The sequence below is a fragment of the Momordica charantia genome, assembly GCF_013281855.1.
Source record: "Momordica charantia cultivar OHB3-1 chromosome 1 unlocalized genomic scaffold, Mcharantia_2.0 BLBB01000001.1, whole genome shotgun sequence".
Lineage (NCBI taxonomy): Eukaryota > Viridiplantae > Streptophyta > Magnoliopsida > Cucurbitales > Cucurbitaceae > Momordica > Momordica charantia.
The window spans coordinates 16,117,119-16,188,857 of record NW_028275157.1 but is presented as its reverse complement, the minus strand read 5'-3'; the positions used below and the strand labels follow the sequence as shown (position 1 = coordinate 16,188,857).

At 32.5% G+C, this 71,739-nt stretch overlaps 7 protein-coding genes across 8 annotated transcripts; 3 read left to right on the top strand and 4 right to left on the bottom strand.

The window, feature by feature from the left end:
* Positions 1-24,655: 24,655 nt before the first annotated feature.
* LOC148213344 (GDSL esterase/lipase At5g03610-like) lies at positions 24,656-26,491 on the bottom strand. The gene is made up of 4 exons (XM_088125052.1): positions 26,408-26,491; positions 26,140-26,337; positions 25,763-26,046; positions 24,656-25,360 (listed from the first exon to the last, which is right to left on the bottom strand). Exons 1-4 carry the CDS (start codon positions 26,460-26,462, stop codon positions 24,863-24,865), a joined length of 1,035 nt encoding a protein of 344 aa, XP_087981178.1. The 5' UTR covers positions 26,463-26,491; the 3' UTR covers positions 24,656-24,862.
* A 6,085-nt stretch (positions 26,492-32,576) lies between these two features.
* On the bottom strand, positions 32,577-34,372 carry LOC111025813 (GDSL esterase/lipase At5g03610). Its single transcript, XM_022303706.2, is given in 4 exon segments — positions 32,577-33,283; positions 33,679-33,962; positions 34,056-34,247; positions 34,318-34,372. Coding segments are annotated over 4 exon segments (918 nt in total). The 3' UTR covers positions 32,577-32,896.
* A 14,191-nt stretch (positions 34,373-48,563) lies between these two features.
* LOC111013614 (subtilisin-like protease SBT4.15) lies at positions 48,564-53,147 on the top strand. Its single transcript, XM_022288089.2, has 10 exons — positions 48,564-48,689; positions 48,887-48,978; positions 50,146-50,243; positions 50,315-50,458; positions 50,780-51,393; positions 51,486-51,589; positions 51,665-51,883; positions 51,973-52,081; positions 52,162-52,375; positions 52,460-53,147. Exons 1-10 carry the CDS (start codon positions 48,597-48,599, stop codon positions 53,002-53,004), a joined length of 2,232 nt encoding a protein of 743 aa, XP_022143781.1. The 5' UTR covers positions 48,564-48,596; the 3' UTR covers positions 53,005-53,147.
* Positions 53,148-53,335: 188 nt separating this feature from the next.
* LOC111013615 (IQ domain-containing protein IQM3) lies at positions 53,336-56,473 on the bottom strand. The gene is made up of 9 exons (XM_022288090.2): positions 55,937-56,473; positions 55,737-55,851; positions 55,579-55,644; positions 55,398-55,486; positions 54,844-54,931; positions 54,572-54,718; positions 54,404-54,496; positions 54,140-54,241; positions 53,336-54,020 (listed from the first exon to the last, which is right to left on the bottom strand). Exons 1-9 carry the CDS (start codon positions 56,269-56,271, stop codon positions 53,550-53,552), a joined length of 1,506 nt encoding a protein of 501 aa, XP_022143782.1. The 5' UTR covers positions 56,272-56,473; the 3' UTR covers positions 53,336-53,549.
* A 5,567-nt stretch (positions 56,474-62,040) lies between these two features.
* On the top strand, positions 62,041-63,750 carry LOC111013606 (large ribosomal subunit protein P2B). Of its 2 annotated transcripts, none has more exons than XM_022288082.2 (4): positions 62,041-62,207; positions 62,313-62,410; positions 63,174-63,412; positions 63,521-63,750. In XM_022288082.2, exons 2-4 carry the CDS (start codon positions 62,323-62,325, stop codon positions 63,545-63,547), a joined length of 354 nt encoding a protein of 117 aa, XP_022143774.1. In that variant the 5' UTR covers positions 62,041-62,207; positions 62,313-62,322; the 3' UTR covers positions 63,548-63,750. The 2 variants fall into 2 exon arrangements, with proteins under 2 accessions (XP_022143774.1, XP_022143771.1); XM_022288079.2 differs by having other exon boundaries at positions 62,045-62,207; positions 62,321-62,410.
* Positions 63,751-65,007: 1,257 nt separating this feature from the next.
* LOC111013605 (large ribosomal subunit protein P2) lies at positions 65,008-67,386 on the top strand. Its single transcript, XM_022288078.2, has 3 exons — positions 65,008-65,430; positions 66,814-67,058; positions 67,154-67,386. Exons 1-3 carry the CDS (start codon positions 65,343-65,345, stop codon positions 67,181-67,183), a joined length of 363 nt encoding a protein of 120 aa, XP_022143770.1. The 5' UTR covers positions 65,008-65,342; the 3' UTR covers positions 67,184-67,386.
* Positions 67,387-68,287: 901 nt separating this feature from the next.
* Positions 68,288-71,497, bottom strand: LOC111013604 (monodehydroascorbate reductase, seedling isozyme). Its single transcript, XM_022288077.2, has 10 exons — positions 71,280-71,497; positions 70,433-70,504; positions 70,170-70,221; positions 69,969-70,049; positions 69,765-69,883; positions 69,455-69,674; positions 69,254-69,372; positions 69,036-69,161; positions 68,806-68,946; positions 68,288-68,727 (listed from the first exon to the last, which is right to left on the bottom strand). The coding sequence occupies exons 1-10, from the start codon at positions 71,328-71,330 to the stop codon at positions 68,404-68,406; spliced, it is 1,305 nt and encodes a 434-aa protein (XP_022143769.1). The 5' UTR covers positions 71,331-71,497; the 3' UTR covers positions 68,288-68,403.
* Positions 71,498-71,739: the final 242 nt, after the last annotated feature.

Sequence of the window (71,739 nt, the reverse complement as noted above, 5' to 3'; positions counted from 1 at the left end):
TTCGATACTACACTAAACCTTTTATATACGTAGCAAAATCTAGAATAATGTGGAATTAACATCCTAATTTTGCTCTAAAGTTTTCTTCTATCATTATCAAGAGCATTTATTTCTCAATTATCTACCCAATTTGGCTTTAAAACTTATTCCACATTTTCTCTCTTTTCAACCTTAATTTTAGACAATGTTCAACTCGTTAATCAAAAGATGGTGTATTCAAGTTGCCACCCTCATATGTTGTAATACTAAAAAATATCAAACAAAGGTCTAGCTACGTTAATTATATCATATCGTTTCAGATTCTATTACATCAACTCTCTGTTCAAAAAATATTTTTAAAATATTTATGAAAGGTCAATAATAATATTGAAACTTTTGAAACTAGATTAGAGATAATTTTAAAATAAATGACAAAGTTATGGGTTTTTTTCTTTTTAATTTAGTCTAATTTATTGTAGAAGAGAATTACAAAGTATGTGGACGAGCTTCTTCTGGGACCATGGTGCCCATAACCTTTATGACAAATAATATTCTCTAGGAAAAAAATTTGCCTCCTTCAGAAACTTCCTCATTAACCCATAAAATATTTCACAACTCATTATTTTTTTAAAACATTTTTTATTTTTACATTTCTACCTTTTAGTGGTTAAATATTTAAAAGTGACTTTGTCAAAGTTTTTTCATTCTCTATCATCAAGATACTGTAGGAAACGCAGCCCATATAAAACACATGTTTCATTCCACATTTCCTTCCTTTATAATTAGGCTCCATATCTTTAATTAGTACACTATTAAGGGTGTTACTTTCTTCTTGGGAACCAAAAACTCTACAAAGTTAGTGGGAAACTGTTACGGGACCTAAAAGACTACAAAGGTAAAGTTAAATCTAATTGATAATTATAGTTAATTAACAATCTTTAGAGGCTCTTACCAAATAGAACAAAGAAAAAAAAAACTGTATATAGTTGGTTTTGATTATTCTTCCATGTTTCATTTTTTCTCAGACTTAATCTATCAAATAAGGTTCAATTAGTTAAAGCATACATTCCCAACCAAAAGATTGTATATTCAAATCGCCACCACACCCACACATATATATTGCCTTAGTAAAAAAAATCAAACAATATTCTAGGGTGTAATTATTAGTTGGATTTTGACACATCAATATTGATAACGTTGAAATTTATTTATATGAGAGAAGAGGACCGTGGTCCTATGTGATACCTTTATGACAAATAATGTTTTCTACCCTCATTACTCCTCTAAAAGATAAAGGCAGGAAATGCAACCCATATATATAACACACGTTATTCCATATTTTCTTTATCGATTTATCTGACTTGGATCTTTATCGATTTATCTGACTTGGACATAAATAGATCGAGTTAGCTAATTCATAAGTAGGCTCCACATCTTTAATGCATTATTAAGGGTGTTACTTTCTTTTTCGGGACCAAACACTCAATGGAGCGGGTGGAAAATGGTTCTGTGACCTAAAGAGATAACGAATTTATGTTCCCACCCGTTTACTTCTTTCTACTCTTTGTTCACATCACGTTTATTCATTTGCTTCTTATTATTATATATATGAATCGTTTATTTTTTTTAATTATATATTTTTGTATGTGAAATTTAGGAGATATTGTTGATTCAAGAAATATTATTTTGTTGTGACTTGTGATGTTAACGGTTTGGTACTTATTTGCATTGATAATTTGGATTGTAAAATTTAAATCTGTTTAAGGAATTATGAGACATTCTTGAAAAGTTTGTGAAATTTTTTCTCTCAAGTGGGAATGTCTTGTGGGGATTTAACCATTTAAATGGACAAACAAGAAATCTTTGCCCGATCCTTGCAAAATTTCTTGGGAAATATCTCGGAGATGCTATTTCTACTGTTGAGTTAACATTCTTATCTTATGCTTGTAATTACTTGATCACCAAATTGTATGATTTAAAATTCAATTTGAGATCGAGAGATGAGAGTTGAATCAAACCTTGAATGTTTAGCCCTAGTCACATTCGTAAGGCATATAGGGATATTTACGAATTCTTATGCAGCATTCATGAATGATTTTGTGCTTAATATTTATCTATAGGATTCAAAATTTCACAGAGGTGTAGAAATTTGCTTGTTGAACTGTTTGCTAATTTTTGAGAAAGCTTAGTAATAAATTATAACTAATGCGCTTTCAACCTAGGAAACAAACAAAGCTAAAGCTAATTAGAGTAAAGGAACTCAAGAGAGATTAGTAAGGTGAAGTTGGTGAGCCCTTCCTTTTTTTCATTCCTTTTAAATTACTTTTTTTAAGTTTATTCATCTTTGATCTCTTGATCAATCAAATAAATTAAAGTGAAATTTAGTTTGTCATTCTCGATTAATTAACAATCCATGTTGAAATTATTCACTTATCACTCTATTACTTGGGACGATCCTTACATTTTCCAAAGTAAACAACAAGATCATCGTTGGCACACGCTTTAAGGTAATTTTTTAATTAAAAGACACAAGTATGGACATTTTTATTAGACAAAATAAAAGGCCTCCTCTTGGTGAGACCGACGAATTTCTCTTTTTCTTTCTTTTTCTCTCCGTTAAACTCGTTTCTAAAACTCAGGAGAAGATATGATAGGTATAAAGAAACCTTAAGATGATGAAGTAATGATTTAGTTTAAGTTACCTAATTATATTGAAAGACCAATTTATAACGAATGTAGTTAGCATTAATATGCTCTTGTTTATAAGAGTTTTTTTTTTTAATGGTGGCATAAATTGCAAAAGAGATTATTAGCACAAATGAGAAGGAGACGCTATAAGAAAAAATTACCATCAATGGCAGAACTAAAATTTTAGGCTAGGGGCACAATTGCATATAGACATAACCAAAAAATATCAATTTTAAACTTGAACTTGCCAATATGTATCAAAATTTGTATCAGATAATTGTTGTCATTTTCACATATATTGCAAATTTTATCATTTGATAGATTTTCATTTGAAAATTTGTTGAAAAAAATATTCTCATGTGTCAAATGAGTTAGAAAAAAAATTATATTTTTGATATGAAGTAATGGATAGGATTTTGACAAAAACGACATTAGTTGATTTTTTTGCTAAAACTTGGTAAGTTTTGGCATAGTTATTTCACGTAGATTTTATAATCAAACCTAATTTGAGAAACTTAATTTTATTAAAAAGGGTGAGTTTTGTGGTTTTTTTTTTTTGAATAAAGTGATAAAAATTATGACATTTTTTTCTAACTTTAGGGTTACGAATTTGAATTAATTAAAAGAAATATGTTTCATGATATAAACTTCATCAGACATATTTTGTAAAAAAAAAAAAACCTTAATTATACATAAAAATTGAAATTATTTATTTTAAATAAAAAAATACATTAAAAAAGTATATTTAGAAAACTAAAATGGGAGATTCGCGGGCAATAAAAATATATTTAAATCAAAATGACGAAATTCAACAATAAAGTAAAAAAAAACAATGAATAAAAATATATTTAGAAAACATAACAGTAAACATATATTTAAACATAAAATATAAAAAATAAAAAAAAATGTTTAGAAAAAAATGAATAAAAATATATTTGGAAACCAATAACAGTTAATTATATTTAAAAAAACAAAAAATAAAAATATATTTAAAAAAAAGCCAGAAAAAACATGTGGTTGGTATGTAGGACACGCAACTATAGGAATCACTGAAACCAATCAGCTATAAATAATTTTCCTTACATAGTTGTAAAATATGTTATATGTAACATAAATTTAGGGGGCACGTGTCTCCGGTTCCCACGTGCATCCACTTTGAAAGCATGAATGATTCGACTTGTTTTCCAACAGTATTGAGCAGGAAAATAAAGTTGGTGATGAAAATGAGGAGGATAAGGAAAAAATTACTTATATGAGTTTTTCTGTCTTTTTTTTTTTTATCTTCATTTTTTTCGCTATTAGCATGAAAACAAAAATCCCTAATGCGAAATTTCAAAAAAAATATATAAATTTGCTGCATGTCCCTTGAAAGAGAGATGACAGGTAGGAGTTTAAAAAATAATAATAATACATGGCCGAGGGACAACGACTATTGAGATGACATATGTCTCTTCAGATGGACGGCATAGGGGCGCGCATGATTTTATATTACATTATTTTTCAAAAGTAGCTCATCAATTAGATTATTTTAAGGAAAATTATAATGGGTAACGAAAATCTTTTGTGTATTTGAAAATATTTTATTTGTTTTTCTAAATTTTCAAATATGACACATTTCACTTATATTAGTACTATATCAGATACTGGGTATATCAAATGTGTATCACGTACATATTGCAAAAATACTCATATCAATAGTATATCAGATGTATATCACATACATATTGCAAGTATATCAGGTACTCATATTTGTAGTATATTAGATGTATATATATCACATACATATATCAGTAGTTAGATATATTACAGATGTATATCATTTGGTTAAAATTGTTATTTGAAATTGGACATCCGTTTTTTAAAAAGAAAAAAATAAGTGCTATATTTGAAAAGAAAATAAATGTGGTTGCTATTTTACTAATTTTACTAAATGTTTTTGTCACATTTGCAACTATCCCAATGGACAAAATGACTCTTCATCAAATTATATGTTATCGACTACATCTAAGGTGCCTGCATTCCAGCTCCATATATGTTTTAAAAATAATCTTCGAACATCTGTTAATATTTTTATTAAGAAGTTGACATAATAGAGTCTGAAATAACGTGGTAATTAACGTCTCAATTTTATTCTAAAGTCATATTCTTCTATTGTCAAGAGCATTTGTTTTTCCACATTTTCTCTCTTTTCAGACTTAATAAAGACAAGGTTTAATTTGTTAGGTATAAATGATCTTCAACAATAGTATGTTCAAATCACTGCCTTCTCACATGTTGAAGTACTCAAAAAAAAAAAAAAAAATTACTGTCATGTGGTTTCAGATTTGTCTCATCAACTTTCCATTTAAAATATTAACGGATATTTGTTATTTTTAATGTTTATAAAAGACAATAATAACATTGAAATCTTTGAAAAAATTAAATAGAGATACTTTTTAAACCAACGATAAAGTTGTGGAGTATCTTTAATAATTTAGTCTAATTTATTTTATGATGCAATCACATCATACGTGGACGGGCTTCTTCTTGGGACCATGGTGTCCATGTGATATCTTTATGACAAATAATGTTTCGTAGCATCATTGCTTCTCTAGAAGATAAATGCAGGAAACAATAACCTATAAAACACACATGTTTTTCACAATCTCATTATTTGTTTATCATTTAAATAGATCAAGCCAACTAATTTATAATTAGCTAGGCTCCACATCTTTATTGCACTATCAGAGGTATTACTTTTTTTCTTTGGGGACCAAGCACTCTATAGAGCGGTGGGGAACTGTTCCGTGCCCTAAAAGATAAGGAATACAAGTATGGACAATTTCTTTGTTAAAAAAGTGTGTTTATTGTCTTTAAGGATAGTTTGAGTGGTTTGGGGTCTCAAGAAACAACCTTGAGGTCTTGGGTTCAAGCCATATGGGATGTAACTTTCACCAAACGACGACTCATTGTGTATGTACATGGTATCAGAGTTGGAGGTTCTGTATTTCGAATCGCTGCATTTCTTTCTCTTAGTTGTCAAATAATCAATGGTGGTAAGGACAATGTTGCTCTTTTTTATGGAGGGTTTCATTTTTCCACTATTAACATGAAAACGAAAACCCCTAATATGAAAGTTTTTTTTTTAAAATAAATATGTTGCAGGTCTCTGGTAATACATGACATATAGGAATTTAAAAAAAAATAATAAGACATGATCAAGAGAGACGACCTCCTATTAAGGTAATATATATGTCTCTTTGGGGAATGCACCATTTTCTTTTTTTTAGTATAACAAATTGGAGGTATGAGAATTTGAACGAAGTAGATACTAATTACTACTCAACTATACTCAGATTGATAGGAGCATATGATTTTTTTAAAGACTTTTTTTTTTAAGTTGATCAATTAGAATATATGAAGAGATTTTTTTTAGAACCCTACCACTATTATTGCATACTACTTACTATTCTAGCAGTGGCTCGTTTTTTTTTTCTTTTGACTGATACGACACAAGGCACAATTACCTCGATACGGACAAAATAACTTATAATTCAAAAATATATATTTATATATGGACAAAATAGCTCTTCATCAATTAAATCCAACGTGCCAAGTATCCTTGCTCCATCTAGACCACATAAGTCGAGTGAGTGAAAATCCAATAAAAGCCGAGAACACCTGGCCCAATTTCAATTGCACCCGGCCCAATTTCGAGCGCACTGTGATGTGATTTGTAGGGCTGAGAGCGCACCTAGACGATCTTTATAATAGCGAGTAAAGAGTATCGTCCTAAATGCGATATGCTCCAGAGAATCGTCCTAAACGCTACCGCACACCCCATACCCACTTTACAAAACACATAAAAAAGGATAATATTGATGATCCCCATGATTCAGTATATCACCCTCTGTGTCCACCTCACTCTCTCTAAAACCACTCTCCCCTCGGAATAGGTAAGTCAACTTTTCCTACTCAACTTCTTATGAGAATTAGGTGCACACTTAACTTTCAAGTAGACTCTTTCCTACGAGAGTGTTGCTCCTCTATTCTACTTTGCTTCATACCTGCGCGTTCTCATTTTGAGTTATAATTTAAGCATGGGAGTACATTCGACATAGAACCACACCGAAGCTCCATCACATTGGTCCTAAATTTCTATGTGCAGGTAACCCAAAGTTAGAAGATGAAGATTTATGTGACACTTCGGTGGCACCTACCTAATGATTAATATTATGTCTACATTAGTGATATTTTGTTCATATTTTTTTATATTTTGTCGATTTTTTTGTAATAGTATTCAATTGTCGATTTACTTTTCACATCGATGTTGAATTCATGGACACATGAAAACATGTATGGAAATTTAATACCTTTCTAGTACCAACATTATCCAAATATATGTGTGTGTTTGTATAGTACCAATGTAGTATTGGTACAGGTACCGAGGTACGGATTATTCCCGAACTGAGTATTTGAGTTTGACTTCTAGGCAGGGGAAACTCCATGCAACTTTGGACAATATGGAATTAATATATAAACTAGGTTTTCAAATGTAACAAAATTGGTTGACGGTCTAGTTTTCATATAGTAGTTTTGTTGTTCAAGCCCGGTGTTCGAGCTCACTCTCATCTTAATTTTTTTTTCTTTTTTTAAAGTAGAAAATGAGTATAACTCAACGGTAACTAACATACATCTCAAACTAAGGGGTTATTAGTTCGATCCCCATGTTGTATTAAAAAAAAATTGTTGGTGTTAAATATAAATAAGAATTAATTTTAAAATATTATTTTTCATTTTAGTAAACTACTTTTAAAATAATTGATTGCATACAAAATTATATAATTCTTCTCAAATGATCAATTTTCATTTATTATTTCATGTTTTATTCTTTTCCATCTTTATTCATGTAAAATGTGGTTCCATGTCATATTGAATAAATTTAATTGTATAAATTATAAGTTTGATTCATACCGGTTGAGAGTAAAGTTTAACAGGCTCCTAAACTTTAAAAAAATTATCTAATAGTATTTCAAACTTTCAATTTTGCATCTAATAAGTCCTCAAATTTTCAATTTTATTTTTGATAGATTGTTACCCTATTCTGAATAATTTGTTAATTCAAACTTTTATATTTTTTAGAAGAGATTTTAACAACCTTATTTGAACGAGATCTGTTTAATTTATACATTTTGTGTTGATGAGTTCAATCATTTATTAGTTCAAGATGATATATAACTTTTTTTAATTCAGAGACTTATTAATTAAACACAATATTGAAACTTTGAGTAAAAAACTTGGAACTAAACCAATTTAGTATCAAAATATATGAACTATTTATAGTTCAAATTATTTTTATACAATCTCCTAACATAAAGTTTTGGATCAACAATTTATAATGGTAATATTTGAGACCAAATTTGTGAGCATACTTACTTAATTTTATATAAAGTCTCTCTAAAAAAAATTTATGGATCCGCTGCTACTTATAAGTAAGTTTGTAATGCAAGAATAGAAGTATGATATATGATCCATGCCTTTAATTTAAAGTATTTTATTAAAGAAAATATTTTTTTAAAAAATGATAGTATTTGGTTAAATTTATATAATGAATGGTAATAAGTATTTTTATTTGTGTACTTCTGAATTTTCAATAACAAAAAATACTTCGAAAAATTCAAGAGGATGAATCATTTAGTTTAGCTTTGCTTTGTTTTGTTTTTTTTTTCCTTTTTTTCTTGATAAAATTTAATTGAACTTTATTTGCTTTAGTACAACATGTGCGGATGGGGATCGGCATTTAATTTAGTTTGGTTAAAAGTGATTACTTCAAAATGACATCAAAAAAAAAATGATTATCTATCCTCCTTAAATTCTTCAAACATCAACTATTTGATTTTTTCCTTCCATATGCTAAAAGCAGATAAGTAAATAACAATAACAAATGAATAAAAGATAGGGATAGAAAAGTTTAACACCACAGGATTATACTGGTTCACCCCTATCTTCGGACTACGTCCAGTATTCAGCGAAAAAGCAGGTTTAACTATAGTTGGAAATATTACAATGGATATTACTATTTTGCTTTTAAGCACCCTTTCAATGGCTACCTAGAATTACATAATTGAAAATACTCTCACTAAACCCACAAGATACAAACTTCTTTTTCCCACACTGCCCACAACCACCCAAATCTCTCTTATTTGGATTCTGTACGAATGAAACCTTAACAAAAGGGTTCTATTTATAAGAGGTCAAATATCGTCATCGAAAACAATATTGTAATCCTTATAAGACAATAATATCTTACTCCTTGTAGGAATTGGTAGTAGTGTTGGAAAAGACACGGGTCATCTGTTTTGGTTTCATTATCATAACAAATAATAATACAGTACCTGCATGTGCATGTGTAGAACAACGAGGATGTGGTTAATTTCGGTATTTCGAGTGCACTAATTTTAAAGGTCGAGAGCACACCTAGGCGATTCTTGATAGGGACAGCTAGAAGATAGAAGTGCTGACACGCTATACCCAAAGATACGTTCATGAGAATCGCCCAAAACGCTGTGGCACCCCGATAGCCCTAGCTTTACAAAACATAGAAGGAAGGAGAATGTCGGTGGTCCCCACGATGCACGATGCTGCCTTCTTTGCCCACCTCACACTCTCTAAAACCACCCACTCCCTTCATATATAATGGGAAAGCCTAATCAAGGTAAGCTAATTTTAGTCACAACTTGTAAGTGCAGTATTGTAATTTTCAGTAAAAAAAAAAAAAAGAAAAAAAGTTGGAATCTTAGTTGGAATGGTATTTTGGTCTTTTGAAAAGAAATGGGACGCGTGTGTGTAGTGTGAGGTTGGTGTGTGTGTGATGTGTTTTAAAAAAAAGGAAAAAAAGAATAGGAAAGGGAAAGGGGAGAAAACGAAGGAGAAGAAGAGAGAACAGAAAAGAGAAGGGAGCAAGGAGAATAGAAGAAAACAGAGGGGAAAGGAGAAGAAATTGACGACGTAGCTTTCTGATTTGGAGCAGAAATTCGGAATTTGGTAAGTTTGTTGAGATCAAATAAAAAGAATCCATGGAAATATGAGGTCTTTTAAGGTTTGTATTTATGGGTTTTGTGAAAAAAAAAATGTCATTGAGAAGTTTGAGTTCTATGGGTTTTCCATGAACGGGAAACTCCTGTTGTTCTTAGCTGAGAAGGAATGATAAACTTGTGGGGTTCGATTTTACAAAGGATGTATGTTTTGGTTGGATTTTATGGTGGAAATGTTAGGAGGAAACGTTGGTATTGTAATGGGTTTTGGTAAGGAAGGGTTCCATGGGAGAAAGAAAGGCAAAAGAAAGGCAGAAGAAGTGAAGACTAATGGTGGGTATGGAATCTTAGAAGAAGGGAGGAGGGAGAGTGGAGTTGTGGGGGTTGGTGTTTACGAGAGAAAAAGAAATCAAGGATAGAAGTAATTGATAAATGAAGATAAAAATAAAAGGAAATGGTATACTTGCATGAGATGGAGTGTGAGAAAGAGAAATTGAATGAGTTTGGTGGAACTCACTTGTAAGAAGGAAAAACAGTGAGTTTTTAATGAAGAGAGAGAGTGAGGAAATTGAGTAATAGAATTATTTTGAAGTTATTATGATTAAAGTTTGAATTAAGTTATGTTGAAATTGGAATTAAGTGAGTTAAATTGGCTTTGAATCGATATTTCAGGTCATATAGGAATTGGAGCAGCGTACCAACCAAATTCACCTCGTTCATAGGATTTGTGAGTGGTTATTTTACTAAATATTTTAAGATACCTATTATAGAACTTCAAGAAAAAAAAATATATTACGTATGTTTGATTATTTCTGTTGAGAAATTGAGTTTGCTGAGAATTTATGAATGCTCCTGAGAACATAGAAATGTTTTATGAATTTCTGAGAAACTGTTGTGTTTACTGAATATGATTAGAAAGAAATATGTCTAAAAGTGATTTGAGAAAGAAATATTCTTAGAAAGAAAGAAAAAAGAATTTTTAGAACCGTTTATGAGATTGAGAAAGAAGTTTTCAAACCACCATATTATTGTATTCAGGTGATTACCCGTATGCTATGTGAATATCTTTCTATAGTATACCCAGAAATAGAAGGTCTTTGGGACCATTTTACTCCACGTGTTGAGAGAAATATTCTGCTGTGTATGTCGCAACATCATCGCGACGCGGAGCGGCCGACGTAATCCCCTGAAGGGTCTCTTTCGAGATAAGGGTTTGGAGTCGCCACCAATCATCTACGAGGTGTGATTGGTCACCTAAAAATAAAGATAAGGTCTGCGAAAACAGATCGTTGGTTCGGGAGTCGACTGAACGTAGGGAAGGTGTTAGCACCCTACAACACCCGTTCAAAAACGGTACCACATTCTATAATAACAAAAAAAAAATTTATTTTAAGGCACATTGAGACTTGAGCTCGAAACTTAAGCATTAGTATTTAAACATCTCATCAAGGTGCCACCACTTTAGGATGTAATCTATGTTCTTTTTGAAAATACAAACTTTGTATTTTTAAATTTTGTTTAAAAAAAAGAAGGAAAAAACTCTAAACGAAATCTTTTATTTAAAATAATTATTTAGTAAAAACAATAAAAAGAGGCATGCAAAGACTCGAATTTGGGTCTGTATATTAAAAACCAAACATCTTACCATTATGCCAACACCCTAAGAAGTAAACATTGTACTCTTTTACAAAAACAAAAGTTCTAATTTAATTTTTAAACTAAAAAAAAACGAATTTTGTTAAATTTAAACAAAAAAATAATTTTTTATGTATTTTGACATTAAAAAGATTTTTTCAAGAAAATCTTTTATTTCTAATTAAAAAAATTAAATTTTACTTAAAACAAATTGTTAAGATCTTTTCTAAAATGATAATCATCATTTAAAAAAGATTTCATTCTCGTAAGAACTTATTGTAAATTACAAATGTTACAAGATTAAAACAAATCCTAGAAAACAATTTTCTGTAAATCCTCTATTTTTTAAATCTCTGCAGCAGAAATTCTCTTTCTAAAAATAAATAAAAATTAAGAAAACAAATTAAGAACTTTTGAATGGAAATTTTAAAGAATCCAATTTATTTTTAAAAGATTTAGTTTATAAACTCTTATTATTATTATTTTTAACTTACAAACTTTAATGCAAAATCTTTTATTTAAATGAAATTAACTTTTTGTTACTTTTATTAAAAATTATTTTTTTTACTTTTAAAAAAAATTATCTACATTATTTTTCAAAACTTATTTTAAAAGTTTATTTTCTTTAAAAGGAAAATTTTTATTTTTTTTTTGTTAAAAATAAACTTTTTTATTATTAAAAGAAATGTAGGGGTATACTGTGCAAAGATTTTTACCATGGATGTCGTTCGTGTTAGAGTGGGTCGCTGGACTCTTGGTCGTCGTCGGTCAATCACCGGAGGATGGTCTCAAGGCAGCAATGGAGGTCGTGAGGTGTGCACCAGAATCATGTTGTGTGTTGGTTCTATTGAACCGCTTTCAGAGACTAAGGGAAAAAATAAAAAATAAAAAATAAAAAATTTTCTTTACCCAAATCATTCTTCTGTGTGCTCTCTGTTTTTTCCCCCCTCCTCTGTGTGTTGTGTGTCCTTTAAATATACCAAAAAAATAACAGTAACATGTGTGAGTCAAGAAAAACCAGAGAAAAATGGGGAAGAGAAAACGTTCGGTTTTGACGGAAGGAAAAAGAGGGAGGAAAAAAATGTTTATTTTTAACCAAAACAGAATCTAAATTTATTTAAAACAAAATTATATAAATCAAATCAAATCTTTTTATTTCTTTTATTTTAATATTAAATCAAATTCTTTAAAACAAAATTTATTTTTTTTAAAATTTAATTTAAACTTTAGCTTATAACCAATAATAAAGTAATCCTATAGTATTTAATAAAATAAAAATTAAATAATTAAAACTAAAACTAAAATAAAGCCGGACCAAATACGGTGTCTACAGCTTGCCCCCTTTGTGTATCCTTGTAGAACTAAAAGGGTAGACAAAGGCAAAAGACAAAGTATTTGGGAAGGCGAAAATTTTATTCAGACAAGAAAAGATAGAGATGGACCCAACTAGACACTAGGCGGGATCCCGACATGCAAAGAACCTTGTACTTGATACAAGCCTTAACCTCGATCTTTGATCGGGTTTGATTTAATTGACATGATAAGTGCGATGGACCTGGCTTGACACAGGCTTCGACCTCAATCTTGGATTGGGTTCGATTTAACCAAATGATAAAATGCAATAGACCTGGCTTTAACAACGACCTCGACTTGGATCGAGTTCGTTTTAACCGAATGATAAAATGCAACGGACCTGGCTTTAACAACAGGCTTCGACCTCGACTTGGATCGGGTTCGATTTAACCAAATGATAAAATGCGACGGACCTGGCTTTAACAACAGGCTTCGACCTCGACTTGGATCGGGTTTGATTTAACCGAATGATAAAATGCAAAGGACCTGGCTTTAACAACAGGCTTCGACCTCGACTTGGATCGGGTCCGATTTAACCGAATGATAAAATGCAACGGACCTGACTTTAACAACAGGCTTCAACGTCGACTTGGATCGGGTTCGATTTAACCGAATGATAAAATGCGACGGACCTGGCTTTAACACATGCTTCGACCTCGACTTGGATCGGGTTCGATTTAACCAAATGATAAAATGCGACGGACCTGGCTTTAACAACAGGCTTCGACCTCGACTTGGATCGAGTTCGATTTAACCAAAAGATAAAATGCAAAGGATCTGGCTTTAATAACAGGCTTCGACCTCGACTTGGATCGGGTTCGATTTAACCGAATGATAAAATGCGACGGACCTGACTTTAACACATGCTTCGACCTCGACTTGGATCGGGTTCGATTTAACCAAATGATAAAATGCGACGGACCTGGCTTTAACAACAGGCTTCGACCTCGACTTGGATCGAGTTCGATTTACCAAAAGATAAAATGCAAAGGATCTGGCTTTAATAACAGCTTCGACCTCGACTTGGATCGGGTTCGATTTAACCGAATGATAAAATACGATGGACCTGGCTTTAACAACAGGCTTCGACCTCGACTTGGATCGGGTTCGATTTAAACCGAATAAATGTTTGATCACAAAATTACCAAGCTTACGAGCTCAGCTCGAACGGAGTTATGACTTTAAGGATGAGCTGAAATGTGTTGAGCAGGAGACCTGCAAAAGAATATACTCCGACGCTCAAGTCAAAAAGAATCCGAGCTGTATTTGAGAGAAAATACAACGTTTGCGTACTTGAGATAGAGGCAAATGGTTTCTATATATCGACAAGGTCTCCGATAGGATTCTCGACAAGGTCTCCGACGGCTCTTTAAGGTAAGCGTGAATCACGACATGCTATCGTGGAGTTTGTCGGAATATGAGGCTAAGCGAGACACATCTAGGTGAGTTCAAACAAATAATGGGAACGAGACCAAAGGAGATCTTGGTTGGCTCTGTCATAACGGGCGTTGGCTCGGTAGGCAGTCGAAATACCAAGGAGATAAAACTTGGCTTCACAAATTTAAAGTCATGCATGTTTTTCTCTTACAATAAGAAAATGCCACGTGTGAGGTAGAAAACTGGCTCCAACAGATTAAAATGCAATTTCTAAAAAAAGCTGAAGGGATTTATTTACTTGAAAGCTCTTTACCTAAGTGCAGGGTTTAGAGATTCTTTTAAACTTGCTAAGTGCATGAGATATGCACTTGACGCATGACGATAAGACTAAAACCACGTGTTCATGCTAATGCGAACTTCCAATGGCAGTATCGAGTACTTATCGTAGCGAAATTCTAACATCCGAGCAGAGGTTAGACCAATCCAATTCATTCTAACAAACCAACACTACACTACGTAGCTACCTGTGCAGGTGAGAAGTTGATCGGTCCTAGAAACGCCTGTAGCGGCATGAGGAGTCAACGACTGGAATGCCTAAAGATCATAAAGTATGGAATAGGAATGGATGCGGTGGAAATCTGTACTCATATTAAATTGCATCCCCTTATAAATCAAAGAGCTCCTGCCAGAAATAGCTAATGAAAATTGGGTACCCTGTCGCTAGCAATTGAGTGTGGCTTATCAACTAGCTCTAACTCTAAAGGCCGAGGAAAAGCTAAAAAGATCCGCAGGAGGCTCCACGAGAAGCTGCTGCGTGATCTCTGGTGCAATTATCTTATGACGGATGGGTGAACCTACAAATGTGTATTACCCCAATGTCATGAATGACAAATAATGTTTTATTTATTACTTCCATTTATTCTTATCACTTGAAAAATGTGTGATATCATATGATTTGCTTTTTATTTAGCTTAACCAATGAATTTGATCTTCAATGTCTGATGCAATAATGTATATGCCTAATGAAAGCTAGAATGCAACATATATGCATGATACTAATGGAATGTGATTATGAATGCCCAATGCATGATACCTAAAATTTCATAATCTAACCATGATATGAAAACAATTTTTTTTTTTTTGAAGAATATGCATGTAAGTGAAGTGAATGCATGATTTGTGAAAATATGGTTGAGAAAACAAGAAGTTTTTCCATATTTTGCAAAGATATTATCTTTTTTGTCTACTCTCATCCTTCTTATTAGCAATTATTTAGCAAAGAATCAAATGAGAAAAGGTAATATTGACATTGGAAGAAACACATCAATTGTTAATTTTTTTCCTTTTTTTTTTTGAATGAATGCCTTCACACGATAAGAGATATACAAGGTAACTTATCAACTATATCAGGTTTGGAAGGGAATTCTTTTGTAGAGGTATCACATGTGCCAGTTTAGAGAACTATTAAAAAGTAATCCATAGCATTATACATCTTGCTTGATTAAACTGCTTCATAACTCAGCCTTGTAGTTGACAAGAATGTTGGATACAAGAAAATAGATCTGGCTTTATGAACAAACGAGGATGGAAATCATGATTTTCCATCAAGCTTAACGATGAGAAAAGTCAGCGAGCTTCTTTTTAAAGAAAAGGAAACCAAGAGTTCAATGATATTTTGTCAAATCTCTCGAACAGTAAGAGACTAGAATATGTTTTTTTAAAAGCTTTGGAGAGAGATTAGAGCATGATCAAATGAATAGAAGAATAGAAATGATTCAATTTCTTTGGATAGATGACCTTGAGAAAGGGTTGTGTAACTCCCCAAGAGTTCATCTCGTGTATCTTGCCCCTTTAGCTCAAGATCTTTGATAAAAATATTTTTTCTCGCCTTTAGCTTCACTTTATGGTTATTTGCTGCAACCCACTTTTTGAATGTAAGGCTCTCTTTTAACCTTAGCTCCGAAGTGCAGTTGGTGTAGTCCACTTTTGAATGCAAATAACCTCTTTTTTTCTCAAAGTGAAGAAGATTTTGTGCGAGGAGAAATGTAACAATATCAGTCTGAAGATGACCTTTGCCTCAAAGCTCTGTATAATGTAGTTACAAATTTGCCTCAACGTAGCATTGCTCGACTTTGCCTCAGTCTGAAGATTTGCAAAGAAGATTGCTCTAATCATTGAACTAAAGCACTGTCATGGCCTTAGACGAAGTTTTTTTCTTTTTTCTTTTTTTTCCGACCAGACACAACCCTTTTATAAAAAAGGGTGCAATCACATATAAAAAGTTGATCATGCGTAGTCACCTTTTGCAACTCTAATTGCTGTTCCAAATTATGTCTTTGCTACTGCTCCAGTAAAAACTGTTCTCAAACGAAACTTATCAAAGGAGACTGAGATCTTAAGACTATTGGTCAGGTCGCTAACTTCCCAATTCTCAAAATCATTATCATCGGTCTTGGAATCACTTTTACTCAAAAGAAGAAAGCAGACGAAGGATTAAGATAGAAGAACAATATAAAGTGAAAGAAGGAAGTCGGAGTAGGGAAATTTTGAGCAACTACAAGTATCAATTCATGAAGCAGTCAATCATAAGAGCCCAATGTTATTTTATTACTTTCAAAGTTCTCAGGGGAACACTAGGTGGATAATTTTGGATATTTACCATGCAATTAGATGTGACAGGTTTGGTAAAAGACCTTTATGGTAAGTAGGCAAATATTGATATTACTCACAAAAATTGTATGTGACGGGCTGAGCAAATGATTTTTTTTGCAGCAAATGGTCAACTCTCAATGTTGACTATATTTACCATATATCGGTAAGCTAGGCTCAAGGTAGATTAGGCTTAAAGCAGGCTAAGCTCAAGGTTTTAAAGGGAGTGAGTAATTTTGGTTCCTCACCTCAATAGGCATGCTTGCCCCAGTATGAAATTTGATGGTTTGCTGGTTAACACATGAGAAGCAATAGGAAGACCAAGATAAAATTGGTTTGAGTTACGGATTTAGCCCGACAACAAAGTCCGGAAAAATGGTTGAGTTTTGAAAAAGATTATATCTCACTGAGGACCTTGAAGGCATTCGCATTTTCATTTTTTTCCCATTTTTCATTTCTTTTTTCCACTTCTTTTTTGTTTATTTTTCCACTTTTTCCCGTTTCCTCCAAGTGACTTACAATGATTGTTTGATTCTTGCTAAAGTCTCAACTAACAAGAAATGATAAGAGTAGACCATATTAAAAATATTATTGAGAAATTTCAAAACATGTAATTTCCTTTTTATCGAGAGCCTTTCAAAGAAAACTTTTTTTTTTGTTTTTCAACCAATGATATGATATGAGTGATGCATGATTGAATGTATGACTTTGATTTTACTTATTTTTTTTAAGAAAAATAGCTCAATGTCCACACACTCATAATCTTTTTTACAAGTACTTAGCTAAATCATGGGTGACTAAAGCTTCATTGCCGTTTTAACACTAGCAAGCAATCTCAAAGATGACTTCAAAGCAGAAATAAACTTTATTGAGAATGCAAAGCAATAGGTCAACATTGATTTTGATAATCTTGTACACTCATGATTCTAGTGCTTCATGTGTTGACCATCTTCCTTTGAAAACTTTAGCCATCCTGTCTTCATTAGAACTTGCACTTTATGCTTTAGTGAAGTACAGTTCTCAGTTGAATGACCTACAGCTCCTGCATGGTAATCACAGTGGACTTGCGGGTCGTACCACTTTGGATAAGGTGGCTGCAATGGTTCTACAGGTACTGGAGCTAGTAGATGACTTTGAAATAATTCTGATAACAGCTCGGTATAGGATATTGGGATTGGATGAAAACTCTCTTGCTTTAGTTGCCTCCTACTCTTATGATCGTTAGGTAATGCTGACAATCTTAGATGTGGGTCATTCTGCAGAGCCGATGAGTTTATGGATACTGTAGACGGATTGTATACCGCAGATCCTTGTTGGTACCTCCACTTGGCCGTCATTCTGCACCTCCATGACTTGTTCTTGAATCTCGTCTCTTATTTTCTTTAGCTCAATATTCAATTCTTCCATGACCCGGTCGTGGATTTCGTCTCTAAATTTCTTTAGCTCAGCATTAAGTTCTTCCATGTTATGTTGCTTTATGTACCTTGTACATAAAGAATAGTAAATATGTGGTTCTTGAGCTATTTTTCTAAGAGTTCGTGTTAATTATGATGTAATGGAGAATGCACAGATTTTGATTTTTTAAGATAGAAATTGATATGCATGAGACGATGAGATACAAATGTTGGATCACCAACTAGGGGAATTATGCGAAACAATGCCTGTGAAAATATTGCTTCCTTTTTTTTTATATATATATTTAGACATACGAATGATGCATTAGAACGATAAATTTTAATTTATGATATAGACATGTAAAATGATGCATACAAAAGATAAATATATTTTTTTTAATTTATGATATGGACATGCAGAATGATGCATGAGCAGGATAAGTTTTTTTTTTTAATTTTATTTTCTTTGGAGGAGAAAAAAAAATTATCTAAATATGCTACAAACTGCCCCAAGAATATGATAAATACTTCATACAATCATTAATACATTCCAAATGTATGCAAACGTAATGGTAGACTCTAATTCACCCTAAGAGAGAGAAACATAAATATGTACATAAAATTAAACTCTAGGGTTATAAAGCTGAACTCCTAAGTGAGTAAATAAGTTTGAAAGTGTTTATGTGCCTACAACAGGGACATTTATAACCCCTTTGAAAGGCAACACTTCTATCCAAAGCTTAAACAAATAGTTAGGAAGAAATAAGTAAATCATTTTTTATTCTTTTTTTTTAAGTGGTTCATTTAAAACCTAATGGTTAAAACTCTCCAAATCAACCCTAATTTTTTATTAAAAACAATATGCCATGAACGACGGAACAACCCACATAAAATGCAATATGAGTATGGTGTGAAGTTATGTACTAATGCATCCTAAAGGATAATCGCCCTCAAATTTTCCATATGCTTTGGCAGTATGGTCGACTTGAGTGGAGAATTTCATGCGCCTGCACGGGAACCGTAATTCCACGAAGGTCACACTACTCAGTCTCCGATCTAATCCTAAAAGGTAAAGCCCGGGTAGGAGGCTTGTGAATGTGTGTGAGATGCATGATGATGCAAAATAAAATAATAATACAATTAAATGAAGAAAAAAAACAAACAAAAAAATGGACCCAAAAACATATTACAATAGGATAATAAATGACAAAATAAATGGCTTGACTCTCAAATGTCCCCAGTGGAGTCGCCAAGCTGTCGCAACGTCATCGCGACGCGGAGCGGCCGACGTAATCCCCCTGAAGGGTCTCTTTCGAGATAAGGGTTTGGAGTCGCCACCAATCATCTACGAGGTGTGATTGGTCACCTAAAAATAAAGACAAGGTCTGCGAAAACAGATTGTTGGTTCGGGAGTCGACTGAGAGTAGGGAAGGTGTTAGCACCCTACAACACCCGTTCGAAAACGGTACCACATTCTATCATAAATTATCCTATTATTTTATTTGGTCCAAGAAAAAAATATTTTTGTTTTGATCGAAATGTCCCATGTTATATTAATTCACACCTTGTTATAAGATATGAATTAATATGTATGAGTGACACGAAGGCCATTAGAAAAATTAAGCACCTCGAGTAAATTGGAGGGTTCCAATTCCCGTCATTGGAGTTTTCAAAATAATTATTTAGTAAAAAAAAATAATAACAAAAAAAAAATTATTTTAAGGCACATTGAGACTTGAGCTCGAAACTTAAGCATTAGTATTTAAACATCTCATCAAGGTGCCACCACTTTAGGATGTAATCTATGTTCTTTTTGAAAATACAAACTTTGTATTTTTAAATTTTGTTTAAAAAAAAGAAGGAAAAAACTCTAAACGAAATCTTTTATTTAAAATAATTATTTAGTAAAAACAATAAAAAGAGGCATGCAAAGACTCAAATTTGGGTCTGTATATTAAAAACCAAACATCTTACCACTATGCCAACACCCTAAGAAGTAAACATTGTACTCTTTTACAAAAACAAAAGTTCTAATTTAATTTTTAAACTAAAAAAAAACGAATTTTGTTAAAATTTAAACAAAAAAATAATTTTTTATGTATTTTGACATTAAAAAGATTTTTTCAAGAAAATCTTTTATTTCTAATTAAAAAAATTAAATTTTACTTAAAACAAATTGTTAAGATCTTTTCTAAAATGATAATCATCATTTAAAAAAAGATTTCATTCTCGTAACAACTTATTGTAAATTACAAATGTTACAAGATTAAAACAAATCCTAGAAAACAATTTTCTGTAAATCCTCTATTTTTTAAATCTCTGCCGCAGAAATTCTGTTTCTAAAAATAAATAAAAAAAATTAAAAAAACAAAATTAAGAACTTTTGAATGGAAATTTTAAAGAATCCAATTTATTTTTAAAAGATTTAGTTTATAAAACTCTTATTTTTATTATTTTTAACTTACAAAACTTTAATGCAAAATCTTTTATTTAAATGAAATTAACTTTTTGTTACTTTATTTAAAAATTATTTTATTTTACTTTTAAAAAAAAATAATCTACATTATTTTTCAAAACTTATTTTAAAAAGTTTATTTTCTTTAAAAGGAAAATTTTTATTTTTTTTTTGTTAAAAATAAACTTTTTTTATTATTAAAAGAAATGTAGGGGTATACTGTGCAAAGATTTTTACCATGGATGTCGTTCGTGTTAGAGTGGGTCGCTGGACTCTTGGTCGTCGTCGGTCAATCACCGGAGGATGGTCTCAAGGCAGCAATAGAGGTCGTGAGGTGTGCACCAGAGTCATGTTGTGTGTTGGTTCTATTGAACCGCTTTCAGAGACTAAGGGAAAAAATAAAAAATAAATAATAAAAATTTTTCTTTACCTAAATCATTCTTCTGTGTGCTCTCTGTTTTTCCCCCCTCCTCTGTGTGTTGTGTGTCCTTTAAATATACCAAAAAAATAACAGTAACATGCGGCGTGAGTCAAGAAAAACCAGAGAAAAAGAGGGAAAGGAAAACGTTCGGTTTTGACGAAGGAAAAACGGGAGGAAAAACAAAATGTTTATTTTTAACCAAAACACAGAATCTAAATTTATTTAAAACAAAATTATATAAATAAAATCAAATCTTTTTATTTCTTTTATTTTAATATTAAATCAAATTCTTTAAAACAAAATTTATTTTTTTTTTAAATTTAATTTAAACTTTAGCTTATAACCAATAATAAAAGTAATCCTATAGTATTTAATAAAATAAAAATTAAATAATTAAAACTAAAACTAAAATAAAGCCGGACCAAATACGGTGTCTACAGTGTATATTGAGATTACTCTATGCCAGTGGACCAGAAATAGAATTATTCTGCTGTGCGCATTAAGATTACTCTGCGCTAGTAGACCAGAATAGGATGTGGATACATATATGGTGTTGAGTTTCCTTAATTTGTTTTAGGTTTGAAAGAAGATATTTGATATGTATTTAGAATGTGTTTTTTTTAGAAAGTATATGAAGTTTTGCTGAGAAAGCTTATTATTTAAATTTAGAGAAGTGTGTTATAAGAGTTTAAATCTTAGTTACTTTTTTTTATGGAAGAAGTTTTACAAAATTATTTCCTTATTAAAATGCCACTCACTGAGCTTCCTAGCTCATTGTTTATCATTGTTTTTCTCCTCCAGGCTGCACCTGGGTTTCATAGAGATAGTCGACCAGTTTTTGCCACTCATCGTCTCAAAATTTGCATATCATTTTGTATGTACATCTAGAATGACTTATACTGGAATAGTTGTACCTTTTGTGGTCGTACAACCTGTTTATAAGTCGTGGCCGAATAGTTATTTTTTAAATGAATTATGTTACACTTTATGTTTTATATGTTGAAAAATAATCTAAATTAGTTTTAGAAATTTAGAAAGAAATTGACTATAGACTTGGTAGATGGTTGAGGGTCTGTAGTCGGTACGACTTGTCCTATAGTTAGTAGGTGTTTAGGGCGGGTCGTGTCACAACTTATGAGAATTCGGTACACTTTCAAGTAGAATCTCTCTCATGAGATTATTGCTCCTCTACTCTACCTTGCTTCATACTTGTTTGGGACTGGTGGAGCCAAATCGACGTCGGAAAGAGCTAGGGTCGAATAAGGACGAGGCAGGATCGTGTCGGGATGAAGAGGAAGGAAAAATAGTTGAAATGGGGCACTACCGGTGTTTTGGTCATATGCATGGCAGCACCGCGGTGCTGCAACGCGAAAACAAAAGAAAAATAATAACAGCGCGTGGATTGGTGTGATGTTGTTTAGGGTCATAGCGTTGAGACGGTACGCCCAGTGTCTCAATGCTACGACGTTTTTTGTTTACAAAATGGGATCGTCTTTTGTGTTTTAGGGCAGCTATGAGGATTGAGTTTTAGCCGAAAATCCAAGAGGATTAGTGGTAGTTCAGAGACAGTGTCTGGAGACATTGGCAGCACACAAAGAGGGTAGATCGATATCATTGTTTAGGGTAATTGTATCTTGATTCTTTGTGAGTTCTTTCATTTCTGTACCTAAGTATAGTTAAATACTTAGAAGCTATGAGCCTTTTGTTAGGACGTCTAGAGGGTGAATATCTGGAGTGAGATAGAGAATGCTTGTATCCAATTCTAATCATTAGTGGAACCCATAAAATTACTCATTATCAAGAGCGAGTACGAGGATATTTCTCAAACTTCTTCTGGCCAACACACTAACCGCGATAGTTCTAGTATGCTCATCACTCACCTAACCACAACCTCTACTAAATTTTAGGAACTTATAATTCTTGGTTGCATTATTGGTTAGTTTGATTTTCTTTTACATTAACTTTTGTTTTATATTTAAATATTGCTATCTTTTAATTATTAAATCATGAAGGTGAGAGTCAACATGAGCATAACTCGACGATAATTGATATATACTCCTTCCTTTGAAGTCAGAGATTTGAACCTCCCTATCCCAATTTGTTTTACTAAAAAAATCATGAGTGGGGAGTTACTTCGTAATAAATATGGAATTGATATCCTTGATATATACACTATAAGACGTAGACTTTGTTAGCAACAAGATCATATTACTATTGAGCATCATTATCGAATCCACGTATATATTCATTTCAAGAATTGATTCACAATTGTATGAATTGAACAATGGAACTTCTCATACTTAACTCATAATTTGGACCCCAAAGACAGTCATAAGGCATTCAATATCGATTCTAATTGTAAGCTTGAAGAGAAGTTTTATCCTCAAGATTTTACTGAACAAGGTTGATCTTTTTGCAGTTCCAATTACAACATTATGAGTTAGACGTACCTCACCATCCACATGCATCTGAAAAGGCATATCCACAAACATCAGAGTTATGTTGTGGCTTAGTTTGAAAAAGAAAAGTCAAAAGCTTTATTCATACAAGAGTTACTACAGTACATCGTCATCATGCACTTTATGCATGAAAACATAGATTGATGGGACGAAGTGCAGCATTTGATCTTCAAGGCCATTAATTAGGTGATCTAGTAAGACTTTTTGAGAGGACAAGTAGCTAAACGCAGCAAGCCATCCCTCATGTGAAATAGGAGAAGGCACCCAATGGAGATCCAGAATGGTGAAATGAGAATCATTAGTTGCTTCCCTATTCAATCTCGCGACGGCTCGTCGTAACAAAATGTGGTAATCAGCCACTAAACCTAGAACGGCAAAGCATTGCTCGCATGATATAAGAAATGTCAAAAGGAGAACACATTCCGCAGGCCCTAACGTTGTTACCACTACTTTCTTCACTCCCAAACTAACTATTGATGCGTTTCAAGTTCTCTATGGTCTTCTCCACCATTGACCTAATGAAGGGTTTCACACCCTACAATAACCATACAAAAATAACAAACACACACAGCTATTACAAGCAAAATATAGCATTTGAGATTTCAATATTCTTACACAAACTCCAAATATAGTATTTGAGATTTGTAAAATCACATGAAAGCAACCAAATCAACTAAGTGCAGCCCTTCGATAAGTCACAGGTGCCGACTTGGACTGACGTGGTGCTGATGGGGAGATTACTGATTACATGTACTGCTAACTTGGACTGATTTGGTGCTGACTTAGCCTAAACTTCCCCACGGTGTTTACACCTATATGGTCTGAATATGCCCGCCCCTCCTTTCCAGTGTTCTCTCTACCCCACGCTATTAATATTTATTGATTTCATCTAAAAATCAACTGGCAAATGACAGTAATAGTTCATATCTATTATAATAATCTATTGTACAAGATTCATTTCCTTTTCAATTATATGAGATTCTTAACATGTCCTTCAAGATGGTGAATCTTTTGGCTCATCGATCTTGGTCAGATCCCATTTTTTGACCGATTGCTCGTTTGAATTTTTTTTTCTTTTGGGTTGGATGTCATATTAATATTACTGAGTTTTATCTCAAAACTAATTAGTAACAAGAGAGTAAGGTCTCTTTCCTTAATTTTGTGGAATATCCTTAACCCACACATATTTTAATTTACTGTTTCAAGAATTACATTGCCACCAAACATCCTAATTAAGCTCATACTCAATTAATAACTTTAATATAGATATTATAAAAACTAGTACAATACATATATATAATCCAGTACATAAAGAGTTCACAATTGCTCCCTTTACAAAGAAGCTTTTTATTCATAGAGCAACCACAGTACACACACGAGAAAATAAAACATGATTGACCACTTAAACTATGTTGAACCATGATCATCATCCAAAATCTCTAGTAAGATTTTTTGGAAATGTCGGTTAAGTAGCTAAATGCAGCAAGCCATCCCTGTTGTGTAGGGTGAACAATGTCCCAATAGAAGGCTGACATGGGATCTTCGCATAGTTTAGAGCTTATGGTCCCTTGTTCAAATACAAACTTGTTACATGGCTCCAATGGTGTTGGAAACGTTATGTTACCTTCAGGGTATCCCTTGTTTTGGATAATGGAGGAGAAGGCAGCATGAAGATCGAGACTGGAGAAACAAGGATCATCAGTATTTGTTTCAATGTTCAATTTGGCGATTGCTTCTTGTAACAAATAGTTGTGGTAATCGGCCACGGAGTTTACAATTGGAACACATCGCTCGTAAGATAGAAACAAGGTCAACATCGGGACACATTCCAATGGTCCCAACGTTGTAACCACTACTTTCTTCACTCCCAAACTATGGATGCGTTTCAAGTCCTCTATGGTATTGTCCACCATCGACCGAATGAAGGGCTCCAAACCCTACAACATTCATGACAGACACATACATATCAAATTAGGAAGGATTAAGTCTCTTTAAACAACCATTTTGGTAACGTTCTTTTTCTTGTTTCTTAAAACACGTCTGGTAACTATGAAAACCAACCCCGTATTTAAATAGTCTTGGCAACGCCTACATATTGTGCCACAATTATATAAATAAAAAGAAAAAGAATCCAATGGAACATGGGATATTACAAGCTTGTTAAAAGTTGTGAGATTTGACTCACCCCTTTTTAAAGTATAAGAATATAAAAATAAAAATTTCCATTCGTTGTACATGCGAATTGAAAAAGTGAGTTTTAAAATTTTTTTAAAAAAAATTGCTTTTCCAACCTTTTTCTGCTATTTTTTTAAAGTTCATTAAAGTTAAGAAAGAGTTACCTGGACTAATCCCGCCAAATCAAAGAAATGATTAACAAGGTAAGTCATATAGTCATTGCCAGACACAGAGACAAGAGCTATAGAAGAGTCAATGTATTGTGGAGGAAGCGTAGAGTTATCAATAAGCCCTTGGAAGAAGTCGATTTGGTCATTCAAGTTTGGCACAGGAAATAGTGTCTTAAATACACCAGATCCACCAAAGGCAAAGTTGACACCATCTATCTGCATTAGTACATTATGCAATTGCATATATGGGATGGGAGATTCAAGGCCTAGAAAGCTCGCTGCAAATCAAATATGTATTAGATAGTAATTAGCTAATTAAAATATATTTAATAATTAAAATAGTTAAATTGTTAGAAATCATTTAATTTTACCAAAGTAATCTGTGAGAACCCGACCATCAGAGGCACGCCCAGCAGGTTTGTTGGGCCAGGTAATTCCATTTGGATACGTGCTTTCAAAATTAGTGTCGATCAAGTTGCCAGTGTCAACGTAGGAATCTCCAAACACGAATAACTTATTGAATATCCTAGAAGTCCGACGGAGAGAATACTGATGAGCTAATCCTTGTCCTAAAAGAAATAAAAACATGAAAATGTAAAGTAGCATTCTAAACGAAAACAAAAATCATATCGCACACACCTGCCATGAGGGAGACGATGAACAAGAGTGTGAGGAACAACTTTGTTGACTCCATTTGTGTAATAAAAGCCAACTGTTGTAGGTGCTTCCAATCGCCACCATGGATGTGCTATTATATAGTAGTGTGTTCAAGATTGTGGAGCCTACGGCATTTAAATTTAAATTCAAAACGATATGATAGGTAAAAGTTATATATATGAGTGTTGATCATCGATCCGCTAACTTCTTCACAACATGATTTTTTTTCCTTTTCAAAAGTTCACGACAAGAATATTAGATCAAGATTCTACCTCTTTTGGCTCATCGATCTTGACTTGGTTTTATTTTTCGATCGAATGCTCATTTGAGTTGATAATAAGAAGTACAAGATTAGTCAATGTTTATTATAAACTTGTATAAGGTCCATCTCCTTTTCAACCGGGATCTTTAACAATAAACTCATTTCAATTTTGTTAAAATTAAAATGAGTAAAACATAATAAATTATAAATAATATAATTATACAAAATTGATAACATACCTGTTAATAAATTAGCTTATAATATTTTAAATTGAATTAATAGCGAATAATACTTTAAATTGAATTTTTTTTAGTCTGAGATTCAATTTTCAAATTGCCTACCTACCAAACCCATCTTTGAAAACAACAACAAAATACAACTCTATTTTTTAAATTTCTATTTATAGATTACCAACTAAATCCATTATAGAGTATGCTTATAATAATATTTAATTATTTTAGTAAGTTGATCATAACCATTGATCAAATAAATCAATTGCATTTTTTAATTAAGTTGATCTAAAGTTGGAACCTCCTCTTTTTTTTTTTTTTTAAGGTCTGAATTTGGTTTGCCTTATTTTTTACCCACACAGCTCCTTCAAACGCTAGTTAGCCTTTTCATAAGGGATCGTTTTTGCAAGGAAAAGCTTAGTCGCAAGTGGGATTCAAATCCATATCCATCTTTCGCTTAGTAAAATGAAATATAACCAAAACAAATGACACACTTTTACATAATGGCACAAGAATATGATAGTGGTTGGAACTTGAAAGCACACAAGTACGAGTTGCCTTCTATTACGTAGGATATATAATTTTGCACCACAATAGGGTCTGACACTAAAGTTGTTCATCCCGCTCTTGTTCTTTGTCTCCCACTCTAAGTATTCGTAAATAATTGAATTCACTAGCGCAAGTTACACGACTTCGTTTCAATGAATAAAAAAATAGCTATTTTGAACTACTTCATTGCTTCACCATCTTAATGTTCCTATTTAGCTATCATATTTTCTCCAAGTTCAGAAGATAATAAATTTTAAAGAGAGAAAACAAAGAGAAAAACTCATCAAGAGAGCCATTTTCTTACTTATCGTAAAAAAAAAGTTGCCATTGAAGAGAACAAGATGGCTGGTCCTGAACTGGGTTTGCCTTATTTTTTTACTGACCAAGCTCTTTCAATTGCTAGCCAACCTTCTCATATGGGATCTTTTTGCAAGGAACTTTCGGCATAAGATGCATTAAAATCTATATCCATCTTTGGTTTGGTAAAATGAAATATAATTCAAAATAAATTAGAAACACTTTCTAAGGGAACATATATCAATTTCTGCCGTGTTTTTTTAGTACAGCAAGTGGGAATAGAGGGATCCGAACTTACGGCCTCTTCGTCAAAGACACGTGTCAGTTACGGTTGAATTAATTGGTCAAAAACATATGTCGATTACTAATGAATTAAACTGAGTTCATATTGACACTTTAATGCTGACTTTACTGTGGTTTACAATAATATATCGTATCGTACGTAAAAGAAGCCAACTCAATCTTGTGTGCTATATATCTAAATGAAAAAGTAAAGTTGAGGACAAGGACAAAAACGTAAATGGACTGAAGATATTCTCCATTCTTGTTCCTATTTAGGTCACCCCACTCCCGTCTGTGGTCCTCGAAGTAAAAGTAACATCTACTACCGATCATAAATTAATTATAAATTAGACAACTACCAAGGTCAGGAGTGTAAAACGTGTTATAAATATTGGGTTGGGATACCTACGTTGCCTTATGAGAAGTAATGACACAATAAATTATATAACATTGTCATAATTAAAGGCATATAATGCGCACTATGGTCCCGAAGTGGAATTTGAGTGGCTTCCTTGGGTCGATATATTTTAGGGTAATTGCATTGAGTAACAATACTATCTTAAGTACTGTTTAAAATTTTCAAATATAACAAAATATTAGAATTCTGATTCGGTAATTTTTCATTATTCTGACTTTACCCTTTTTCAGATTTGGCACGGAAATTTCTTGGTTGAGACACGATGGACGCACCATGTTGCCACTTGGCTTCTCCTCTTTGGTTCCAAATGTTTGGGTTTGGAAAGCTACGACCATTTTTCTCTCTTTCTCTGATCTTGTTTATCTCCTTTTTTCTTTCCTGTGGCACCTTATTTTGCCTGATTCTTCCATTTTCTACCCATTGTATGTATAATAACCCCAAATGGGATTATTATTTTGATGCCTCCACAACTTCTTACCCCTCATCCCATCTCTCAAACATGTTCAAAATTTTCCCACCATTTGCTATCCCCTTCACATATCTGAACTGACTTTTTCGTGATTAATTTGATAGTTTAAGCTTTCATTTTCACGATTATCTAGATTATTTGAAACTAGTATTTCAAATATATATCTGACACATATTAGGATTACATTAGTAGTAAATCATATAATCATATCAGAAGTTATATCAGTAAATATCATAATTATATTAGTAGTAATGTATACGATCAGTAACTCTAGATTTCATTTTGTTTGTTTGCACCATTGTTTTCATTTAAAAAAAATAACTGGGTATATTAGCATTATATCAACACAAAAATATCATAGTTATATTAAAATTATATCAGATGTAAGTCAGAGACATATCAAGTGTATATCACAAATATATTAGTGTTATATCAATGTTAAATCATATAATCATATAATAAGTTATATCAATACATATCCTATTATATAAATGGTATATTAGTTGTATATCAGTTGTAAATGAGAGGCATATCAAAAAAATATATATATATATATATATATATATAATCAATGGTAAATCATATAAATCATATCAGAACTTATATTAGTAAAAATTATAGTTATATCAAACGTATATCGACGGTAATAAGAGACATATCAAATATATATCATTATTATATCAATTGTAAATCAATAGTAAATCATATAAATCCTATTAGAAGGTATATAAATAGAAATTATAAAAATTAAAAATACACCTAAATTTTACTTTTATTTAAGAAATATCTTTATTTTTCAAATGTTAATATTTCAGTAATACATTTCGATCCGTCAATATTTTTAACGAAAAATTGGTAGGATTGAATTTAGAACAACGTAACAATTAATGTCTATATTTGAATCTAAAGTTTTCTTCCTTCGTTATCGAGAGATTTTGTTTCTCTATTATTTACTCCTACTTGGTCCTAAAATCCTCTTTTAAAAAATGATAGATTGTTCCATTTTTCGCTCCTTTCAAACTTAATTAAGATAAAATTCAATTGAGACATATATCTCTAGTGTTTAAATCACCATCCTAACTCACATGTTGTAGTACTAAAAAAAGCAAACAAGGTTTTGCATTAATTATTATATATTATCGTTTCAGATTATGCCATGTCAACTTTCTGTTCAAAATATTAACAAATGTTTGTTGAAAAAGTATTTTTAAAATGTTTACGAAATGCCAAAGTAGCCTTTAAACTTTAATTTTGAAAAGAAAGATAGAAATATATTTTTAAATAAATGACAATGTTCAATGAGTATTTTTTTTTTTACAATTAGCTTAATTTATTTTACAATTCAATTACATGGTACGTACGCGTGAGCTTCGTTATGTGACCACGTTGTGCCCATGTAATACATGTATGACAAATACTGTTTTGTAGCGTTGGTAATTCATAATTAGGCCGCTGAAAAAAAAAATCCACATCTTTCACACACTACTAGTGATGTTTAGAGTTTAGGATCTAGGGTTTTGTTACTTTCCTACGTCGAGACCAAGAACTTTATTATTCCTAATCCTCATCTCATTTATTTATTATATAATGAATCGTTTATTTTTTATCTTTCATTATACATATTTGGATGTGAAATTTAAGAGATATGGTTGATGTAAGAGATAATATCTATCATGTTTACCTCTTAGGACTCATTTGTATTGATGATTTGAATGGTAAAATTTAAATCTTAGGATTTGTTGTTTGATGAATTAGAAAATTTATAAATTTTCCTTTCAAATGGGAATTTTCCGTGAGAATTTGAGAATTTAAATATGTATAGCATACTAAATTTTAGGAACTTATAATTCTTGGTTGCATTATTGGTTAGTTTGATTTTCTTTTACATTAACTTTTGTTTTATATTTAAATATTGCTATCTTTTAATTATTAAATCATGAAGGTGAGAGTCAACATGAGCATAACTCGACGATAATTGATATATACTCCTTCCTTTGAAGTCAGAGATTTGAACCTCCCTATCCCAATTTGTTTTACTAAAAAAATCATGAGTGGGGAGTTACTTCGTAATAAATATGGAATTGATATCCTTGATATATACACTATAAGACGTAGACTTTGTTAGCAACAAGATCATATTACTATTGAGCATCATTATCGAATCCACGTATATATTCATTTCAAGAATTGATTCACAATTGTATGAATTGAACAATGGAACTTCTCATACTTAACTCATAATTTGGACCCCAAAGACAGTCATAAGGCATTCAATATCGATTCTAATTGTAAGCTTGAAGAGAAGTTTTATCCTCGAGATTTTACTGAACAAGGTTGATCTTTTTGCAGTTCCAATTACAACATTATGAGTTAGACGTACCTCACCATCCACATGCATCTGAAAAGGCATATCCACAAACATCAGAGTTATGTTGTGGCTTAGTTTGAAAAAGAAAAGTCAAAAGCTTTATTCATACAAGAGTTACTACAGTACATCGTCATCATGCACTTTATGCATGAAAACATAGATTGATGGGACGAAGTGCAGCATTTGATCTTCAAGGCCATTAATTAGGTGATCTAGTAAGACTTTTTGAGAGGACAAGTAGCTAAACGCAGCAAGCCATCCCTCATGTGAAATAGGAGAAGGCACCCAATGGAGATCCAGAATGGTGAAATGAGAATCATTAGTTGCTTCCCTATTCAATCTCGCCACGGCTCGTCGTAACAAAATGTTGTGGTAATCGGCCACTAAATCTAGAACGGCAAAGCATTGCTCGCATGATATAAGAAATGTCAAAAGAAGAACACATTCCGCAGGCCCTAACATTGTTACCACTACTTTCTTCACTCCCAAAACTCCCAAACTATTGATGCGTTTCAAGTTCTCTATGGTCTTCTCCACCATTGACCTAATGAAGGGTTTCACACCGTACAATAACCAAACAAAAATAACAAACACACACAGCTATTACAAGCAAAATATAGCATTTGAGATTTCAATATTCTTACACAAACTCCAAATATAGTATTTGAGATTTGTAAAATCACATGAAAGCAACCAAATCAACTAAGTGCAGCCCTTCGATACAGTCACAGGTGCCGACTTGGACTGACGTGGTGCTGATGGGGAGATTACTGATTACATGTACTGCTAACTTGGACTGATTTGGTGCTGACTTTGCCTAAACTTCCCCATGGTGTTTTACACCTATATGGTCTGAATATGCCCGCCCCTCCTTTCCAGTGTTCTCTCTACCCCACACTATTAATATTTATGGATTCCATCTAAAAATCAATTGACAATGAGAGGAATAGTTCATATCTATTATAATAATCTATTGTAAGATCTCTTTCCTTTTCAATTATATGGGATCCTTAATATGCCCTTCAAGATCGTGAATCTTTTGGCTCATCGATCTTGGTCGGATCCTATTTTTTGACCGATTGTTCGTTAGAGTTTTTTCTTTTTTGGCTCTGATACTATATTAACATTCATGGGTTCCATCTCAAAAACTAATTAGCAATAAGAGAGGTAGTTCATACCTATTATAAACCATTTAAGGTTAATGATGTGAATATCCTTAATCAACACATATTTTAATTTACTGTTTCAAGAATGACATTGCCACCAAACATCCTAATTAAGCTCATACTCATTTAATAACTTTAATATCGATATTAATAAAAACTAGTACAATACATATATATAATCCAGTACATAAAGAGTTCACAATTGCTCCCTTTACAAAGAAGCTTTTTATTCATAGAGCAACCACAGTACACACACGAGAAAATAAAACATGATTGACCACTTAAATTATGTTGAACCATGATCATCATCCAAAATCTCTGGTAAGATTTTTTGGAAATGTCGGTTAAGTAGCTAAATGCAGCAAGCCATCCCTGTTGTGTAGGGTGAACAATGTCCCAATAGAAGGCTGACATGGGATCTTCGCATAGTTTAGAGCTTATGGTCCCCTTTTTCAAATACAAACTTGTTACATGGCTCCAATGGTGTTGGAAACGTTATGTTACCTTCAGGGTATCCCTTGTTTTGGATTATGGAGGAGAAGGCAGCATGAAGATCGAGACTGGAGAAACAAGGATCATCAGTATTTGTTTCAATGTTCAATTTGGCGATTGCTTCTTGTAACAAATAGTTGTGGTAATCGGCCACGGAATTTACAATTGGAACGCATCGCTCATAAGATAGAAACAAGGTCAACATCGGGACACATTCCAATGGTCCCAACGTTGTAACCACTACTTTCTTCACTCCCAAACTATGGATGCGTTTCAAGTCCTCTATGGTATTGTCCACCATCGACCGAATGAAGGGCTCCAAACCCTACAACATTCATGACAGACAGATACATATCAAATTAGGAAGGATTAAGTCTCTTTAAACAACCATTTTGGTAACGTTCTTTTTCTTGTTTCTTAAAACACGTCTGGTAACTATGAAAACCAACCCCGTATTTAAATAGTCTTGGCAACGCCTACATATTGTGCCACAATTATATAAATAAAAAGAAAAAGAATCCAATGGAACATGGGATATTACAAGCTTGTTAAAAGTTGTGAGATTTGACTCACCCCTTTTTAAAGTATAAGAATATAAAAATAAAAATTCTCATTCGTTGTACATGCAAATGGAAAAAGTGAGTTTTAAATTTTAAAAAAAAAATTTCCAACGTTTTTCTCCTATTTTTTTTAAGTGCATTAAAGTTGAGAAAGAGTTACCTTGGCTAATCCCACCAAATCGAAGAAATGATTAACAAGGTAAGTCATATAGTCATTGTCAGATACAGAGACAAGAGCTATAGAAGAGTCAATGTATTGTGGAGGAAGCATAGAGTTATCAATAAGCCCTTGGAAGAAGTCGATTTGGTCATTCAAGTTTGGCACAGGAAATAGTGTCTTAAATACACCAGATCCACCAAACGCAAAGTTGACACCATCTATCTACATTAGTACATTATGCAATTGCATATATGGGATGGGAGATTCAAGGCCTAGAAAGCTCGCTGCAAATCAAATATGTATTAGATAGTAATTAGCTAATTAAAATATATTTAATAATTAAAATAGTTAAATGGTTAGAAATCATTTAATTTTACCAAAGTAATCTGTGAGAACCCGACCATCAGAGGCACGCCCAGCAGGTTTGTCGGACCAGGTAATTCCATTCGGATACGTGCTTTCAAAATCAGTGCCTATAAAGTTGCCAGTGTCAACGTAGGAATCTCCAAACACGAATAATTTATTGAATATCCTAGAAGTCCGACGGAGAGAATAATGATGAGCTAATCCTGAAAGAAATAAAAACATGAAAATGTAAAGTAGCATTCTAAACAAAAACAAAAATCATATCGCACACACCTGCCATGAGGGAGACGATGAACTAGAGTGGGAGGAACAACTTTGTTGACTCCATTTGTGTTAGAGAAGTTAATTCTTGTGTGTGCTCTCAAGAGTCACCATGGTTGTGTTATTATATAGCAGTGTTAAAGATTTTAAAAATATTTATTGAAAATTTTAAAAGAATAGAGATATTTTTAAACTAAGCGAGACAAATACTGGTTATTTTATATATATATATATATATAATTTAGTCTAATTTACCATGGTGCCCATGTGATACCTTCTTGACAAATGATACTCTAAGCATCTTTGCGTCTCTGGAAGATAATATATAAATGAGGAAACGCAGCCCATATAAAACACATGTTTCATTATTCCACATTTTCTTTATCCATTTGTCTAAAATGTCGACTAATTTATAATTAGGCTCTATATCCTTAATTAGGGGCGTTACTTTCTTCTTCGGAACCAAAAGAGACTAGGAATGTAAGGTTAAATCTAATCGATAATTATCAGTTAATTAACGATTCCTGTGGAGGAAACTAGGAATATAAGGTTAAATCTAATCGATTATTATCAGTTAATTAACAATTCCTATGGAGGCTCTTACCAAATAGAACAAGAAAATTGTTACAACAAGCGAGATAGAAAAATAGTTAAAGCCATACAAAAATTTCAAATCGCCACCAACACCCACATATTGTATGTTTGTTGGAATTAATTTAATAATTTAATTCATATGTGGGTAACAAATTAAAGAGCAATTATATTTGGGCTATTTAATGTGCATACAAGTGATTTTAATTATGGGCCCATGACTTGCCATTTAGTGGTGTGACTTGCAGAGTAGAAACCAGTCCATTAATCCTAGGGGATTATGAGAAACCCTAGGATTAACCTATAAATATATGGTTATAGTCCCCAATACACTATGCTTCTTGAGCCTCCTGTTCTCCATCAAACAGAGAGTATTGCCTATATTTGGTCTGGGTTGCATAGTTGAGGAAGACTATAAACCACAACTTCTTGCCGATTGGTTTCAGGTAATTCTAATGATTTTGGTTTTCTTCCATGCTTAGATCATTGGCCTTGATTGTTCTATAATTTTATGGCTTTTATTTTAGAATAATCATGAATTAGGATTTGTTTAAAATTTCTAACAAGTGGTATCAGAGCAAGTTTTGCATGGATGATTACTGGATCTTTAAGAGTTAAGTTCATTGTTCTTTTAATAACTTATTTATTTAAACAAAAAGTTATTAAGATTATTTGGATTGATAAGATGTTTGAACAATTTTCACATGATTAAAATTCTTAATTGATTGAAAATTGTTCGAATTTATCCCTGACTAATTTGATAAAGTTTATTTTTTTTTATTAACAAATTAGTTGTGACGGTGAATCTTTAGTTTTCATTAAAAGAAAAATTAAAGAAATTGCGACACTCCAATAAGGTATCGTTTGAAGATAACGGCTGTTGCATGGAGATAATGCCCTAGCACCAACTATTTTTAAATGTTGCAGTGCGCAAACTCACAGACGTTTTTTTTTGTGGCTATTTATTTAATTTTTAATAATTATTTATTTAGTTATCAATTTATATTCTGTTTTGAATATTCTGGGCGAATTTAAATATAGAGGTCGGTTTAATTTTCCTTTTATGTTGTGCTAATTAAAGATTGTTGATTATGGTGAATAAATTAACAATTTAATCAATACTTTGCACAATTTTTAAATTTCTATGAATGTTTTGATTTAGAAATGTTATTGTTAATTGTTGAAAATAACTTAGGTATTTTATTGTCATATGGAAACAATTAATAATAATTAAGTAATAATTTTGTGAGATTTGAGTATTGTTGTTTATGCGAATTGTGATCGGCCCAAAGGAAGGTCACAATTTGGCCAAATAACAAATACACTTACAATTATGTATTAGATTATTGTGCTACAATTAGTGCTTCATAGCCTATGTTGAATTGTTGATGATTTATAATATCAATAATATTCCTTTTGGGAAAATCCAGTTTTTCTTTTTTATTTCTGGATTTAATAAATTATTTAGAGGACTTTTCCCATTATTAAATTATGCATATAAAAATATTATTATTAATTTTGAAAATAATTTTGGTAGTTTTATTTTCATAAATATAAAATTAATAATAATAAAGTTATATATGTTGCATAATTGTCTGATCATTTTGGTTGGTGTTAATTTGATGAATCATGCTACCAAAGTAGCTTCTGATTTCTGATATTGATATCTTTCAAAATTATCAAATGTTTGTGGATTTGTGTATTTATGCACTCTGTAGTCGGCCCAAAGGAAGACTTCAGTTTGGCCAAATAACAGATCCACATATTGTTAGATGGTCATAAACATGGATAATATAAAGTTATGTCATGTGAGTGATTGCCGGCCCAAAGGAAGGCTTTCACTTGACATGATTGATTATCAATGTTTGATCACCACATGGAGAGTATCACTTGCAAGTTGATATTGTTGGCCCAAATGAAGGCTATCAATGTTGTGTTAGGTATCTTGTTGTCCTCATTGAGTTTAATTATAAAGTATTTTTATAAATACTTAAGGTTAATTTTGAGCATGTTTTATTTTTGAATTAGTTATTGTTAAATATTATTTAATTGCCTTAATATGTATTTAAGAATAATTTCTATTCAAGTTTGCATGAATTTTTTATAAAGAAAGGAAACACTTCAACTTTTGCAAATCAATATCCCTCTAAGGTTTAATTGGGATCTTGAAAAGTCGGAGTAACCTTAATTATATAAGCATTATGACGGTGTTTTGCAACATTCAAGGGGATTATGTTTAATGAGGAAATAATTAGGAAAGTTCCTTAACGATTGTTTTGAAAAGTACAAAAGGAATAGACTTTAAATTTTTGTTGACTATTTATTAATAAAGAATAAAGGAACACTAGTGAGTACACCAAATGATCTAATGCACAAAATTTAAAATATTCAAGGATTTACTTGTGCATTTGATACCATTTGAGACATTATACAATAGGTATGTAGTGGGTTATGATACTTATAACTGATGTTTCAAAGAAAATGGGTTAAGTAAGAAAAGATAAAATTGTACTCATTAATTGTTTATTTCCTTAAAGAAAGAAATTAAAGTTGGTACTAAGGTTTATTTGGAACATATGTTCGCCTAAACCACAAAAGAATCAAGCTTAGTACTTCTCTTGATATTTTTAGGAAATTTGAACATATATAAGAAAAAACAAAAAATGTTCCAAATACGTTGCCACATGAGGTATAAAGAAAATTTGGCTTCTCACTTAGGGTATTTAACAAGTTAGACTTGCATATGAAAACTTATATAATGTATTGAATAGACTTTGGTATTTCTATTCGTTGCTTGTTGGTTTTCACGATTAAACAGACATTCAAGTTTGTATTAGGAATGATCAAGGGGACATAATTGAAATTGTCAAATTAGGTGCTATTGAGAGTTTTAGTATTTTGGAACATCAATTTATAGCCTATTCAATATGGCTTCTTTAAATGTTTAACAACATTGGTTATAAGAAATTAAATTTACTCTCGTTAAGGGCATCGATATTTGATATAGGAGAGGTCTTTATTCCTGGATATCTTAAAAGTCGTCATATATTAATTCGTAGTGAATGAAATCGTTAGGAAATATGATGGATTGAAAAGATAAGGTCTAAGTCATTTGCTAACTCCTTTAAGGATTTATAGAGCTAATAAGTAATATATATTTTCAGGCAAACCTGAAATATATGTTACTTATAGAATGATTCAAAGCTCAAAAAGGTCTGGTAAGAAATATGACAAATCATTTTTCCTTACCCTCAGTCTATTTGGAGAAAACACTCAAGTTTGTTATAAAAAAGTTTAAGTGGTGTACCAAATAAAGAAACAACTAAAATTACTTACAATTCAAGGTTTTACGAGACTTGGACTTAAGGTTTTTAGTTGTCACTCTAGATACACTAGTCTTTCAATATATATATAATTTCTAAAGTTAGTTCCCACTTAAAGTTAATATGGATGAGATCTTAAAGTTTCTTAAGGATGTTGAGTTTGGGGGGAAGATAAAGTAAAGAATGTTGTATTTAAGAGAAATTTAGTTATTTTCTCTTTATAAAAATATTAGCAAAGAATAAAGATTCTCCTCGTTTTAGTAAAACAAGCTCAACATCGTTAAAAATGTGATTAAAGTAAGTAGAAGAGATACCAGAAATATGATTATAAAGATTAAAGTCTGATAAAAAGAGTATATTCTCTTCAGTTAAACAAAGTTTTATCTCTTAAAAGGAAAAATGAATGTCATAAAGAATGTGTTGAAACAACAAACAACGAAGATATTTTACTTTTTGTTATATTGCTTTTAAAAGGCAATGTTAACAAATATAAGGCTCATCTAGTTGTTATGGTTTCAAATCGATCTTAATGCTGACATTAATTTTTTAGAGATCTTTTCTATGGCTTCTCGAAAAGTTATTTCAAGTAAATGACAATACTTATAACTTTTTTGAGTTTTGTCAGATGAATATAAATATTGGTTTCTTAATTGTATAATTTATGAAATCAATAAATTTGTATATTTTGGAAACTTTTGATCTAGTAAGACAAAGTTTCAAAAGGTTTATATTCATCTGTGATCTCAGTGAAGAATTTTTTATCTGCAATTTCATAATTTTCATTATATATTGATATTATCATATGTAATACGAAAAGTAATAGGAGTAATAATTATGAATTACAGGTTTAGTGGGAGTAAATTTATTTACCTAGTGTAATATGCCTGCGACATAATAAAGGTCTTGTTAGATGATGAAAACTTGCATGAACATATCTCTTTTATATTGTGAAATGATATTGTAAGATCAATCTCAAGTAACATTGAGAATTCACAAAAGAACTATGTTGAAAGGTATTGCAAGTTCTCTAGCATAAAGATTTATGTATTGAATCACTAGTGAAGATAAACTCACTGAGTCAATAGAGGTCCCTTGAATAATAAAGTAAAATAAAAAAAAAATTCATGCTTAAAGTCTATATGCTTCCGTTGCAGTATTCATATCAAGAATGAAAGGCAATTTTTTATAACTTTTAATTGGATATAAAGAGTTATAAGGTGTTAAAAAAAAAGTTGCATGCTCACTCATCATAATCATATTAATTAGAGATCATAAGGCTATTTGATTTTGATAATTTGAGTTGTCATCTAGATCCACCTTTGAGGCTATATTCACTAATATGTTAAAGGATACTACTATCTCGTGGTAGAGAGTCACTTTAATCCCTTTCACCACTAAAGTTTGTGTTTATAGCATTTTGTATGTGGCAATGAACTTAAGAATATGGTTATCAAATTTTGTCATTAGGTTATTTTGACAAAGATTTGTTTTTTTTTTCCATATTACAGCAACAAAAGCTTTTGTATGAATATTTAAGCTTTAGTTGATAAAGAAAATTCAGAGTATTTTTGTTTTAAGAAATGCAACTCCATCATTGCGGATCTGCTCATTAAGAATTTTCACAAAAGTTTTACGAGCATAATGCTCATATAGATGTGAAAATTATGGTATGTCAGTTGAGTGGAAGTTTGTATTTTCTTAAATTAGACATGTAGTTTACATAAAGCTAGAAAGCATAAATTTGGATCTCTTTAAAACCCTAGGAGGACCAATACAGCATTATAGTAGAACATAAGGAGAGGGGATTCAAACTCACAACCTCTTAGTTGGAGATATATGTCAATTACCACTAAGCTATGTTCGCTTTAACCGTGAGTAATTATAGACAATTAATTGGTAAATAGTTATGAGTTACATGATTCACATTTTTCCATGTGATCAGAGTCACAGTTATTTGGTCATATAAGGGGAATGTGTAGGCAGAGGGGATGGAAGTGCATGGCATATGCATTATTAACCAAACCTTAAAAAGACCACCTTTATATTTTATTACTCAAGGAGTGATGATTTTTAAACATTATAAAAAATAAAACTAATTTTTAAATATGATTATTTGTAGATTATTTTTTAGAATAGTGTAGTTTTAAATTTTCGCACAATGTGGTTGTCTCTCTAAAAAGACGATTTTGTACACGAAAACTTGAGAAACGAGGTGGTAGTAAAATCAAATAAGATGAAAATATTCTCTACATATTTTAAGTTAGAGGAGAAAATTTTTGTATCATTTTTTATTAATATTCATGTGTTCCATCTCAAAACCAACTAGCAATGAAGAAGTAGTATGGCTGTAAGATCATTTTTTCTTTTCAATGTGGGATCTTTAACATTTTGATCCTTCAAATTTGAGTTAGGTATCTATTTACTTCTTAAAGTTTCGTTGATGAGTTTTTAAAAAGAATGGACATTCCAAACATGAGTTATGTACGAGGTGCAGTTGAAGCAAAAAGGGTATATAGTATATATAGGGATGAAAAATTGTATCTTTTTTATCCTTTGGTTACTCTTTTGTTCCATACTGTAACAAGTTTAATTTACTAAGCAATTAATTGCATTACCACTGTTTATGCAAGGATATGCACAACAGTGTATTTCAGATTGCAGCTCGAACTCGGCCTCCGGACTGATCTGAATACTTGGGCGGACTTGCACAAAAAGGTGAGCACTCCGACGATCAAGTCAGTATAGGTCGGATTCCCAGTTTAGTTCGAGGTCAGAAATCATCGTACCTGATCGTGGAGTGAAGTCCTCTACTTATGGGTGGTAGTCCCGCTAATCTCGCGACGGTTACACCCGGTAATCTCGGGACCGTCGGTTACACCCGGTAATCTCGGGACCGACGGTTATACCCGATAATCACGCCGCTGACAGTAGCTCACATCGGCCCCCACCGAGCTTCCCGGTAGGTCGGACCTCGGCCAGGTTCACCTCGGCCCTCATACTTAGCATCTGTCAACGCTAGTGGTGGTGATCTCGGCCGTCCGAGCTGGGTATGACTCATGAGTCATCGTGGAGCACCAATAGGGGTCCTCCACGTGTCCAGGGTATTCTCTTCCCCAAACAACCACCAAAACATTAAGCCCCCCAATAGCACTCATTAATTGTTCTCAAAATTTTTGTCAGATGTAGGTGCCTTAACTATTTGAGCTTAACTATTTGAGCTATGTTCGATTTGGCTAGTTTTTTAAAATTTTACAAAAATAAAACACTACAATAATTTAGATTGAGATGACCATTTATAAACAATAACGACGGTTCACACCATCTGCCCCCTCTAATATTTGATTTAGAAATTTTCGAAAATCCAAATTTTGATGATACTTAAGAATCGATATCAAATATGTAAAAACAACATAAATTAAAAAGCGACATGGAAGGTAATAAATTAACATTTGAATTTTGCTCTGAAGCCTTCTTCTCTCGTTATCAAGAGTATTTGTTGCTCTATTATCTACCCAATTCGGTCTTAATCTTGTTTTAAAAACAATATCTTACTCCACATTTTATCTCTTTTCAAACTTAATCAGACAACATTCCATTCAAAAGACCGTGTGTTCAAGTCATCATCCTCATATATATTCTAGTACTAAAAAAATCAAATAAAATTCTACATTAATTGTCATATCATTTCAAATTCTATTACATCACCTTCCTATTCAAAATATTAACCGATGTTTGTTCAAAAGTATTTTTAAAATATTTATGAAAGATGAATAATAGTATTAAAATTTTTGAAAGAATAGAGATATTTTTAAAATAAGTTACAAGTTAGTTTGGCTATTTTTATTTTTATATAATTTAGTCTAATTTATTTTAGATACCATATCAATATTCATGGTTCCATCTCAAAATTAATTGGCTATAAAAAACGTAGTCCATGTTTATTATAAATCTATGTAAGGTCCGTTCTTTTATCAACGTGCGATCTTTAACATTTATGACGAATGATACTCTAGCATCGTTACGTATCTAGAAGATAATATAATGTTGGAAAGGCAGGCCACATAAAACACATGTTTCATTCCACACATTTCCTTTATCCATTTGTCTAACATGTCGGCTACTTTATAATCAGGCTCTATATCTTTAATTAAAGGTATTACTTTTTTCTTCGGAACCAAACACTGCTTTTTAAACAATGAAATTTGGGAAAAAACAAAAAAAATCTCGTAAACATCTCTCTTCAAATATATACTTTTTAAAAACTTAAAAAGGCAAATTATTTTAAATATAAACAAAAATAATCAATTCGTTATTCTAATTAAATAGACTTAAACCTTAATCCAACTTTCTTCTCATTTCTTTTCATTTATTTTCCTTTTTATTTTTGTGCCTTCTACTTTCTTATTTTATTTTTTTCTCTAAACAATATTTCTATCTATCCAACTATATAATGAAGTAGTCTTTCTCCCAAAAAAAATCTATCAAACTACCCACCAATCTCTTTGCAAATCATTTGAAACCGAAATTGTCTAAATTAGTAGTATAAAAATTAAAATAAAAAAAAATAAAACTTATAGAAGACCTACCCAGCAAAATAGAAAAAACAACTTATATTTTTATTAAATTATTAAAAAGAGGGCATTAGATTTGGGAGAAAATAAAAATCAGAATAGTGAGGGACAAACTTATACATAGAGAGAAAAAAAAAGTTAGGATGTGAGTGATAAAAAATTTAAGAGAGCAAAAAAATATAGTTGGAGAGACAAAAAAATTAGATTGAGAAAAATTCTTTAAAATATAATTTAAAATATGAAAGAGAATGAAATTATTTAGAGAGTAAAAATGATGTAATTAAAATTTAAAAAAAAAAATATATATATATATATATATATATAATTGGGGTAGTTTTTAAAATGTAGTTTAAATTTTTTTTAAAAAAATTCCCAACATTAAAGTAGTTTTCAGACTTAATTATAAAAGTACTGTAGTTTTTGCGGACATTGAAGATGTGGTTGCCACATGTAAATCATACCTATCATGTGCAAAAGAGTGACATAATGGGTCGAAAAAACTTATCAACATAACTCATACGATTTGATTTGGATTATAAATTTGTATGGATTGAGATCCTGTTCACCTACCAGTATTTCGAAATATAAATGAATCGAAATGAAAATCAATCGGAATAGGACTAGTATTCCTTTAATACTATTTACCATAAATTCTCTGGAATCGAAATCAGAAATCTTTGATGTTGTTTACTAAAACTGTTTAGAATCGAAATCGGAATCATATATATGACAATTACTAGTATACCTCTCTCTTCTTGTAACTAATCACAAATTCATTGTGGTACTAATTTTTTAATTACAATAATAATTTATTTTATTTTATTACTATATTATTGATAGTCAAAATTTTTTTACCAAAACAATTTATTTAATATTAATATTAATTTAATAATTAATAATTAAAATAAAATTACATTTACTAAAATAAAATAGACTCATCATCCTTTAATATAAAATATTAATAAATTTTATTATAATAATGTTATTAAATTTTATTATTATAATAATTAATAATGATTATTATATTTTAGGAAATCTTACATTAATTAATAATAACAAAATTAAATATATGTTCATATGTTTTTCTAAATTTTCAAATATGACACAAATTTTCACTTATATCAGTAGTATATCAAATATATATCATGTATATATTGTAAAAACACTTATATCAGTACACATACAAACTGCAAGTATATTAGACACTCATATCTGTAGTATATTAGATGTATATCACATATATATATCACTAGTCAGATATATTATAGATGTATATCATTGATTCATTTGGTTAAAATTGTAATTTAAAATTGGACCTCCATTTTTTAAAAAGAAAAAAAAAATATATATATATATATATTTTTTATGACCCAGAGTCGGCGACCCTTTGGCCTTTATGCCCCTATATTTGGGGATATGTGCTCTATCCTCATACCCGTTACATACTCAAGGGGTCATTGCTTGGTAGAGTTGAGCTACAATGTGACTGGAACCCAAGACCTCAAGGATATTCCTTGAGACCCCAAGCCACCCAAGCTATCCTTTGGGAAAAAATAAGTGCTATATTTGAAAAGAAAATACATATGGTTGCTATTTTGCTAATTTTACTAAATGTTTTTGTCACATTTGCAACTACCGCCCCAATGGACAAAATGACTCTTCATCAAATTATATGCTATCGACTAGATCCAAGGTGCCAGCGTTCCAGCTCCATATATGTTTTAAAAATAATCTTTGAACATCTGTTAATATTTTTATTGAAAAGTTGACATAATAGAATCTGAAATAACGTGACAATTAACGTCTTAATTTTATTCTAAAGTCAACTTCTTCTGTTGTCAAGAGCATTTGTTTCTTTATTATCTATCCAATTTGGTCTTAATCACCTTTTAAAAACGATAATTTCTTCCACGTTTTCTCTCTTTCCAGACTTAATATAGACAAGGTTTAACTTGTTAGATATACATGATCTTCAACAAGACATATGTTCAAATAACCACCTTCTCACATGTTGGAGTACTCAAAAAAAATTATCATACATGATTCTACGTTAATTGTCATGTCGTTTCAGATTCTGTCTCATCAACTTTCTATTTATAATATTAATGGATGTGGTTTATCACAAGACAATGATAATATATTGAAAATTTTTAAAAGATAGAGATACTTTTTTAAATAAATGATAAAGTTGTGGAGTATCTTTAATAATTTAGCCAAATTTATTTTATGATGCAATCACATCATACGTGGACGGGCTTCTTCTTGGGACCATGGTGCCCATGCGATATCTTTATGACAAATAACGTTTTGTAGCATCATTGCTTCTCTGGAAGATAAATGCAGGAATCAATAACCTATAAAACACACATGTTTTTCACAATCTCATTATTTGTTTATCATTTAAATAGATCAAGCCAACTAATTTATAATTAGCTAGGCTCCACATCTTTAATGCACTACCAGAGGTATATTACTTTTTTCTTTGGAGACCCAGCACTCTATAGAGCGAGTGGGGAACTGTTCTGTGGACTAAAGGATAAGGAATATAAGATTACGAATTCTTTTATTAAAAGACAGAGTAGGGACCATTTCTTTTTGTTAAAAAGAATGTACCTATTGTTCTTAATTAATGAATAGTTTGAGAGGTTTGGGGTCTTAAAGAACAACTTTGAGATCTTGGGTTCAAGACACATGGAATGCAACTTCCGTCAAGCGATCACTCATTGTATATATATGGATATGAAGACAATGCGGCCGCCTACATCTAAAGATTTATCCTTTCAAAAACTACTGGGAACCAAGCCTAAAACTACTAGCGATCTTATCCTCAAGAAACTCACTAGTTTATAAAATGCAAAGAAAAAATGGCAACTCTTTTTTTACGATATGTAAGTAAGAAACTGACTCTTCTCAATGAGACAAGACGAACTTCAACTTCAACTTCTTTTTCTTTCTTCTTCTCTCTTTTAAACTATTAAATATCTAAATTTATATGAGTCTTTTTTTTTCTGTGTTCTTCTTTCTATCTTTTCCTTTATCTGTTGTCACGTTTCCACCGCCATTTTCTATGGAGGGTTTCATTTGTCTACTATTAACATGAAAACCAAAACCCTTAATATGAAAGTTTTTTTTTTTTAATAAATTTGTTGTATGTCTCGTGTAATAATACATTTATAGTAATATTTAAAAAAATATCCTAGTAAGTAGTATGAAATAATAGTAGTAGGGTTGAGAAGAGATCTGTTTTAGAACCCTACTGCAATTTTTCATACTACTTACTATTCTAGCAGTGGCAGTCCGTACTTTTTTTTTTATTGATACGACACAAGGCACAATTACCCGACGAAATAACTTATAATTCAAAAATATATATTTATATATGGACAAAATAGCTCTTCATGGATTAAATCTAACGTGCCACGTGTCCTAGCTTCATTTTAGAGTTTGATCACTTATCTTGGACCTTTTCTTTTATATTGTTTTTTCTTAAACTATTTCTAAAAAATATACTCTCTACCAAACTATTTTCAAGAAGAACTGAAGGTATACTTAAGGTTTTCTTGTGCGGTCGCTTGCCTCCGAGGCTCTTGGGAGAGATCATGGATCACGTCGCGCAAATCGCGACTGCCTCTTGCGACTTCTCACTCGACCTTAGGTAGTTTCACCCTAGGGCGTTGATCATCTCGATGGCGACCTTGACATTCTTGATCAACCACGTTCCTCCTCGAGAGAATCTACACTTGGTTTCTTGGTGGAGTTCCGATCAGAACCCCACCGATGGATCGGGGGCATGTCGTCCCTCTGTGGAGTGAGGTGCACCGACTCTTTGCCATTCCTGGGTCCTTCGAGACTAAGGAAGCGAACACTTCGCCTCCTCTCTCAACTGCATCCAACCAAGCTTTCACTTTTTGGCCATTTCGGTAATGACGATAGCCATATTTGATTGTTCATCACCATACCATCACTATTGCGTAGAAAAATAGAAAGAAAGAGAGAGAGAAAGGAAGACAACGAGGGGAGAAGGAGGAGAGAGAAGAAGAAGGGAAGAAGGAAAAAAACGATTAATCGCACTGCATTATCTTTTTTACTTATTAGATGGATAATAAATATTTAAAAAATTAAATGTAATAAATATTTTAAAAATTAAATGTAACACCACAATTTTAAATATTTTATTTCTAAAAATCATATAAAATTTTATTTCTTTTTTCAAAGGAAAACAAAATGAAAGAAAAAAAACTAGAAACAAGAACATCAATGATGAACTCCATGTTTTTATAAATTGTATCCTAAAATAATGATATGAAATTATATATAATTTTACTTGTTTTGTACACGAATTCTTTTTTCATGTTTATTGATTTATGAGGCTTTCTAATTAAAGTGTTTTCAACGTTTTAATTATTTTAGTTAATGGGTCTACTATTAATTATGGATATGGAAATTATATATTTATCTTAGTTTTCTTCAACTATTTTTATTTTAGGAAAGGCTCCTTAGAAATAATTCCGTTCTAATGATGAATTTTTTTTAGTGGAAATTAAAACTGGTTTCAATTTACTAAAAATATCTCAATTAATGTCATTTTGATTCACATGAAAATGATATAAAATTTTTAGTGGTTTTTTTTTCTCTCTGAGCTAGATATTTTTAGGTGGGGGAATCAAACCCATGGAATTTTAGCTTAGGATTGGCAAATTTTAGTAGCTTTTTTTTAATATATATTAATTTATATGAGTTTCATGAATAACACTTGATTTGACTGATTATTTTGTGCTAATTGTTTCGTACAAGATTCGAATATAAAATCAAATTACATGAAATTCATTCAGTAATGAACGTAAATTTTAATTTAAAAAATTGCAAGTTAAAAATTGATATATTTATTTAGGGAAGAATATATTGTGGTATAGGGAAGGGATAAGTATAACCACATAATCGAGCATAATTTAGATTTTAGATAAATCATTACAAAACTATAGTAGCTCAAAAAAGTTGCAAAATATAACAAAAATAAAAAAAATGTAAGCTGTCAGGTTATGTAGTTTAATATGGGGTTTTTTTTTCACAATAACACGTGGGGATGTAGTTTAATAGGTTATTACTATCATTATAATTAATTAATACATTTAGGATATCATCGATTTAGGTCAATCCCTATGAGTCAATGATTATGTTACGTCCAAGTAGAGAGCTCTACATGACGAATGAGAACTTACGCCATATATATAGAGTCCTAAGACTATATTAAGCATCGTTAAGATAAATACTTAGAATTGAATGGTTCTATACTAATAAAGTGCAATTTTCTTTTTGGTGGTTTAACCCTAACAACTCCAAAATTAAACCTTTTCTTGATTCAAGAAAAATCTACTCAAAAATATGTATAAACAAAATACTACTTATTTTGTTCCATCTTATATTCATTATCTAATATACTTTATAATTACCCATCACACCAAAATAAAAATGAAAAAACATAACAAAAGCTTTAAGAAATAATTATTATAAATAAATTAGGGTTATTTTAAGGAAAAAAAAAAGAAGTTGATGATAGAAAAAGGTTGTGATCGATCTGATCTTACAAATGTTTAGAATAAATAGTAGAGTGATAACTAAAAATCCAGAATCCAAGGCCCTAAAATCTCATTCTTCAAAGACTATATCCTCAAGTAACTGACACTCAAATTGGAAACCCTTCTTAATTTACTTCCCTTTTTCATATAAATTAAAGCCAAAACCGCATTAAAATTCAGACACAGACACAGAAAGAGAGAGAGAGGGGTGATTTTGTGTGTAATAAGATATGAAGCTGCACGAGAATCTACTTATATTTGTGTTGGTTATTTGGCTGGTGGCTTCATTAATGATCCAGGGCTCAGACCACCATGAAAGGAAGGTAACCAAAGATCACGGTATTGATACATTAGGGTTTCGATTATGTTTTCGCTCCTTAACAGTGAAGATCAAGTCTTGTCCTTGCCACTGTTAAAAATTAACAACTCATTTATTTTGGTAAAAAGTCTATGTTTTTGCATTTCACTCTTTTATTTCTCATTATCTTTTGGGGTTTGTCTTTGCCATATATGTTTTCAGCCTTATATCGTGTATATGGGAGAGCTGCCGCTCGGATCTCGGTCCACGGTGGCGGATCACCACCACAGCTTGCTTTTGGACGCCATTGGAGAGTAATATGCATATATCTAACCTCTACTACTTCTATATGATATCTTATATACCATGAACAATTTCTATCTAATATTATTGTATCCTCATTATTTTGGTTCTCATTCAGCATGGTTAATTAGTTTTTACTGTCTTAACAACTTCTGTCTATTTTTTTATCTTGTAGGTGATTTGTTGATAGGATTTGGTTTCTTATTCTTTTTGGTTAATCGACAGTTATAGAATTTTTTTGCTAGTTTATTACAAATTTAACTAACATGTCTTCTACGCAAGACACATGCATATGTCTCACTTTTTTTTTATTTTCCAAAATCAAATGTCATTGGCTTACACATGCATGTCATTTTATAGATGTCATACAAAGATCTTTCAGTAAAAGTTTTAGATATCGATGGAAATATCGATAAAATGTCAATGTTGATGATACTTCGAGAAATGTTGTAAAAAATAAAATATTCATAAAAAATATTTGAATTAACAAATAACCATTTCACAATTTCTAAACAAGTTAAAAATAATTAATATTAACATTATGTCTATATTAATGATATTTTTCATGTTTTGTCCTTTTTTTTTTTTTTTTTGCAATACTATAGAAATGTCGAGTTTTCTCTCATGTCGATGTCGAACTCATGGATGCGCAAAAATGTCGATAGAAATTTAATACCTCATTTATAGTACGGCATTATCCAAATATATATATGTGTGTTTCTGTAGTACCAATGCAGTATAGGTAAGGTTCCGGATCTGAGTTATTTGACTTCTAGTTGTAATGTGCAAAACTAGAACTATGATAATGTATGATATGCACCTGCCATGCATGCCTTTAATTTAAAATGTTTGACTAAAAAAAATGATAGTATTTGGTCAAAATTATAATGAGTGGGAGTAAGTATTTTTTATTGTTTACATTTTTATTTTCAATGATAAAAAATAACTAGAAAAACTCAAGTGTGTTTACTGTTTAGATGAATCATTTAATTAATTAGCTTTCTTAAAATGTGATTACTTCAAAGAGACATCTCAAAAAGTTGAATGTCTATACTCATTAAATTCTTAAGTTATGTAAATCTAGATGAAACGTTACACAATCCAAACTTATAGAATTAATTTATATTTTTTTTGCTTGAGTCGAAAAAGTTTGTAAGCTAAATACAGAGAATTGGCAGTGAAAAGACAGCGAGAGAGTCGAAAATCCACAGCTACGGAAAGAGCTTCAATGGGTTCGCGGCCAGACTGTTGCCTCACGAAGCCGACAAGATCTCAAGTATATATTAATTTGTTCGACACGTCGTTTGTTTGATCGTCCATAATAATAATACATACGTGCACATGCAGAACGTGAGGATGTGGTTTCGGTGTTCCGGAGCAGAAAGCAAAGAATTGTAACGACAAGATCCTGGGACTTTTTGGGACTCAATAAACGCTCTAAACGTAACCCTTCCCTTGAGGCTAATCTCATTGTCGCTGTTTTGGATACAGGTCAGTTATCTAAATTTTAAAAACACAATAAGATCGATAGATCAAGAGACTAAACAAGGTTTATAAATACATGAACTGCGACCTCTCTTTGTTAAGAATGAATAAACCACCTCTCAACTCAAAATCTTGTGTACTTAGAAAATTACAACATGACCCAACAAATGAAAATCATAATTGCAGGAGTTCGCACAGACTTTCTACTGTAATATCATGTTAAAAATGAATAAACCATCCTTCAACTCAAAAACTTAAATCGATAGATTGAATAAATTTAATTCATGCATGAAGTATGATTTAAGGGGCAATTGGTTTTGATGTTAGGGATTTGGATAAATAGTCCTAGCTTCAGTGACAAAGGGTACGGGCCCCCTCCCGCCAAATGGAAGGGCAAATGCGTAACTGGCGCCAACTTCAGCGCCTGCAACAACAAAGTGATAGGCGCGGCATACTTCGATCTGGACGACCAAAACCCAGCTGCGGCGAGGAGCGTGGCGGACACGGAGGGCCATGGGTCCCACACCGCGTCCACGGTGGCGGGGTCTGCGGTGGAGGGTGCCAGCCTGTACGGGCTGGCCAGAGGGACGGCTCGGGGCGGGGTGCCATCGGCTCGGATCGCGGTCTACAAAGTGTGCTGGAGTATCTTTTGCAGCGAGATGGACGTGCTGGCCGGGTTCGACCAGGCCATCGCGGACGGCGTGGATTTGATTTCCGTCTCCATCGGCTCCCCGCCGATGGACCTCTTCAGGGACAGCCAGGCCATTGGGGCTTTTCACGCCATGAAGAAGGGGATTTTGACCTCCTCCGCCGCCGGCAACTACGGCCCCCAGTTGTCCACCGTCGAGAATGTCGCGCCCTGGATCATGACCGTCGCTGCAACCGCCATTGATCGAAGATTCATCACCGTTCTCCAACTCGGTAATGGCAGCAAATTTACTGTAAGTCTCTCATCTCTCTAATCTAACACATACAGGTTCCATTAGATAGCATCTTAAATATATTGAAAATTAAATTACATCAATTTTGGTAGGGATTCTCCATCAACACTTTCTCGGGGGGCAAACAAATGCAGCCTCTAACCAGCGGGGCCAAGGCTGCCAACGCTACCGCCGGATCCAACCGAGGAAACGCAAGGTAATGAACATCATCATTCCAAAATGGGGTTTCCTTTTTTATTTCAAATCAAAACTGAAATTCATGGCATGGCAGTGCTTGTGATGCCGAAGCTCTTAGCCAGAGCAAAGTGAAGGGAAGGATTGTGTATTGCCTTGGAAATTACGCAGACCCCAACATCAAATCCTTGGGAGGCGTTGGAGTCATTCAACTTCTTCAACCACAAACTGATTATTCCTCTATCCTCGTTCTCCCCGGGGCTGCCATCCCTTCTATCTCTGGCAAATCTGTTGATCTCTATATCAACTCCACCAAGTACACGCCTTTTTTACTACCAAAATTACTGCTCTTTTTGTGTACTGTAGTGTCGTGTCGCCTGTTTTTGAATTTATTGATTAATTCAGGAATCCTAGAGCTGTCATCTATAAGAGTAGAACTATAAAAATCACTGCTCCTTTTGTTGCCTCTTTCTCATCTAGAGGGCCGCAGTCAATCACCCGCAACATTCTCAAGGTATAAACACATGAAATTTTCTCTGATCTCTCTCTTTCTTTTGAAAAAGACTGAGTTTCTTCTATCTATCTATGGGGTAGCCTGATCTTGCTGCACCAGGGATAGACATCTTGGCTGCTTATACAGAATTGGCGAGCTTAACAGGGGACACGTCCGACAGTAGATATAGTTTATTCAAGGTAATGGCAGGTACATCCATGGCTTGTCCTCATGCCACCGCGGCTGCTGCCTATGTTAAGTCGTTCCACCCCGATTGGTCTCCTGCTGCTGTCAAGTCTGCTCTCATGACGACTGGTGAGTCTTTCGTATCGCCTTGTTTCTGTCTGCTAATGTGTTCTTCAAGCCTGATTGGTGGTTCTTCTGTGATGTGGATTGTAGCGACTCCAATGAAGATCAAATTCAAGGAAGCTGAGCTTGGCTCTGGAGCAGGACAAATAAATCCGACAAGGGCAGTGCATCCAGGCCTTGTTTATGATATTTCACTCAACTCCTACGTCTCTTTCCTCTGCAAACAAGGCTACAACAGCACAGCAATTGGCCTAATTGTTGGTAGCAAGAAGTATAACTGCTCCATGTTGAAGCCTGCACGAGGCACCGATGGACTTAACTACCCTACAATGCACCAACAGCTCTCCGATCCTAGTTCTGCCATTGACGCGGTCTTTTATCGGACAGTGACTAATGTCGGGTACGGAGCATCGTTGTACAGGGCAAATATAACATCCCCAGATGGCCTCTCTGTCAAAGTTTTCCCAGACACTCTTAATTTTGCTAAGTCACACGAAAGGAAGACATTTAAAGTTGTGGTGAAGGGAAATCCTATGCCAAAAGGAATACAGATTCTATCAGCTTTGCTTGAGTGGACCGATTCTAAACACATCGTTACAAGCAATATTCTCATCTGTAGGCAGTTATTGATGTAAGTTTTGATTTGGTCTTTGCCAGCAGTAACAGTGACATTTCAGACTAGATGATCAGTCACTAGAAGAGATGCAGTATTTGTTTTCAGTATCGGCGTCATAACTTATTTTCCTTGTACATAATGATTGATGAATTTGTTCTCTCATTCCTTTTTGTCCACAAAATTCTGCTTCGTTTTCTTAATTTACAGCATGGAGGGCTAGAATGAAAGATCAAGGAAATTTAATATTTTGTACCTCACTGGTGTCATTTTCATAATTTTGTAGCACAAAATCATGAACAAGTATTCAGTAAACATCTCCTTGGTAAATTACGCTCCAAAGATTCTACAGGTTTGCATAAACAGAGATTTCAGTATGTTTTTGTATTTACTAGATCTCAGGATATGATATAGCAGAAGGGTTGGATACATATTACAATGTCCAGAGGACTTGATTCAGAAAACAGCACTCACAAAAAAGAGAATGGACGGGAGATATCTATCTACATAGTACATGTATGACATAATATATCAAGCATGAAACAGAGAAAGCAGGGGAATATTACTTTACTTTCCAGAGGAACAATCCCGGTCGCCATTGCAGAATTCAGACGTGCAATTTACAACTGCTGATGCAGCATTTGAACCTTGTGTTGAGGGAACTTGTGGAGATAGGTTAACAAACTCTAACGCTTGAACTCTTAGCTCCACAGGATAGTCAGCTACACAACCGATTCTTGGACCTGCACCCGTTGTCCATTTGAGTGAGAGTTGATGCCCCAATTGATATGATTTTGCTGTTTTCTTGGAATTTATCCGGTGCAATATGGCAGTCGTAGGGACCTCGGATCTCGGACTTGGCAGACCCCCAGATAATGACCTTTGGTATTCTGCTTTGGTTTCGGTTTTGGAAACTTCGGCTAATTTGCTTGATGGTATATCATTCTCATCTTCCTCAAAGATTTCAGCTTTAGGAGATTCAAAGCTGGCTCCACCTTCACGGCCATAGCTTTCAGAATCTTCATTGGCCTTGTAGATCTGAAGACATTAAATAGAAAGGTGAAATGCTGGTCACACCCTGAATCATCTTTGTCATGTTTATGTCTGCGCCATTTTGGAATTCTCACTGTATCGAAAACCCTCGGAAATAGAAATACCTGAACTTGATTGAGATTTACTCCATTGACATGAAGGAAGGTTAAAAAACTGGCAAGACTGACGTCGGTTGGCCGATAATGTCCGCTGTATGCTGATATAGACTAAACAACAAAGTCATTAACATCAGCACACTGTGTTAAAGCCCTGATACTGACATTCTAAAAACTGAGTACGTTCGTATGTAAGAATGGAAGGAAGATAATTCACAACTCATGTCTCTACAGTACACGAGCACCACGAACAAATACGTGCATTCTCCCTACCTTGAGAACTCCTTCCTCGACCACCAGCCTTCCCGCTGCTAATGTTGCGCCCCCAGCCAAGAAGCTAGAGTGATGGAACATTCCCTTTTTCTTCTGTAAGACATTGACATGTTATTATCACCATTGCTAGAAAACAAAACTTAAAGGCAAAATGTGTGAAATTCTCACTTGACCAGCATAAAGTTTCTTGGCAGTGCACATCACAAATATCCACTTTGCTCCTTGAGAGCCTTTGTTTGTGTCCAACAAATTCCCAGATTGTTTGTGGATGATTCTGCCTTGGAGAATTATGTATTCATAATTTTCCCTCTCTTGCTGAAAACGACCTTGACAATTTGTTACTCAATCATAGTTGGAAAAAAGAAAAAGTAAATAATTATTTGAGTCGATCCTTTTTCAATAGGAAGAACTCTGATTTTATAATGAATGAAACCACTTACAGGTCCAAGATACACAATACATTGCTGCCGAAGTTTCGATCTCGGGCAATCCTTTAGTTCTAAATCCTTTCCGTCTCCTACATCCAGCCTGTAGAACAGAGTATTATATATCAGAGCAATTAATTAGCAAACCTTCTTTACAAAGCGAAACAAGAATCAAAAAATCAATAAACATTCTTACAGAAACATTTTTGCCTTAACTTGCGTGGTCACAAGCAAATTAACAATTATTGTTAGAACATCGTAAATTTTTTGGCGTAGAAATGGAAGGGAAACTATGTGATTGATCATGTAACATTCTTCAGACAACCAATTCGCACATGGAAGTGGGGATTAATCCCCACGAACTTTTGGTCGGAGATATATGTTTTAACTAGTTAAGCTATATTAACCAAGCGAAATCACACCATAGCAATTATAAACAAACAAAATAGAAAATAAAAAACAGAGTTTCAGACGGAACTTTTCAGCTATGGCTCTCGTCTGTATAGTTTAGAGCAGGAAAATTGATTTGGAAAGAAGATGAGAGATTCTTTGCTTTTAAACTCTCTCACCAATAAAAGAATGGCTGACCGGCATCGCCTTTACACCACTCTTCGTAGTACAGGTGCAAGTTATGACCATAGCGATGGCGTGGATCAATCTGCAAACCAAATTCGTCTTAGAAAGAACCCATTTACAGAGAGAATTTCGAAGTACTAAGAATCGGAATTCAATAATGGAGATATAAATTACGGCTTCGATCCAATGCTGAAATGCTAACTTCTGTGCTTTCCCATCTTTGGACAATCCCTTACCCACCTGCCAAAATGTCCAAATCTTACAGAGCCGAACGAAAAACAATGAGCAAACAAACAAACCCACATGAAATCGCATCGTTTTTAGATTCATACCTTGGAAGCATTCAACATAATCCGGCTCCATCGGGAAGAAGCAGTTTCAGGTTTCGAGAAATTGAAGAACGAAATCGTACTGTGATTCAGTCTCGCATAGTCTATAGCCCTCCACCTTCAATCCAACCAGCCCATCCCCATTTTAAATCGTGTCAATAGAAAAAAAGAACAAGACCGGAAGAGGGCAAAAGGGGGGTTACCAAAGTTCCTCTGCCACAACGGCGGAATCTGCCAATCTCCGGCGAGTGCGGTAACTCCTGTAGACCTTCTGCAGCTTCAAGGCAGCCGTCGGCTCCGTCAGTTGGTGGACGAGAGACGAGTTCACGGCGAAGGAAGGGAGAACGCCGCCGACGTCAGACGTGGAGGGCATTCCATTCCGATGGCAGGAGTGGAAATCCGCGGCGGAGGAATCCGGCATTTCAGTCCGGGCGGGGGAGAATGGCAGACCCATTTGGTTTAAGGAGTAGGAAAAGGGAGGAGTGGTGGGTGGGATGCGGTCAAAGGTTGTTGAGAAGCTCTGAGTTTGAACCTCCATTGAAATTGAGCTGCAGTCAAGGAATGAAACCCTGGATGTTGTGGACGTGAGAAAACAAATCTATTTGGAGAAGGAGAGGGTTCATACACCGCGTTTGCTCTGCATTCAATTCTAATTTCTAATGGGGCGCAACTGGCAAGGCAATGCAAATGCTATCTCTGTCTTCTCCATTCCATTATTTAAATCCCAAAATTTCACCTAACAAGTAACAACCTCTTCATAGTTCTTCATCAATCATCATACGTTATATAAATTATTCCTTAATTTAATTTAGTGCATTTTGATTTTACCACCATGCAAAACAAAACCAACCCTTGTGAAGGATGAGTAGTATTTTTCAATACATTAAAAAAAAAAAAAGAATAACCTTTTTTTAGTTGCTTCCTTCTGTGTAAACTACGCTATTAAATGTCGATCGACACATCAACATTTTCATGTATTGATTGTTTCGACATCGACATTTTCGTCATCTTACAAAAATAATCAGAAAAATAGAAAAAAATATCAACAGAATGTGACTGATATATACATATATTGATATTAATCATTAACTTATTTAAAAATAGAAAAATGTTTATTTATTAATTTAAATATTTTTTACGATTTTTTAATTTATGTAACTGTTATATAAATATTTATCGACATCGACATTTTATCGATATTTCAATTAATATTTTCATGAAATTAAAAAATATCGATATTTAAAACCTTGATGTAAATATATATATATATATATATATATATATATATATATATATATTTGAGTTCTTAGAGGAATATTATAATGGTAAAAAGAAATGAGGTTAGAGATTGATATGATTAAAATGGAAATTAAAAGGGCAAAAAGAGAGAGGGAAAAACAATATCCACAGAAAATGGGAGGGAAAGCAATTAAAGAAGTGGAACCAAGTGTTGCACTATGAGAGCACAAAGTGTCTTTTCCAAGGCGACTGATTTATATTTAATTATTATATGGTGTGGTCCGTTGGTCTTTCCCATATTCTTTCTCTTTTTCTTCTATTTATTTAGTCTCTATACTTTACAATGCTTCCGCTATATTAACGACTTGTAATTGTATGTCCATTATGAATCGATGATATTAATTTATTATATGGTGTCAAGTGATCTAATTTCAAATGAGCAAAACTAATAGAGTGGGTTTGAGGAATAAATTTTAATTCACCCGCATGTCAAAAATTAATCTACCTAATATATTTGAGTTATCATGTTGCAAATCACATAATTCCTAATCAAATTTAAGTTAAATTATTAGATTTAGCAACAAAATACTCATTTAGAGTTAAAAGTTTAAAGACGTAATTGATTTTAAAGAACAAAGACAAACTATTTTGAGAAGAGGTAATAATGAGGAAAAAGAAAAGCATGCATGCGTAGGGTTTGATGAATGATTGAGTCCAAAAGGGAGCTTTTGAGGCAAGTTTGGTGAGTGGTGGAGTACTCACTGCCTCACTTGGCTGTCCCAAATATGGGCTGTTTTGTTTTAGCACACCACACCCCATGCCCCCTCACCCACCACAAACCCAACACACCATACACCCATCACACCCCTTTCTATTCTCGCTAATGTATATTTCGTACATGTAAATTTTTACCGACCTAAATTAAAACTACGTTCAAACTACAAAATACCTGAGATTAAATTGAAATTTTCGAGTTAATTTACTATAAGAACAAAAAGAAGCAAATCACCAAAACAGAATAAAACAAAACGTCTTTGTATCGTAGATTCCACTGTCTTGAAAGCAAATTCGATACGACTTTGATGCAAATCATATTTTTGTCCATTGTTCCCCAAGGTTAACACAACATCTGAATCACATTAGGTCTATCTTTACCTAATTTGTTATATGCACCAAAGATTGTATTTTTGAAGATGTGTTGTTTTAGAAAAATAATGAATGAGACAAAACGTCGGAGAGGTTAAAGGAAAAAATGCGATTATTTAATTTATTATAAAGCAAGAAATCCAAAACCAATAAAATAATATGTCATAAAGTCATTCCAAAAGGTCAACCATCTGTTCTTACGTCACCCTAGGGTTTATGTTAGCATATAATACAAAATTTTAATTTCACACTTTATGGGTTGGGAACACTTACTTTTAAAAGTGTTTTCTTAGTCAGAGTTCTTCTATTACAATAATCTGAAACACCCAGAAAATGGGTTTAGAAAACTTAAATTAAATGAAACAGGGTCGCTAATTTTCCTCCTTTTATTCTATAAGAAAATATCTATGAGTGTTCAGGTCAACTTTATACCACCAATAAACTACTCATAATGGTTGAGAAAACATCAAAATTATTGTATATAACCGGTAAAAATGTACTCTTCATAGTACTACAAAGTCATGATCGATTGTGTTATTTTAATTAATTGAAATTTTTTATATATTCTAATGAAAGCAACACTTGGATTATAAATAAATTAATGGTTGAATAATTGAAATCTTTTATATATTCTGAAAGCAACACCTCAATTTTAAATAAATTAATTGTTGAAAATCCAAGGAGCTATAAAGGAAGACAAGACATTATTTATGCTATTTAGGTGATTTAACTAAAAGTAAATATATTGTTATATGTCAATTAAAAACTTACCCAATGAATTATTATGGTCATATCAATAGCCTTTCTAACAAATTTTGGCTCATTTCAATTCTTGGATCATATCACGTGGAATTGTTTTTCTTTTTTTCAAAAAGGCCATGTGGAATTGTTTAATACTCATATATATGTAAATATGTGTTATATTATTATTTGTGGAGATAAGTAAAATTTCTGTCTCTTTCAATTATCTACTGTACGTTGAACTTTTTAATTTTTATTTTGTTCCTAGGTAAGTGAATCATTTAATTTAAATTCTACATTTGAATTAGTATCGTAAATTAAACTTTACACACTTGAACAAAAGATGTAGTTAGTACAATGGATTAGTTAAATTTCTTTTTATTAACAAAAAAAACGTGCAATTAGATCTTTGCACTCTTGTGATTGAACAATGAGAATATATATATTTACATATATTTACACGTATTGTTTATTCCAATTGTGTTGGATGCTTTTAATTAGTTTGATTTGTACATTTTGTTGTTAAACAGGAATATTTTTACGTGCTTAATTTTGTGACGAAGTTCGAGTATTTTCGTAATTGGATTGAGAATAATTATGTGACATGAATTAAGTGCTTTATTAATTGAATTTTTGTACATTAACATAAGCAAAAGTCAAGGTATTATTTATCATTCCAAATATTATACATTTTCAATATTCTGCACATCCTCTCATCAAAAGAAAACAAAATAATTTTGTATTATTTATTAGTTGGTTTAGATCAAATTTCTAATTTAGTTTTGATGAGGTATTAAATGTAGCGCTAATTCAAATTTAATGTTTAATTTGATAAAATTAAAAGTTTAAAATTAAAAAAAAAAGATGACTTTGTCTTTCTAAAATACATTTTTAAAAGAAATGATTTTGATTTTAAAAATAATAATCAATTAAAAATTAGAAACTCCTCGAGACAAAAATAGTATTTCAGCCATAAGAAACTATTTGATTTTCCAACAATTTCTCTGAAAATTCTAATGGACATTCAACAATCATAAACTGTAGACACTTTTACTTTTATCCAACCGACATATCATTGTAGGTATTTGTACGTGACAACTAATAAACAAACATGTACTCATAAAAATAAATAAATCAATCAATTGCCCATATTAATAATTAATCAAAAATCAATTCTCTTTTTTTTTTCTTTCTTTTATGAATGAAAAAATCTTTCGTTTATATTTTATTATTGACAAATGGTCGCTGGGTGTCGGGCTCTCGGACAAAAAAGCTGGGGACCCTCAAATAATTTCTTTTTCTTTTTTTTTAGTACAACCAATTAATTTCTTTCTATATTATATCATTACGTAAACTACGGTTTAAAGAAATTAAAAAAAAAAAGGTGCATATTAAGGGAAAACAAAAACAATTTTTGTCCAAATATTTGAAAATCGATGAGTTCGCAAAATTAGTACAAAAAACATAATAGTTATTTGTAAAATTATCAACTATATTTTAATTTTACAAAAAATAGCAAAATTTGGAGACCAACGGTTCTAGAATAAAGAAAAAGTTAGCAGACCATCAAGCCTCTCTCATTTTGACATACCTCGTAGCCAAACCCATTTAATTTCTGAATATATCGTTAATATACCTTATACTTATACTATTTAGTGTCCGATATATTATTGATATAACTCAAAGTTATACAACTTAGTCTCATGTATATTATTGATATACCTCAAAGTCATACTACTTATTCTCTGCTTTATTATTTAATATATCTTATTTAATTACTGATATATTATTGACACTCTAATATATTATTGATATATCTTGTTTGATTACTAATATATATGTGTGCTTGTATACCATTGATATATTTGATTTGATATATTATTGATAGACTTGATTTGATATATCATCGATAGACATGATTTTATATACAATTGATATACATGATTTGAATGTTGATATATTTGTTATAAATACCGATATACCAATGATACACTAACAATAAATTTTTGTTTGGAATTATGGGTTGAAAGTTTGGATTTACCCAAAATTATAAATTTTAAAGAACATCATACAAACTTTTTCCCTAACTCAAATGTAATTGTTCAAAAAATTATCTTTTGGACATATTTTATCATTTGGAATTAAGAAATGTCATTCACAATTTGCGGGTACATTTGGTTAGGAGGATATCTAATAAAAGCTACAACCTTTAACATTCATTGAATACCCTGAATTTTATGAAATTTACCGAGGAAAGAAAATAATTTCTCACCTTAGGAACACATGCTTTGAAGTATCGTGAATAAATTGATAGAGGAGATATCATAACAACTTTCAGCATTGAAAACGATGAAATCATGGCAAAAATTACCAATATGATGTACCTTAATGTACTTCAAATTGGGTATATCAAGTATTTAATAATTTATATAAGGAGTATGTCAATTATAACTAATATACCTCATGTAATTCATACAAGGTATATTAGTTATGATGTAATCAATTATAACTAAATATATCTAGTATGTAATACATCGAGTTATATTAGATATTCTTTGATGTACGTATAAGATATGTAAAGTACACATCATTGATATACTAAATGATATGATATTAATAATAAAGGTATAAAGTATGAAGTATATCACTTAACTAAACTACTCATATACATCATACGAATGTTGATATATCAATGAAATATACTTGAGAATCTAAAAAAAAGGTAAATTTGAAATAAAAAAAAATTGAAAATCAAATTTTAAAAATTTATTTAATACAACGAAAGTCGAACACAATGACGCATAGAACCCTAATATAATTTAACCTTTTAGTGTTTTAATTTATTTTTTAAAGTTAGCTAAATTTCAAATATGTTTTTCGAAAAAATAAAAATCTAAACATAAAACATATACGTTTAATATTTGAAAACATAAATTCAAAATCAAAGCCCCTATTGATTTAAGATATTCATGAAGATACGATCATTAAAATTAAAAGAAAAAATCAGCAAAAAAATTCATTATGCAAACATGTATTTATTTACAAAATCTTTTAGATTTGTTTTTCCATTTTTTCAACGTAGAAGATAAGAGATAATTAGTTTATAAAGAAGGAAAAAGGATCTCATATTATATTTTCAAAAAAGAAAGGATCTCATATTATTCTTTGCCATTAATATTTCGAGAAATTAAAATTTTCAAACAACGATTTACGCGGGAATCCAAACTTCTATTACTAGCAAAATTGCTCCAAATTTACGCCTTCTGTAACTCCAATCTTGCGATTTCTTCATCACATTCCGCGGCTTCAATTCTTCTTCTGGTGGAAGATCAAAAACTTCCGTCTCAGGTATGTTCTTCCATCTCCCCTGATTCTTACGATTCTAATCGTTCTCGATTTAATAGATTTCTTGAACGTTTAACGTTTGATTCGAGCTTTTTTTTCTTTTGGGAGACTTGCAGAGATGAAGATTGTTGCGGCGTATTTACTTGCTGTTTTGGGCGGAAATAATAGCCCTTCTGTTGATCATATTAAGGCCATCCTCGGCTCTGGTATTCTCTTTTCCTTTACTCTACTTTTAACATTTTCTGCAGATCTGCGATTTTGGTTCCTTCTCATGATTATATCTATTGTTTTTTGTTCTTTCCTCTGAGTATTATTTTGTCTTTAATTTCTGTTTCGTTAATCAGCCATGTGACTTTTTGGTCATTTTAGGGTTATCTTGTCATTGCTATTTGACACTGGAAAATCGATTTTAGTTTGTAATATACATGTGATTAGAAGTATTTCTATAGATTTCAGAAGAAATCGTTCGTTAATATCGAAAACATTGATCATTTAAGAAGTCGATAATTTCAAAGGCTATAGAAAAGGAAGAGAGAAGTAAACAAGCTTTGTTACAGAGTTAAAGATCACATTAACATTCACCTAAAATCTTAATCTGTTAAAATTTTGGAAGATGATTCAATTTCTATCAGTATACTCTGAGGAGTTTTATTTATTGGCCAATACTTGAATTTATACGACTCTATATGTCTTCGAGTCAATGGATTTCTGCCTTTGAGTTGCATTGTTCCCCCATATATGTATCTTGCATTATTAATGTATCCAAGTTATTCTAAACCCATATCTCTATTGGTAAGATTAATTCGATTTTAATTTCTATACAGGACTTAACTTAAATACTCCATCTGACTTGTACTTTTGTTAAACATTAAAGCAATTGGGTTGGTTTAGTCTGTCCTTTGCATGCGCTTCATCTGATAGATTTGTTCAAACAACCTCTGAAGAAGTTGAATTGTTAATGGCGTGCAGTTGGAGTTGAGGTTGAAGATGACAGGATTGAGCTGCTTCTTTCCCAAGTTAAGGGCACAGATTTAGCAGAGATTGTTGCCTGTGGAAGGGAGAAGATGGCATCAATTCCTTGTGCCGGTGCTGCAATTGCTGTGGGCGCACCAACTGCAGCCGGTGGTGCTGCTCCTGCTGTTGCCTCTGTTGCTGCCGAGCCTGAGAAGAAAGAGGACAAGAAGGAAGTTGTTGAGGAGTCTGATGAAGTATATTTTCTTGAAATCTTGCAACAAATTTACATTAATTAATTATTTCAATTGCCTTTTGAAACTTGTTTCTGACCAAGTTGCTTCTGATTTCTTTTTTGGATGCAGGACATGTGCTTCAGTCTTTTTGATTGAGGAATTTGACATCCCTTACACTCACAGTATTTACTTTCATTTTCCCTTTAGATATCGAAGTTTGATTCATTTAAACTGCTATCTTTATAGTTGGTCTTTTTACTAGCTAGACATGAAACAATTTATGCAGTGAATTTATATTCTTTCTTGTGTTTTAGATTTTGTAGGACTCTTATACCATCAAATTGTTACCTTCTTTCCTAGTGTGTTGCTTTGATAGTACTGCTTTTTTTTCTTTTTCTTTTCTTTTTTTTTTTTTTGATGTGTGGTCCGAAAAAAAATATTTTTTTAAGTAAAACCTACTTTTTTTTTTTTTCAAATGCGTTTGAAAGAAATACTAGTAATTATTTACTTTATTTTTATTATCTAATCAAGAAAAGAAGTTTGAAGATTAAAGGAAACGTTCTAAAAAGTAAAGATCATAGATGTTAGGTAAGAATGTGAATTATATCATTTTTTCATTAAAATAATTATCATGACCCAAAATATATTTTAAACTAAATTTTATTTTGATCAATAATTGATGATTTTACCTTTCTTAAATAAGTTATAAGTTATAATACTTACCCTTGTATTAGTAATTATATATATATTTATAATATTTTCACGATATTAAAAGAAAATATGAACAAATCCTGTGTGTCTTTCTAGGGAAAAAATTCTTTCAATCGAGGTCAAATCTTTAGGCCTTGTGGACTGTAGCAGGATAGATATAATATAGCAAAGGAAAAACCTGTGTATAAAAACATATACCCCCTTGATTACAAAAGACTAATCCATGAATTTATTGAAATTGCATAAAATTGAGTGCTTATAGGCATATATTTTCTTACATATAGATCTATCGTAAGCAGTTAAAAGGAAACCAAGTATCTGTGTTGAATCACATGGATACGTTCAAACATATTTCTAATATGTGTCTGTTTTTTCTTTTTCCAAATTTTGGACACAAGCCCCTTGAAAGAAACTTTATTTTTAGTTCAAAAGAAACCTAAAATGAAATGAACAAAACTCAACCCATCAAACACTTAAAAACTACTAAGAAATTGAAATAAAAAAGAAGTTAAACTCTTTTTTATATATATTAAAACCCTAATATTAACCGATTGCAGAGATACTATGCTGCAGCGAAGACTAATTAGGTTTTGGTATTTTATTTAGAAGTATTATTATGTCCCAAAAAAATAAAAATAATAAAAAGAACAATATATCCTCAACATTTTTGCGTCGTCCTACATTTTTTAAAATTAGCATGTCACTCGATGTTATTACTATTTAGGAAGTTACATCTAACGTCAATTATAAATCGTTATTAAATCTTTTATCTTATGTTTTCAACGTAGATTCGTACTTAATTGCAGACACCTAATTAAGTTTTATCCGATTAAAAGGAGTAAAGTAGATACTTTATGACATTGTTATTGTTATTACCGGCGAGCGGAAGGCGAAGGCAATGGCAATGGCGCATCATATCGAAGCAGTTGTTAACTGCAAAATATTTATGAGAGAGAGAGGTGAACAAATCCCAGTGTGACGCGTATTGGGAAATGGAAATCATACGGAAGCTGCTCTCCTCAGTCCTCTCACGAGTTTTTTTTCCGTTTATGAACCGAATCCTTTCCTGCTTACAGACCAGCGATTTCTCCCTCTTATAATCACCAGCCCACTCATTTCTTCTGCGTTTTCAACTTCCCCTCTTCCAAGGCCAAGGAGTTTTTCGCTCTCTTCCCATTTCCCTCCCTTTCATTCTTCGTTGCTCCTCTTTGTGGTGATTCAGCTATCTTTGCAGAAGAAGATGAAGGTGGTTGCTGCTTATTTGCTCGCTGTTTTGGGCGGAAACACCAGCCCTACTGCTCGTGATATTAGGACCATTCTCGCCTCTGGTTTGTTTTCTCTTTCGTTCCCTGTTTTTAGTTGTTCTGTGGGTTTCGTGGCGCTTTTACCTCGCGTTGATAAACTGGTTTAAATGCCTTGGAAACCCTATGGATCTGAAATCAAGTAAGAAGAAACGGATCGGAGCTGTGTTTCATGGGTCTAAGAGCATTTATTTAGCCCCGTGTTTGGTTTTAGCAACCTTTGCCCTAATGGTCAAGTCGGGGATATGGTTCAAAACTTCAAACCCATATGCAATCTATTATAATGCTGAAATATTGTGAATATTATGGGTTTTCTTACCACTAAACTTTGGAAGGTTTGATAGTTGTTTTGTGAGATTTTAAGTTGGTAGTGTGTTATGAAAAGCTTTGCATATTTACGTAATTTTATAATTTATTTTACAAATTTAGATGATCCTAAACCTAAATAATAGAACAATAAACCTGATGCTATCGATGGATATTTAGAACGATGGTTGAGTGCTTAACTAGAATGTTTGAACTTTTATCTATCTTTCTTGTTTAGAGATTGGGAGAGTCTTCATATTTGTTTGTATTGAAAAGAAAAAATGTTACAACTTTTGTTTACATATTTATGTTTTTATTTGAATATTGGATAGAGAGTAAATTTTTATAGTGAAATATATTTTAGACTTACCCTTAAAAGCACAAGCATTATTGCCTTTCTTAGAATAAAATAAAATAAAATAAAATGCTAAATTATTTAATTAATTTTTTACAAACAATCTTGTTTTGGTTTTGATTGTCTTTTTGTTTTAATATTTTTACACCAACACTGTATAATTTATCTCTTGAATTATTGTATTGTTCAATATTTTTTTAACATTGTTTTTCATATGAATATATCATTAACTAAACAAAAATTTTACCTCAAAGTAATTGAAATGTGGGGAAAAAAAGTAAAAAGATATATGTCAATAAATGTGTCCTTCCAATTTACTTGTCAATTTTTTTATAAAAATGATTTATCAATTTATTCATGTGTTGGTATCTGTACTTATTTGACAAAAATTTACCAAAAAACAAACATTTTTTGTTTTCAAATGGTATAAATCTAAACCGACCAATTCTTGTGTCTGTATATGTACTTTTTGACAAAATTGACCAATCCACAAACATTTTTTTGTTTTTGTTTTTAAATGTTATAAATCTAAACAGACCAATATTAGTTAACTAGAATTGACGGAATTTTCCCCTTTGTGTGAAAACTTGTCTTTAACTTGTTCAATGCGTAACTATCTAAAACCATACATCCAAAGGCAGCCCTTTTGGTTTGTGATTGCTTGGTTTAGTTTGTGTCTGAATTTTCATGGTTCATCAGCTCCGAACTTTTGAAATATGCCTGAATGGCAATTATTAATGTGCGCACAGTTGGAGCTGAAGCTGAAGATGAAAAGATTGAGCTGCTCCTTTCTCAAGTTAAGGGTAAGGATATAGCAGAGGTTGTTGCCTGCGGGAGGGAGAAGATGGCATCTCTACCTGCCCGCGGTGTCGTTGCAGCTGCTGTTGGTGTGCTCACTGCCGGTGGGGGCGATGCTTCCGCTGCCACGGCTGCTCTGGCTGCAGCTGAGGCTAAGAAAGAGGAGAAGAAGGAAGATGTTGAGGATTCTGATGATGTAAATACATCCCCTTCGTAACTTTGGATTTGTTGTTTGAGTACCAATTTTATCATTTGTTTTGTGACCCCCTTTTTCTTTTTCCTGTTTTGCAGGACATTTGCTTTACTCTGTTTGATGAGTAAGGAATTGGGTTCCTGAAATCTTCTTCTCTTGGAGATTATTAGGCTTCTATAGATAAAGATATGCAACTTTACTCTGCTTTTAGACATGGGTGTTGAAATTATCAGACTACTTTCTTTCTTGGATTGATGATCTTTTGCATGGAGAACAGGAACATGCTTTATCATTTGACCTTCTCTGCTCACTAATTGGTATAGTTTTGCTATTTCTCTTGTTTTTGTCCCCATTTTCTCCTTTTGTTGGACTCAACTTATGGACAATTTCACTTGAGAACAATACCCAAAAATGCGTCAAACCCTAAACTAGGGCCTTTTAAACCTTTTTTTCATGGATTAGAGTCCTTTTCTTTAGGGAGCTCCCTCTTTATGGACTGTTTTTTGTATGCCCTTCAGATGGTCCTTTTTTGTAGTTCTCCTATCTTTTTCATTATTCTCAATCAAAGTATTGTTTCGTATAAAAAAAAACATTTTTTAGCTTAATTCAATCCAACAGGCACAATTTAAAGCATCTCTCCTTCATTGGAATTTTCACTTTTAAGTCTCAAAATCCTTAATCTACCTCTTTTTACTTTAGATCTATTTATTATCTTTTGAGAATTACATCTTCAATTAGTGATTTGGTCTTTGTTTTTCCCAATCAGAATAAACATGTGGATCTACTCTAATGATAATTGTGTTGGTGAGATTTTTGCCCTAAGATTAGATTCTTGACCAATGAAAATTATTGGGTAGGAATTGCTTTATCCCAAAGGGGAAAAAAGTAATTGTATGATATAGTTCAAGGATGCCTTTGAACAAATATACACTTGGTTACAACCTAAACCACTATAAATATTTGGTGTCTTTTGTACCTTCTCAAGCTTTTAAAATTTCTAAACTTTGCTTTTAGAATTTAGGTTATATCAAATAATTTGTTCTTTTTTAAAATAATAATCATTTTCGTTCGGATTCATTGCTTTATCTTTATTCAATAATTGTTTTTTAACAATAATCTACAACCATTTTATACGTCTCCATAGCTCAAACGATACTTTATACTAAACCTATGATAAAATTAGTTTTTGGTTTCAGCTAAATTTTCCAAGAATGTACATCAAGTGCACCCAATTACAGAAACCGCCAAATGGCATATTGAAACCAAAGTAATGAGAATCCATATTGTAGATTAAATATCCAGTTTAAGCACTTTAATTTATTCAGTAAATGGTGAATCAAAGAAGTTTTCAAACCTTGGATGCAAAGGAGAGACCTTCCTTTGCAAGCAGATCTGAGTTCTCAACTGATGGCTGAATCCTTGCAACCTTGGCAATGTCCTTGTTTTCTTCAGGACTACCACTTTCTAAGAACGCTCCCACAACCTTCCCATCTTTAATCCAATATGATCCAAACTTGTGACTCGCAGATTCAGGACTACTATCGCCAAACAATACAGCGTCGCCCACATTATCCCCGTAGAACTGCCACGACAAATCGAAGGATCGAGAGTAGAAGTATGGAAGGTAGTCATACTCCTCAATGGTTTTGCCCTCTTCACTTGCCTTGATGGCCTACAACAAAAAGGATAAAGGTTTTAAACTAAGAGTATTCAGTCGAGAGAGAGAGAGAGGAAGATAAAATTCTCCCACCTTTACAGCTTGCTCGGCTGATTTCCGAGCATGGTCGACATGTTCAACTCTTCTCAATTCATTGTAAAGCTTCAAAGGAAAAGTAGCCACATCTCCCACAGCATATACATCAGGAACACTCGTCTTGAAGAATCCATCAGTCTACAAGAAAAGGTAAAAACAGCTAAATAGACGAGTAATGAGCTTTCTTGAAAAGTTTTTAACTTGTAATTGCACTTGTTAATAGTCACCTTAATGCCTCCTTTTTCTTCTTCAACTTGGCCCTTGAATAAGGTTGTCAATGGCCGTCCGCCAACACCAACAACAACAATGTCAGCTTCTAAAACCCTGCCATCTTTAAGTTTCACTTCCTTAACCTGAATAACATTCCATGGCGTGCATAGCTTCAGCATAGAAAAAGTCTCTAACTAGGTCGGAGTTGTATGATGGTGTGCTCTTAAAGTCTTACCTCTCCATTAGCATCAACAGTAAATCCTACAGCGACCGTTCCTTTAATGATTGTGATTCCTTTTTTGGCATAATAACCTTCATAGAAAGCAGCTATTCCAGGAGTGAACAGCCGAGGCACTGCAAGAATAGAGGTTACATTTCCATGGGAATTTAAAGCAAGAGGAAGACCAGAACTAGGAACTGTATGAACTCTACTTACTGCACCATGGTTCAGGATAAACCATGCTGACATCAAAGTTGTTTATTCTCAAGGCTGCACCGAGCTCAAGGCCTATGTATCCTCCTCCAACAACAACCACTTTCCCGTTTTTCTTTGCTTTGATTGCTTCAACAAGCTGATCAGCATCATCGATTTCTCTCAAATAGAAAATGTTTTTGGCATCAGCTCCTTGTACTCCAAAGTCCGACAATTTTATAACCTGAAACATGCAAGTGAAATAAAGTATAACGTAATGGTGGAGCAGATGATCCAGTATGTACTAACACGCAAAAGAAGGATGAACCCTCACAGTGGAACCAGTAGCAATAATCAAAATCTGATACTTAAAAATTTCCCCAGAAGCACTTCTGAGAATCTTGGCGGAAAGATTTGCTTCAACAATTTCTGTACTGAGAATCAACTCAATCCCTGCCAGTAATTGATTAGGAAGTCATTAGATTACTTCTGAGTGAAGGAATCAACAATGAAATGATGAAAGAGGAAGTAACCTCACCTTTTTCCTTGTACCACTCTGGAAGCAGCCTCTCCCCTCCACTTCCTACACATACATGGAAACCTGGTAATCTAGCAGGTGCTACAAAACCAAATAACTATGAGATGAAAACATACAGAATACCATTTCTATTAAACCGAATATTGAGGTGGAAGCAAGAACATTGGCTTATAATTTAAAGTTCAGCCAAAGGCAACTTACACTCGGGAAAAAGATAGGCTTTGCTAAGTGCTGGACGTTCATAAGGAGCAACCTGATAGTTGGTTGAACAGAAAGTTAATGCCAAATGGCCATGAAACAGTATAAACAATTCCCTTTTAAAAGGTAAAATGAGGAAGTGTTTACCAAGGGTTCATTAAAAAAAGCAATAGGAAATCATTTCCAAGAAGTGATATTTGAAACTGTACAAGTCTTGCACAAACGTCTTGCACAAACATGAGTCAAACAGGGAAGTGATTACGTACCGCCTCCTTGGATATAATTGCCAGTTCTCCCGCATTGAGTCCCTGTTTTACGAATTCCCTAGCCGCATATCCCTGTATTGCCAAAAAGATCCCTAAGAAGCCAAATAAATGACGAGCTGTATAAAGACGATCATATTGTATGGAGGAATTTCTCACAAATCAGAGGGGTGATCGGTTAGATTCGATTTATTTTATGGAATTTAAGAAATGAATTGGTTTTTATTTTTTGGAGAATAGGAACCAACCCAACTGGTTCAGTTTGGTTCTTCCTACTCTGTAATTTTATTTTTCAATTGTTCTCCTCTCCAACACTTCTTACCGCTAACATAAAAAAGTGAATAGAACTAATTCAGTTTAATTAAAAATCCAATTTAAAAAATAAAAATAATACAAAATTCCGCATGCAAATCAAAAGGTAAATATTTTTCTAGAAATTTCTTTAACTTCACTCTAGACTTAATATAATACCATGGACGGTGCAGTACTTCAAAAACTTTTAGTATGCTTATTATTCTATAATGGACATAAAGAAATTAAAAAAAAATGAATTGTACATTCAAGTCTACAACGCATCTAAACGTAAAAGGGACTTCCAAGTTTGAACACCGAATCTAATGTTATTTACAAAATTGATTCCATCGGGAAAAGGATGGAGAATGAGACATCCAAGATCTCGGTAATTAAGCAGATGCATCAACGAAATGTTTGAACAGAAAAGGAAAAATGGAAAAATCTGAGAATTAGATGCGTTCTTCACATGCTGAAATTTCGCAGAATTGGTCCTAACAAGCGCACATTTCTGAGAGAAGAGATTAGAAAGAGAAGGAGAACGGAGGGAGAAACTTACAGCGGCAACGCCACCGCCGATAACCACATACTTGAAGCTCTTATCCGCCATGGCCAAATCAAGAAACGAGTTCGTCCAATTTTGTGCTGTGACTGTGAGGGAGCGGGTGTTAGGTGAGGAATTTGAGGCGAGTCGGGTCCTTATTGGCCCGATCAAACCGAAGCCTGAATTTTCCAATTTGACGTGGCGCTTCCTCTGCCCTTCATCGACACTCACTGCACAAATCGCCCCAACGCCGCTTCTTCTTTTTCAGCTTTAGGATAAGACTTGGAAAAAACAGGTCACCATTTACCAGCCAACAGTTACCATTTTTAAGCCTGCTAAATTTTTGGCTCAATTTTTTAAATGGTTTTTTTTCTTCTTTTTTTGGATATCGTTTCGTTTGAATGAAAAGTTGCGCCGAACATCAACTCCTAAGGTAGTATAATTACTATTTTGCAAAAATAGTAAAAACTTTTAA

Coding starts and splice junctions, on each gene's coding strand:
- LOC148213344 (XM_088125052.1), bottom strand. CDS start 26,462: ATGGAGTCAACAAAGTTGTTCCTCACACTCTTGTTCATCGTCTCCCTC. Junction 26,338..26,407: donor CATCGTCTCCCTCATGGCAG/GTGTGTGCGATA, acceptor TATTTCTTTTAG/GACAAGGATTAGCTCATCAG. Junction 25,361..25,762: donor ATTTGGCGGGATTAGTCCAG/GTAACTCTTTCT, acceptor TGAATGTTGTAG/GGTTTGGAGCCCTTCATTCG.
- LOC111013614 (XM_022288089.2), top strand. CDS start 48,597: ATGAAGCTGCACGAGAATCTACTTATATTTGTGTTGGTTATTTGGCTG. Junction 48,979..50,145: donor CTTTTGGACGCCATTGGAGA/GTAATATGCATA, acceptor GAGAATTGGCAG/TGAAAAGACAGCGAGAGAGT. Junction 51,884..51,972: donor CTCTATATCAACTCCACCAA/GTACACGCCTTT, acceptor TGATTAATTCAG/GAATCCTAGAGCTGTCATCT.
- LOC111013615 (XM_022288090.2), bottom strand. CDS start 56,271: ATGGAGGTTCAAACTCAGAGCTTCTCAACAACCTTTGACCGCATCCCA. Junction 54,932..55,397: donor GGTCAGCCATTCTTTTATTG/GTGAGAGAGTTT, acceptor TCTGTTCTACAG/GCTGGATGTAGGAGACGGAA. Junction 54,497..54,571: donor AGAAACTTTATGCTGGTCAA/GTGAGAATTTCA, acceptor AATGTCTTACAG/AAGAAAAAGGGAATGTTCCA.
- LOC111013606 (XM_022288082.2), top strand. CDS start 62,323: ATGAAGATTGTTGCGGCGTATTTACTTGCTGTTTTGGGCGGAAATAAT. Junction 62,411..63,173: donor TAAGGCCATCCTCGGCTCTG/GTATTCTCTTTT, acceptor AATGGCGTGCAG/TTGGAGTTGAGGTTGAAGAT. Junction 63,413..63,520: donor TTGTTGAGGAGTCTGATGAA/GTATATTTTCTT, acceptor TTTTGGATGCAG/GACATGTGCTTCAGTCTTTT.
- LOC111013605 (XM_022288078.2), top strand. CDS start 65,343: ATGAAGGTGGTTGCTGCTTATTTGCTCGCTGTTTTGGGCGGAAACACC. Junction 65,431..66,813: donor TAGGACCATTCTCGCCTCTG/GTTTGTTTTCTC, acceptor ATGTGCGCACAG/TTGGAGCTGAAGCTGAAGAT. Junction 67,059..67,153: donor ATGTTGAGGATTCTGATGAT/GTAAATACATCC, acceptor CCTGTTTTGCAG/GACATTTGCTTTACTCTGTT.
- LOC111013604 (XM_022288077.2), bottom strand. CDS start 71,330: ATGGCGGATAAGAGCTTCAAGTATGTGGTTATCGGCGGTGGCGTTGCC. Junction 70,222..70,432: donor CAATTATATCCAAGGAGGCG/GTACGTAATCAC, acceptor ACCAACTATCAG/GTTGCTCCTTATGAACGTCC. Junction 70,050..70,169: donor AGCCTATCTTTTTCCCGAGT/GTAAGTTGCCTT, acceptor TTGGTTTTGTAG/CACCTGCTAGATTACCAGGT.